At 38.2% G+C, this 65,056-nt stretch overlaps 2 protein-coding genes across 2 annotated transcripts; both read left to right on the forward strand.

The window, feature by feature from the left end:
- The first annotated feature begins 5,443 nt into the window (after nucleotides 1-5,443).
- dusp22a (dual specificity phosphatase 22a) lies at nucleotides 5,444-23,906 on the forward strand. The gene is made up of 7 exons (XM_074613995.1): nucleotides 5,444-5,741; nucleotides 8,835-8,868; nucleotides 9,598-9,680; nucleotides 11,150-11,199; nucleotides 15,445-15,519; nucleotides 15,739-15,910; nucleotides 21,765-23,906. Exons 1-7 carry the CDS (start codon nucleotides 5,721-5,723, stop codon nucleotides 21,954-21,956), a joined length of 627 nt encoding a protein of 208 aa, XP_074470096.1. The 5' UTR covers nucleotides 5,444-5,720; the 3' UTR covers nucleotides 21,957-23,906.
- A 3,146-nt stretch (nucleotides 23,907-27,052) lies between these two features.
- Nucleotides 27,053-31,551, forward strand: irf8 (interferon regulatory factor 8). Its single transcript, XM_074613994.1, has 9 exons — nucleotides 27,053-27,187; nucleotides 27,526-27,739; nucleotides 28,439-28,622; nucleotides 28,762-28,862; nucleotides 29,112-29,169; nucleotides 29,596-29,643; nucleotides 29,805-30,197; nucleotides 30,326-30,441; nucleotides 30,614-31,551. The coding sequence occupies exons 2-9, from the start codon at nucleotides 27,569-27,571 to the stop codon at nucleotides 30,809-30,811; spliced, it is 1,269 nt and encodes a 422-aa protein (XP_074470095.1). The 5' UTR covers nucleotides 27,053-27,187; nucleotides 27,526-27,568; the 3' UTR covers nucleotides 30,812-31,551.
- The last annotated feature ends 33,505 nt before the right edge of the window (nucleotides 31,552-65,056 follow it).

A 65,056-nucleotide genomic window follows, 5' to 3' on the forward strand; every position in this document is an offset into this window, starting at 1 on the left:
TAATACCCTTTTTTTTTTTTTTTCTTGACATAAGAGTCATGGACAGAGGGGAAAACAGAGAGAGAGATGCGGCAAAGGACCACGGGCCGGATTCGAACCCGGGTCAACCGCGGACTAAGACTGAGTCTTGGCCATACATGGGCGCCCGCTGTACCAACTGAGCTAGCCAGGCGCCCACTATTGCCATTTTTGACATACTATATAAATCTAGTTTTCATGACTTTTTTTGTGGCATACTATATATGCAATGCCATTTTTCGAATGTACTATACTATACATTTTTTTATGACATTTTGATGACATACTATACAGCATTTTACATCACTAAAGTTAATGATTAATAATTGATTTATGGAGAAGGGGTGTGATTAAATAAGTTTATACTTCTTTTCACTCCTTTTGGAATATGTAAATCAAGGCATCAAGTGTTTGAAAATTTATTTTTCTTATGCTTTTCATTGCATGTAAATACTACTTGTTTCTGAATGTCCACTTGTTGGTATGATCATTTTTTTCTTTCTTTTTTTTGTATTCTACATGTTGGAAATACATTTTGAAATGAAATGAAACGTTATCCAACACCTGCCATGTGCAGCTTAACACAAGCTAACTATTTCTTCTTACTATTTGATATACTTGGTCACTAGAAGAAACAGGATAATTTTTGTATGTATGTATGTATGTATGTATGTATGTATGTATGTATGTATGATGATGGATGGATGGATAAGATAAGATAAGATAAGATAAGATAAGATATTCCTTTATTAGTCCCGCAGTGGGGAAATTTGCAGTGTACATCAGCAAAAGGGATAGTGCAAAAAACAAGATGCATCAGCTAACACGGTAAAAAAAAAAAAGAGCTAAACAAAGTGTAACAAAATACGAACCATTTAAATAGAAGGAAGTATAAAAATTGGAGCAGTATATACAGTATTGACAATAAACAAACTATTAACAAAATTACACCAGTGGAAAATGATATTGCACAGTGAGTGTAGGAGCTAAAGTCTACTACTGTAGCTACTGAGGTGATTAGCCCTGGACTGACGCGCTTTTCGCTGTAGATGGTACCTTTAGTTGTCTGTTGTGCTGTACAAAAGTGATCCTGAGTCCGCTCGTTGGTTTTACAATAACAGTTCATTTATTCTTAATATGGTATTAAAGAAGCAAGTCCAGTTACCATAGCAACGAGTAAACAATAACAACACGGCAAAACAATTCAGCGTCCCTGCGGTCAAAACCCTTTGCCCTTCCGGGCTAAACCCTGACGCCAACAACACACCTCCTTACCTACATGCCCGTGGCTGGGTCAATCAATTAACACAGCCCCACCTAGTGTTCCTAAAAGTGAATTACACTACAACCTCTGTATGCCAGCATACATCATACATCATGTTTTGGCTCTTACAGTGAGAATGAAATGAATGAATGAAATTCCACCTGAAAAATATCAGGTAATTGTCAGTTTTTGGTGTGTAAGTGGTCTACTGGGAGAAAAGATAACAAATAGTCAATATGATTAAGATAAATGTATCAGTAATGAATTGGTATTGTGATAAAGTCATATTATAAGTAATGTTTTGGTATTCTGGATTGATAACAAATTTAAATTTTGATAAGGATAATTACATCAGTAATTCATTTATATTTCTGTAAGACACAGATTAAAGGTAATAATTATAGTTACAATAATTATAAATAATAAAAAGTATAGTTAGACAAATTCAGGAAAATGTAATTAGAGTATATGTATGGCTCAATAAGGAAGCTGGTTAATAATTAATAATTGACTTATGGAGAAGGGGTGTGATTAAATAAGTTTATACTTCTTCTCACTCCTTTTGGAATATGTAAATCAAGGCATCAAGTGTTGACAATTTACTTTTCTTACGCTTTTCATTGTATATAAATACTACTTGTTTCTGACTGTCCACTTGTTGGTATGATCATTCTTTTTCCTTATTTATTTATTTTTTTTTTTTTTGTATTCTACATGTTTGAAATAAATTTTGAAATGAAATGAAAAATGAAATAAGCAATGGAAATAAACCAAAGGATTCACTTTGTATATTGAGCTCAGAAGCTTTAAGAGCAGCAGATAGTTCACCTTTTCAATGCAGCTTAAACAGGGTTGAGATCTGATAACATTTAATTTAATTTATTTATTAAAGGTTTATGATTCATACAATTGTGTTCAATGCAAATGATTACACTCCATACAGCAGGTTGGTACAGTGATTTGGGAGACTGGCCCTGAACCAGAAGACCTGGTTTTACTCTCAAGCTTCCACTGTGCTGAAGTGTGCCAAAAGCAAGCCACTGAAACTATATATTGTGACGTAACCATTTACTTTTCAAATGATGGTGAAAAGTCCACTGCTAACATCCAAAATTACACTGATGTCCAAAAAGTGAAAATACATTGTTTTTTATTAAATTTTCCTAACATTCCTAACCAGTGGCGGCTGGTGGATTTTTTTTTGGGTAGGGCCAATCAATTTCAACAAACATCCTAGTACGATTCAATGCAAAAAAAGGTATCAAAAACGCATTACTACTTTGCAGTTACATTTTTATCATTTATTCCAACACTGACATAAGGACATCTTATTCATACAATTCAGTATGTTAATATAACATACGACAGATCATTTATAAAGGAAATGGGCTGTGAGAGAAGAGAAGTGGAGAGAAGCGAGAGACGAGAAGACAAGATCACGCGAGAACTGACATGAACCCTGACGAGAACAGAGAGAGACACACGTGAACGTGCGCGCGCACACCATGGGCCAAATCAGTTTGGCCCTCCCGGAAGTCTTTTTTACGGCGCTGATTGGATGAATTGTATGTCATTCATGCTTGTAATCATATATCTTTAATCAGTGATTGGCTGTATTGCTTATTAGACCCGCCTTCCTTGGGCCAAATCCATTTGGCCCCAGAAAGTGCACATGCAGCAGAGCAGCTGAGAGGTGCACTAGCAGAGAGTTCAAGGAGGAAAGCAGATATTTGGCGCAGTTATCCTATTTTACAAATATTACGGGTATATTCCATAGGTCAAAAACACACATATTGACAATTTTTAGAATTTTTAGAATTTTTAAAATTAATAATTTTATAATTTTTTTTTTTTTTTTGGTGGCTCAAGGTGGGTGGGGCCAGGCCCCGTGGCCCTCTATTGGCCGGCCGCCACTGTTCCTAACATACTAAACTGACATTTTACATGACGTACTTTTTAAAAAAAAAAAAACTAACCTAACATCCTGACTTATCACGAAATCTTTTCATCACGCACTATACTAGGCTAACACTCCTAACATACCTAACATGCTATAATACCCTTTTTTTTTTTTTTTCTTGACATAAGAGTCATGGACAGAGGGGAAAACAGAGAGAGAGATGCGGCAAAGGACCACGGGCCGGATTCGAACCCGGGTCAACCGCGGACTAAGACTGAGTCTTGGCCATACATGGGCGCCCGCTGTACCAACTGAGCTAGCCAGGCGCCCACTATTGCCATTTTTGACATACTATATAAATCTAGTTTTCATGACTTTTTTTGTGGCATACTATATATGCAATGCCATTTTTCGAATGTACTATACTATACATTTTTTTATGACATTTTGATGACATACTATACAGCATTTTACATCACTAAAGTTAATGATTAATAATTGATTTATGGAGAAGGGGTGTGATTAAATAAGTTTATACTTCTTTTCACTCCTTTTGGAATATGTAAATCAAGGCATCAAGTGTTTGAAAATTTATTTTTCTTATGCTTTTCATTGCATGTAAATACTACTTGTTTCTGAATGTCCACTTGTTGGTATGATCATTTTTTTCTTTCTTTTTTTTGTATTCTACATGTTGGAAATACATTTTGAAATGAAATGAAACGTTATCCAACACCTGCCATGTGCAGCTTAACACAAGCTAACTATTTCTTCTTACTATTTGATATACTTGGTCACTAGAAGAAACAGGATAATTTTTGTATGTATGTATGTATGTATGTATGTATGTATGTATGTATGTATGTATGGATGGATAAGATAAGATAAGATAAGATAAGATAAGATATTCCTTTATTAGTCCCGCAGTGGGGAAATTTGCAGTGTACATCAGCAAAAGGGATAGTGCAAAAAACAAGATGCATCAGCTAACACGGTAAAAAAAAAAAAGAGCTAAACAAAGTGTAACAAAATACGAACCATTTAAATAGAAGGAAGTATAAAAATTGGAGCAGTATATACAGTATTGACAATAAACAAACTATTAACAAAATTACACCAGTGGAAAATGATATTGCACAGTGAGTGTAGGAGCTAAAGTCTACTACTGTAGCTACTGAGGTGATTAGCCCTGGACTGACGCGCTTTTCGCTGTAGATGGTACCTTTAGTTGTCTGTTGTGCTGTACAAAAGTGATCCTGAGTCCGCTCGTTGGTTTTACAATAACAGTTCATTTATTCTTAATATGGTATTAAAGAAGCAAGTCCAGTTACCATAGCAACGAGTAAACAATAACAACACGGCAAAACAATTCAGCGTCCCTGCGGTCAAAACCCTTTGCCCTTCCGGGCTAAACCCTGACGCCAACAACACACCTCCTTACCTACATGCCCGTGGCTGGGTCAATCAATTAACACAGCCCCACCTAGTGTTCCTAAAAGTGAATTACACTACAACCTCTGTATGCCAGCATACATCATACATCATGTTTTGGCTCTTACAGTGAGAATGAAATGAATGAATGAAATTCCACCTGAAAAATATCAGGTAATTGTCAGTTTTTGGTGTGTAAGTGGTCTACTGGGAGAAAAGATAACAAATAGTCAATATGATTAAGATAAATGTATCAGTAATGAATTGGTATTGTGATAAAGTCATATTATAAGTAATGTTTTGGTATTCTGGATTGATAACAAATTTAAATTTTGATAAGGATAATTACATCAGTAATTCATTTATATTTCTGTAAGACACAGATTAAAGGTAATAATTATAGTTACAATAATTATAAATAATAAAAAGTATAGTTAGACAAATTCAGGAAAATGTAATTAGAGTATATGTATGGCTCAATAAGGAAGCTGGTTAATAATTAATAATTGACTTATGGAGAAGGGGTGGGATTTATACTATTGACTAGGGATTATAGGATTTATGCCCATTTTATGGATGAACTAACTACGTCATCTTCATAATGTATCCAAGTGGGTGTTGCAAAATAAATTAAAAAATCCCAGAAAAATAAATTAAAAAATCCCAGAAAAATAAATAAATAAATAAATAAATCCCAGACTGTATGTATGCTCTACAACACATGTATGTAAGGTGGAGTATTGGAATGTACAGCCGTTGGTAACCCCGGCAACGTGCTGTGATGTCACTTACCGGATGAACCAGCAGCTGCAGTTGTTTCACGTCAAAACAATCCGGAAGACGATACAAGACGAGGACTGTTGCTGTTGTTGTTGTTGGAGCTGGGACGAGGTTGAGGCTGAATTAATAACATTACTGCTTTAAAGGACATTAGTGGAACTTAATAATGTTGTTGAATAGAAGACAAACATAGCGACACAAGCGAAGGTTGTCCAGTTTTATGAGTTTGAAGCCTCCTCGCGTTTGTTATTGGATTCAAAGTCCATGATATCATAGCAGATCTAGTTGTTGAAGTGTTAGCTCATCGCAGACTGATCCAGAGTCGTCATGGGCAATGGGATGAATAAGGTAGGCTTTGTTTTGTTTTATGTTCATGTCATGGTAACACTCTACAAAGTGTAAAAAGGGTAAATGCCCTACTGTAGTCATTCAATCAATTTAATCAATCATGTGACATGTTGTGCTCTGTCCCCATACCAATATGATAAGCAATGGAAATAAACCAAAGGATGCACTTTGTATAAGATAAGATAAGATATTCCTTTATTAGTCCTGCAGTGGGGAAATTTGCAGTGTACAGCGGAATATCTATCTATCTATCTATCTATCTATCTATCTATTTATCTATCTATTTATCTATCTATCTATCTATCTATCTATCTATCTATCTATCTATTTATCTATCTATCTATCTATTTATCTATCTATCTATTTATCTATCTATTTATCTATCTATCTATCTATCTATCTATCTATCTATTTATCTATCTATCTATCTATCTATCTATCTATCTATCTATCTATCTATCTATCTATCTATCTATCTATTTATCTATCTATCTATCTATCTATCTATCTATTTATCTATCTATTTATCTATCTATTTATCTATCTATCCAGTGGTGGAATAAATAATAATACAATTTCACTGAAGTAAAAGTATAAGCATTACTTTCCACCACTCTCATATGCTGTTGACTGAGTAGTTTATGCCAATGCATCATATTTGTTTTACCATATTATCCAGTTAATCATATGACTTGAATGTAAAATATTAATTTGTAAAGTAACTGGTACTTCCTACAGCTGACAGAATAATGAAGTGAAGTGAAGTATCTTATCTTATCTTATCTTATCTTATCTTATCTTATCTTATCTTATCTTATCTTATCTTATCTTATCTTATCTTATCTTATCTTACCTTACCTTATTTTATCTTATAGTCTACATAATATTTTAAGTATATACATAATAGTTAAGTAGGCTACCACTGTATGTATGTATGTATGTATGTATGTATGTATGGATAAGATAAGATAAGATATTCCTTTATTAGTCCCGCAGTGGGGAAATTTGCAGTGTACATCAGCAAAAGGGATAGTGCAAAAAACAAGATGCATCAGCTAACACGGTAAAAAAAAAGAGCTAAACAAAGTGTAACAAAATACGAACCATTTAAATAGAAGGAAGTATAAAAATAGGAGCAGTATATACAGTATTGACAATAAACAAACTATTAACAAAATTGCACAAGTGGAAAATGATATTGCACAGTGAGAATGAAATGAATGAATGAAATTCCACCTGAAAAATATCAGGTAATTGTCAGTTTTTGGTGTGTAAGTGGTCTACTGGGAGAAAAGATAACAAATAGTCAATATGATTAAGATAAATATATCAGTAATGAATTGGTATTGTGATAAAGTCATATTATAAGTAATGATTTGGTATTCTGGATTGATAACAAATTAAAATTTTGATAAGGATAATTATATCAGTAATTAATTTATATTTCTGTAAGACACAGATTAAAGGTAATAATTATAGTTACAATAATTATAAATAATAAAAAGTATAGTTAGACAAATTCAGGAAAATGTAATTAGAGTATATGTATGGCTCAATAAGGAAGCTGGTTAATAATTAATAATTGACTTATGGAGAAGGGGTGTGATTAAATAAGTTTATACTTCTTCTCACTCCTTTTGGAATATGTAAATCAAGGCATCAAGTGTTGACAATTTACTTTTCTTACGCTTTTCATTGTATATAAATACTACTTGTTTCTGACTGTCCACTTGTTGGTATGATCATTCTTTTTCCTTATTTATTATTTATTTTTTGTATTCTACATGTTTGAAATAAATTTTGAAATGAAATGAAAAATTAAATAAGCAATGGAAATAAACCAAAGGATTCACTTTGTATATTGAGCTCAGAAGCTTTAAGAGAAGCAGATAGTTCACCTTTTCAATGCAGCTTAAACAGGGTTGAGATCTGATAACATTTAATTTTATTTATTTATTAAAGATTTATGATTCATACAATTGTGTTCAATGCAAATGATTATACTCCATACAGCAGGTTGGTACAGTGATTTGGGAGACTGGCCCTGAACCAGAAGGCCTGGTTTTACTCTCAAGCTTCCACTGTGCTGAAGTGTGCCAAAAGCAAGCCACTGAAACTATATATTGTGACGTAACCATTTACTTTTCAAATGATGGAGAAAAGTCCACTGCTAACATCCAAAATTACACTGATGTCCAAAAAGTGAAAATAAATTGTTTTTTTTATTACATTTTCCTAACATTCCTAACATACTAAACTGACATTTTACATGACGTACTTTTTAAATTATTTTTTTTTTTTTAAAAACCTAACCTAACATCCTGACATTTTATCACGACTTTTTTCATCACGCACTATACTAACCTAACATTCCTAACATACTATACTATTGACATTTTTTTTTTTTTTTGGGGGCATTAGAGTCACGGAAAGGGGGAGAGAGAGAGAGAGATGAACCTGGGTCCACCGCGGCTAGGACTGAGCCTTGGCCATACATGGGCGCCCGCTCTACCAACTGAGCTAGCCAGGCGCCCACTGTTGACATTTTTGACATACTATATAAATCTAGTTTTCATGACTTTTTTGTGGCATACTATACAATGACATTTTTCGAATGTACTATACCATACATTTTTTTATGACATTTTGATGACATACTATACTAAACTATGACATTTTACATCACTAAAGTAAGACTAGAACATTTCATTTTGTCTTAAAATACTTTGCATAAACATACAAAATGAGTCATCTGTATTTCCATTCTTAATTGCCACAACAGGACGAGTTAGTCATACATTTTATTAGTGTGAATCCAGCACTTAATTATCTTCCGACACCTGCTGCTTCATGGTACCAAAGTGCAGCAACACTCGGTGGCTGCTTGCCACTCATCACTTTGTCCTGATAATCATGCATCGTTGCTTCAGGCCTTGTAAGGCTGTAGGGAATTCGCTGGTCTTAAGCCTTAAGCCTTAAATCCAATCTGGCTCAACCCGGGACATTTGTTCCTTTTTCAAGTGAAGATTTTGAAGCTGGACTGTAATGAATATCTAACCTGAACTCAACATGTCTGTGACTGCTGCTTCACAGGTTGTCGATGGACTCTACCTTGGGAATATAAGAGGTAAGACAAACATGATGTAACTTGATTTGATGTTTGTAAATTTGATGCATACAGTATAGCTGGGTCGGGTCAGGCAGAAGGCCGCCGTTATAGGCCATGGAGGAATGTGTGGTGGGGGATTGATACTGTAGAATATTGCAACACTTTACCATTAGTATACCTAACATATTGCTTTGTTTTATAGGCATTTTAATGCAGCACATAGTATTAATAATATGGACAAGCAGTTGGACGGAAAACTTGCATTTTGCCAATATTCACTGTGAATGGGTTTCAACTTAAATGCTGTGCTTATATACAGGTTTTAACTATCAAACATCAGATGCTGTAGCTGAAAGTAGTTCTTCTGTCAAACACAGATTTCAATGTAAAGAGATGCAAATGCTTAGTTGACAAAAGACAGTTAAGCTAGAAGAAGGGGCTGCTTCACATTGGCTAAAATAAACAGTCAACAGTCATAAGTGTGTCACTCCCTGGCCTGGAACAACCCCTTCCCAGCAAATGTGGCATTTGCAGCTTTCTAACTTTAGCTGCCCTGATGATGGCTCCACAAGATGGCACGAGCATAATGGCTAAAATTAGTTCAAATGACAGTAACGAGTGACCACAGGCTTAACTGTAACAAATGATGTTGCAGGAGAGTAAACAGCCAACAGATCAGCCTCTGCAGCACCTTACAATGACATACAGTACATGACTCTGATATATTCCTGTTTCTCTTTGTCCCAGATGCAGAAAACAGAGAAAGTCTGTCAAAGAATGGCATCACTCACATCCTGTCTGTGTACAACAATGCTAAACCCGTGTTTGAGGTTAGTGGGAAAATCCAGGTTGGCTGGGTCAAACTATTTGTACTTCCTGCGAAAATTTTACATGGAGTCTTTGGTATGACTCTGCATGTAATACTGTGATGTGTCCTGTCAGCCAGCTGGGGGTGGTGATGAGTTATGGTTGGAGCAAGAGGGCTTTGTGTCTGAGATGCTTTGCAGTTTAAATGCTTCAGTTTTAATGAGTGGTGTGTGTGTTTACGGACAGGAGCTAATAATAATCTCAGAGACCATGTGAAGTTTCTTTAGCCACTCTAATCTGGTGTAATTACATGGCAAATACTCACGAGTAAAATATTTAATTCAGGGGTACTAAATGTATTATTCTACACTATGTTTTAAGACTGATATTTATAGCAGTGATTTATTACAGAGGGCCTTGTTGTCCATTGTGCCTTAGCAAAACAAATTCAAGTGTTCAGCCAGTTTCTTATGCTGGTCTTGAACTGTGAGTTAAATATATAAATATATATAACATTTATATTAGGGCTGTCAGTCGATTAAAATATTTAATCACGATTAATTGCATGATTGTCCATGATTATTTTATCTGTTCAAAATGTACCTTAAAGGGAGATTTGTCAAGTATTTAATCCTCTTATCAACATGGGAGTGGGCAAATATGCTGCTTTATGCAAATGTATGTATATATTTATTATTGGAAATCAATTAACAACACGAAACAATGACAAATAATGTCCAGTAACCCTCGCAGGTACTGTATTTAGCATAAATAAATATGCTCAAATCATAACATGGCAAACTGAAGCTCAACAGGCAACAACAGCTGTCAGTGTGTCAGTGTGCTGACTTGACTATGACTTGCCCCAAACTGCATGTGATTATCATAAAGTGGGCATGTCTGTAAAAGGGAGACTCGTGGTAACCATAGAACCCATTTTCATTCACATATCTTGAGGTCAGAGGTCAAGGGACCCCTTTGAAAATGGCCATGACAGTTTTTCAAGTCAGTCAGTCAAAATTTAGCGCAAGTTTGGAGCGTTATTTAACCTCCTTCTCGACAAGCTAGTATGACATGGTTGGTACCAATGGATTCCTTAGGTTTTTCTAGTTTCATATGATACCTTCACTCTAGCTTTAAAACTGAGCCCGCTAAGCCACAAAAAGATAGATTGCGTTAATGCGTTAAAGAAATTAGTGGCGTTAAAACAAATGTACGTTAACACATAATTATCGTGTTAACTTTGACAGCCCTAATTTATTTTCATTTAGGTAATACTAAGCCTCAGAAAGCATTAATAGTAAAGAACTGTAGTGACTAGAAAAATACAGACCCACCTTAAGCCTGTTACTACACATTTAAACAAGAATTTGTTAATTATTTTATCCAATAATATAAATACAGGTGAAGATTCACAGGTAGCATTCAGATATGACGTGTGAGGTCTATGTTCTTAAATTTGTTTCAGTTGTTATGCATGTATGTTTTACAGGACATGACGTATCTTTGTATTCATGCAGCTGATGCTTCCAGCCAGAACCTGTGAGTAAGCACAAACACACACACTCAGACATAGACAATCAGATGTACTGTATGAGTGGTATTCATACCTCGAATTTTAAATGTCAGTTGTCTTTGAGAAGGGCTGATGAGTCAGGCAGTATTATTTCAACACTATTACCCTCCAGATTGTGGTCCCAGGGTGTGACGGCCCAATGCAAACCGACTTTTGACAGTTTAGAAAACAGATTTATTGATTATTTTAATTGCACGAATCCTGTTGGTAGTTTCTAGACATTTACTACTAATAATGGCTTGGCTGTTTTACTTATACAGTGAGTGGTTAAATTTAAGCAGTACTGTAGAGGGCAAAGTGACCAGTAGCTCTTAGTTTATGTAAATCATTTATCAGTTCCGTTCATCTCATGACATGTATATATGAAGTAAAGTAATAAGAATAATTATTAGCTAGAGAGAGAGAGAGAGAGAGAGAGAGTTCAATGTGTCATTGTTAATCAGGAGGCAGACTCGGTGTTGAAAGAGGCATGAGCTGTCCCTCCACCCTTTTAGCCGTCGCTAACACAGCACATTAGTCATTGCATTTCTGTTGATTTCTTTGTATGGTCCTTTGACCTCATGCAACACTAGCAGCAGTAATTAAACATTTGACACGGGCTGAGGGCACAAAACAGAAGCATCAATCATGGGTTGCAGTTTGAGCATCAATGCAAAAGTCTTGCGAGCTACCTTGAAGTCAATATTGGAGCTGGTGAGGGATTTTGTCGTTGTTGCTGCATTGGTGCAGTCTACTGGTTGGTCAGGATTCCTGCACAGACAGACAGAGGTGAGATCTCGGAAGTGGTTGCATAAATCTCCAATGCATTACGCGATCCCTGTGAGGCTCCTTGCGGACACCATATGTGTTGGAGGAGGCACATTGCTCTCTACACAATCAACAGTGGAGTCTGCATTGACAAGGACCATACAATGAGGGAATGGGCCAATGGGGAGAAAGACAACGAAAAAATGGGGATGAATAATTAACTTGCTGACAACATAGTAGACAAAGATGGGACAGATTGCTTAGTTGAATGCAGGCTGAACACTTGGTCCTTGGTGTCAAAGGCATATAAGATTCTGTATTGGTACTTCTCAATTCAAAACTCCATTCAAATTTCCTGAATCAAAGGCCAAGCCACTATGATCAGAGGAAATGATAATGCACACGTCAGCCATTAGACTGTACGTTAATGCAGAGTTTATATGTGAGTAAGCTAAAAGTTTGGACTTTTTTGGCCCGGATTGGGAGAGTTAATGCTGTTGGCTTTGAGTCCTTGAGTTTAAAAAGGAACTGTAGTTGCTTTACTTTGTAAAAAAAAGAAGAAAACAGGGGTGCGTAATATGCCAGTTAATGAGAATTGAGGTTTAGTGTTTGGTTGGATGTTGGTGATTGGGTTGGGTTGGAGGTGTCTGACCTCCACTGTCGCAATCAAGTGTCCTCCCCTCAGGCGGCAGAGGAAGGAAAGCCTGGTGTGACATCTGGTTGTTGGCCTCCCTCGACCACCCAGAGCTTTATTAAACCCCCTCTGTCACAATCACTGGTCTGACTTACGGGAGTGGTGAGGCCAACTGACGCACCACCACCATGCTCACCACCAACCAGGGAGCCCCTGTGGCCAGGTCTGATGGCCCCTCCCATGTGTAAGGTCCACAGCAGGGACTGCCTTTGTCACGTAGTAAGCTCTGTATTTTTGGGAGCAACTGTGGCAGTTTGAAGCCATCTGAAAAACCATAAACTTCCTTAAAGCTCTTGTGTCTGTAGTTTGAGATAGATGTCAGGTTGATGAAGGAAGTCAGGTTCATTTGTATAGCCCTAAATCACAGTGACTGTCTCAATAGGCTGCATCACATACTCTATAAAAGAAATAGAAGATAACTAAAATGACAGCCAACCTAAGACCCTTACCAGAACAAGGAAAAACTCTGTCTATGATCATCAGGCATGCAGTGGGTGACGGGTCGCCTAACAAAGGTTAAATGTAGGGTAACAACTAGCTGACACAACAAGGCCAACCTGGTCACCATTGTCATTGATGTTGTCAAGGTTAATGTAAAAATGACACACGGTGCAGTGATGTGACTTCAACACCCTCTGAATTAATATAGAACAGTTCATTGGAATTACATTAAATATTGATTTATATACAGTGGTGGAAAGTAACTAAGTACATTTATTCCAGTACTATACTTGAGAAATTGAAATTTGAGGTACTTTTATTTTACTTGAGTATTTCAATTTTATGGTACTTTATACTTCTACTCCACTACATTTCAGAGGGAAATATTGTACTTTTTACTCCACTATGTTTATTTGACAGCTTTAGTTGCTAGTTACTTTACAGATTTAAGATTTTACAAACAAAACATGATCAATTTATAAATATGATACTGTGATAGAGATTAAAATATCCAACAGTACAAACAATAGTTAAAATGGGCTCCATCTCCACCAGCTGTCACAATAAAATGCTGCTTATGTTAAAGCATCAGTAATAATATTCCAATAATATGATATATAATAATATAAACTCTCCGAAAGGGACAATTCTGTCCAACAAGTACTTTTACTTTAGTATATTTTGATGTTAATGCTTTTATATTTTTACTTAAGTAAGATTTTGAATGCATTTTCACTTGTAACACAGTATTTCTACACTGTGTAGGTAGGTATTTTACTTAAGTAAAATATCTTAGTACTTCTTCCACCACTGTTTATATAGTTGCTAACATGCACATGTACCTGTTTGTCGAGGGCCAGGGATTCCCCTTCCTTACGTTCTCACGACAAGTTTGCGATGGTTTTAATGCACAGTGTGCACTGACCATGAAGGTGTAAACTCATTTGCATCAAACATTTCCAAAATGACATGTCTGTCTGCATTTGTTCGAGGAGTCTTCATGTCCACCATGGTGTACTTTGGTTATAACTAAGATGGTACGTTTTCTTTGTACCGATGTAATTATATTGTATACAATTTCACCATACCATAGAATTGCACAAGCTCTTTTTGCATTTTGAATGTACAGTGGCTCAACAATTTGTTTCAGTATCCTTCTCTTGATTCAACTGGTTAAAACCTCAAATCCTTGTCACAAGGTATTTCTGCATATTAAACAAGACGGCCGGAAACCTCTGTGCTTGGAAGACAGAACTAAGTGCTGAGGAGACATCTTTTGAAGAGGGGTTTGGATCTCAGGGAGGAGGAAAGAAGAAAAGTGGCAGTCAATCTATTTTAGCCCCCGTCTGTTATTCTGTCTGCTATTGAGTAACCAGCATCTGCTCCTCAGGAGACGGTGCTGTGGGCCAGGCACTTCTTGATTATGCAAAACACCATCAGTGTTTCCTGACAGTGAACAAGTAGGATATTTGAGGAGCAGTTGCATCACATTGTGCTGCTTTGTGTTCATTTAAGGATATCTGTGGATTTGAGTTTTTGGTACAATAGAATTTGTATTGTGTTCTTTGTATTTCTTAGCTCTTAATTGGCTTACATATTTGAGAAGAGTCTTATGCATTGGTCTGACACAACCTCATTATGAGTAATAACTTTTTAGCTTGGAGTGCAGAAACATGTAAACATGCCATAAGGTAGGAGGTTAATTGCTGTATTTTTTATTTACTTGGTCATTTGTAGACACAGATTGAATGAATGAATTAATGCTGGAACTTGATGTAATTTTGCAGATGGAAAAACACAAGGACAGTTACTTCCCTTGTCTGTCCCTACTGTCTGAGCTTTGGTCTACCACAGATTCTCTGTTTGAGCAGGCCTGACCTTTTTTCTCACATGACAAGTTAGAGTAGTTGAATATAAATCACTACTCCTCGACACTCTCAGAACTAACAAAAACTATCAAAACTACCTGCCCACTCTGGGACTTCTCGCTATATTTCAGAGTTTCCTGCAGTTTCTGCAGTTACAATCAGAGCAGTATCATGTTATCACAGTTTCACCAACCTATTTGAAACACAAACTTAGGGCCTCGACACAGGAGTTTCAGTTCAAGGTGTCCTTTCTCATATCCTGTACTGCATAATCTATTTTGAGCTTTACAACCCTTATTCCACACTACCTTATAGCAACAACAAGCCGGTGTCATGAGGTATTGAGCAATAGTACTAATGTTATTTTTGATTCAAAACATTAGTTTCTATATTTTGTACTGCAAAGCACAGACGAATGTGTGCTATGTATCAGTTTCTTTTGTTTTTTTTTTCCTTTCCAGATTACAGTATTTTAAAGAGTGCATCAGCTTCATCCATGAATGTCGCCTGAATGGTGGATCTTGTCTCGTTCACTGGTAGGTTTTTTACGTCTAAAGCTGAAACCAGCTCCTTCTTGGTATGTGGGGTGTCAAGACATGTCATGTTCACTTTGGATGTAGGCTTGTAGTACTGTATGCCTCAAAGGATAGAACCAAAAACAACCCTGTTCAGTACCTGTTCTGTTATCAGAAAGAAACATGGTGTAAACATGCAGTTGCCTTATGACATTGACCAAGCTGTGTGCTTTGCTGCAGCCTTGCAGGTGTGTCCCGTAGCACTACAATGGTGGTGGCGTACCTGATGACCGTCACACACTACAGCTGGGATGAGTGTCTGACTGCAGTCATGGCTGTTCGCTCCTTCGTCGGCCCAAACTATGGCTTCCAGCAGCAGCTGCAGGAGTACCAGACGACACAAGTCTCTGAGGTAAACACATGAAGAAACACACAGACATGATGAATGCACACACCAAATACCTAAAGACAGCATCCAGCACCCTTTCTGCTGGCCTTTCTGCCTAAAGTAAATGGGTATTTGAAGTTGTAATCTTTAAGATTTTCATGTTTAAAAATTCCAAATTTTATAATGTTTTCCTCTCTGGCATTTTTCTAGCAGTAGCTCTACAAAATATTAACATTGTGTAAATTACATTGTGTGTTATGTGCTGTTGTTGGTGACTCAAATTAGACACGCACAGGAACTCACAGGATGTGACACATGCAACGATCACACTGCTCATGAAGTCGGTGGTTAACCTATCAACCGTTAATGGTGGCAATCTTGTTTTTAGGGAAAATGGTATATCTGACAGTTGTGAAGGACAATTTTATTTTTAATAATTGTTTGTGTATTTGTTATTCTTGTACAGTAGAGGTCAATAAACAGCCATTGTTTGTATCACAGAAAATCCTCAACTCTACGGCTAGATTCTCAGTACAGCCAGAGACTTAACAGCAGCACAGTGCAACAAATAAACAAATATGCTCATCTTTCTGTTTGAAATCACCAAAAAATGTGTCAATCCCTTATCAGCTTAGACCTTTGTGCAAAAAAATAGTTGTGAGTCAGTTATTCAATCTGTAAAATATAACACAGATTTGTGAAACTTAATTTGTGCACGGTTCATATTATTAATTTCATGTTGTATGAAAAATTCTCATAATTCATTCTTAATTTCTAAGTCTTATATTAACATCAGAACTCACACAATTTTGTGGGGATCTTTGCGGTGGACTTATGGGCTCATAGTTGTGCTCATAGTCTACTTTTACTTTGAGGAATGCCACTTATAGGAAATATGAGTTCAAACTTTCTGGTTTCATGTCCAATCTGGTTTAGAGCATTTGCAAACAAATGTTGAGCAATCTACCTTACAATATATGACAGATGCACATATGCTTGTATTAACAATACTGGTTCAAGAGTTTGTAGACAATGTCTCTGAGTCATTAGAAGACTAGGGCGCTCCTTTCAAGTATTAATTGTGTCTTCACATCTAAGAGAGTGAGGAAATTTCTATTTCCATTTTATTTTGAGCCATCGTCTCCACAGCATGTTATTATTATAACTATTGGCAGGATGTCTTATATATAAACACACTGTAGGTAGCTCTTCACAGCTGTCAAAGGCACATACTGTAGTCTCTGATCCCATTGCAATGGCACTGACCCAGCCACTGAGTAGAGAAGGGGAACTGAAGGGGGGTTGCTGGGATTGCATTAGCTCGGTACTGCTCATCACGTGCTTAGTATTACTGTCAGCATCTTGCAACATAACATGACTGAAAAAAAAATGCTCATTGTTTGTAGATCTTGCACTGATTTCGAGGATTTAAGGGGAAATGGGATTTCTGTATTTGTGCTCTTCCCACATGTCTCAGATAGAAAGTGAGGAATCCTTAAGACAGCAATGCAATTTTGTCACTAATGCAGCTGCAACAACATTTACTGCCATAGCATCACAGTAACAAGACGTGAAATACACTGAAGTGCATCCCATAACTGTCTTCTGCAAATTTAGTGAAAAAAAAGTCAGCTTTGTAGTCCATAAACATACTATAATAGCCCAGAGTGGGTCCTGAAAACAGGCTCAGAGAAAGGTCAGAGAATCCCGATTATAGAGAGCACTAAAAGACGGATAAGGACCTTCTTATTATTGCTGCTGCTTGTATTAAATATAAAACATTGCACTATAAATGTTTGGTTGTTTTCAGTCTATTGGAAGAATCAAAAAGATTTGTTCTGTGCCAATTCCTTTTTTTTCTAAAGCAATTAATCTATGAACCTGAGCCTCCCCACAGTGAACTATCTGCCTCAAATCCACCTTTTGTCTTAACATTAAGGTTATAACTTGAGCTCTAACAGAACAAAACCCACTTGTTGGGAGCATTACCTGATTGGGTAACGCTTTATAATAACCATATACTTAAGTGATGCCTAACTAATTCATGACTCATAATGATTTGATGCATGAATTCATGTCGCTCACTATTAACAAATGAATAAGTCACTATGACTTTATTAAGGAATGTTAATTCACAGTTACCTCATACATTAATTTCTATGCGACCAAATTAGCTGGATTCATCTTACATAAAAGTTTATTTCAAGGCCATGCAATTGCTCAGCCTAAAGCTCCATATTTCTATTAGAATAGAGGTTAATGAATTTTTTTGACAGCTTTACAATATAGTGGCTGGAACATGAGTTGAGAATTCAGCTTATTTGGTCGCATATTAATTAATGTATCAAGTAATTGTTATTAACATCCTTTAAATGATGACATATTAAAAGTGAACTAATCACATAAAGTCATAGTGACTTCATCATTTGTAAATAGTGAGCGACAGGAATTCATGATACATCCTGCATTAATTCATACATTACATTAAATCATTGAGCCATGCTTTAGTTAAGCATTACTTAAGTATATGATTTGTACCCTTATTATAAAGTGTTACTCCTGATTGAAATGCCACCCCCTTTTGATTTCGATACATCTGACATCACACTCTAGTATCAATCAAAGTATTCTGATGTGGCAGGCTTGAAAAGACTTTGCAGCTTCTAACAAGATTCATTTTCTTTTTCAAGATGACAGCTGGCAGATTGTGCACCTGATATCAGTCTGTTTATTGATGTCTTATCTCTTATCTTGCTTTTGATTACTCATTTGCTGATGTTATGAGTCACTGCTGTACTCTTTTGGTTTTTGCGTTGAGGGTGAGAATACAAATTTTAGGAAGATGAATGTATTACGCTCAGAGTGACTTTCACTTCATTGTATTTCGTAAAGACTAAGGTATTGCACAAAATACAGTCTCTTAGGATTCCTGGACATCATTTTACCCTCCTGTTACCTTCAAATTTACTAACATCTTTTATCCTTGGGGTCAATTTGACCCCAGCAATTTAAACCTCCAGAAAATGATTATAATTAAAATTGATACCCAAGTTTATGTGTCAGGTACTTTATGTTTGTTTGTTGACTACCTAAATAGCCACGGGAACCATATTTTGCCCCTCCCCCCCACAGCGTGGGAAATATCAAAGTTCTCGCGAGAATGATGTTTCCCCTCCCCCATGTCGTGTGAACTATCAGTGGTTCTCACACTACTACAGTTATAGTTATGTTAGGTTAGGGCCCTAAAGCTTTTTGAAGATTATAAAGTTGCATGTTATAGTGACCTCAATATCATCCAAAACAAATGTGTGTAAAATGTTGATATTTCTTATATGTTTTATACAGCTAAAACAGCCTGGGGCCAAATTGACCCCAAAGAACACCGCTGCGTACAGCATGTGTACAGGACATTGAAAACATATCATCATTTTAATTTTATGTTTACCCAGTTGTCCCCATTAAATTAGGAAGAGTCATTAAATATGAAGCGAAAAAAATGATGTCAATCATTTATTTAGAGACGTTAAACATTGAATGGGGTCAAATTGACCCCAAAGATAATAGGAGGGTTAAGAAATTACAATTCCTCGCTTTTTTTTTTACCAGCTGCTGTCGTTAAAACCAACATTGAAAATATTTACTGGATAGGAAGATGCAGCATGTAATATAAACTCTGTATTGTTGTGACAATAAATATCAAGATAAATTATAATATTTATGAATAACTACCTTTACACACAAATTATGCTGATATAGAATCTATCTCCAAAAAGCCATTACTGTGTCTACTACCATCAGCAGCAAGTGGTCTTCACACTTCTCTGTGATCTGACCAAGGGACCAAGTCCCTTATTCAGTTTCATGGAGGGAGTCATTATGAACCAAAACCCTCTCATTTGTTGTGCTCTACAACTGAAGCCATTTTTACCACCTTAAACGAAAAATACATGCTAACATGAATATTTGTCAGTTAGGTATGGTTGGTAAAGATTTTAGTAGGGTTGTCAACTTTAACTCAAGAATGTGGGAATGAGGTTAAATAACGCTCCAAACTTGCGCTAAATTTTGTCGAGGAAAAACGGTCATGGTCATTTTCAAAGAGGTCCCTTGACCTCTAATCTCAAGATATGTTAATGGACAATATTCGTCATTGTTTTGTGTTGTTAATTGATTTCCAATAACAAATATACATACATTTGCATAAAGCAGCATATTTGCCCACTCCCATGTTGATAAGAGTATTAAATACTTGACAAATCTCCCTTTAAGGTACATTTTGAACAGCTGATAAATGTATGATTAATTTGGGATTAATCGCGAGTAAATATTCTAATCGATTGACAGCCTTAGATTTTAGAAAATGTTTTTGTAATATTAGTTGAGATCCTCATTACATCCCGACAGCAATCAATAAATAAAATGCTCTCTGACAAAAAAAGAAAAAAATCCGGTATCTGTGGCTGTCCCAGGACTGTATTAAACCCGTCCAATCGTTTCATCTGGCCCGAATGTAATGATTGGACGGGCTACCTGTTTGCCTGCCTGCATGTACTCTGCCTGTGCACTTATTGCGCGTCACCAGAGTCTTCCACAAGCTGCTAACTTGACAGCAGTGAGTACTAACAATAGTTGCAGAGTTGACGACTTTCTCGCTAGATTTAGCGACTTTTGGAGCTAGTGCTGCTAGCTACTTTCATTGGAAAAGAGTTGACAACGCTGTGCTTGGTTTTTCAGTTGGAACATTTAAAAAAAATGTAGTGTACCTATTGCTATAACCCTGCCTTTTATAGATTTTTAGCATTTCGTTCATCGTATTGAGTCTTTTGGACTGAGTGTGTACGCATAAATATTAGCCAGCTTTCTAAGTTTATATTGTCTGGTGTGGCAAATTTAATGTTCCATGAATTTCCAAGATAAGAGAAATACAGTAACTTGAATCTTTTTGAAGAAGGAATTTTCCTTAAAGTATAAGAGGTGTTATGGGCAAATCCTGAGTCTCACGTGACTGTGTGATAAGGATGTCTGCAGAGAGCCAACTGTTTCTTGAAGAGTGTTTCATCAAAGACCCTCTCCTCCCATCTGTCAGGTCCCAGTGCAGACATGTTTTTTTTTAATTCATCACCTCCTGCTAAGAAGAAACTGAATACATGGATTATTATTTCATGACATGCACTTGATATTGTGCTCTTCAATTCGGTAAAGTTCAGTTCAAACTATGAAGTCACCTTTGTACTCAAGGTTGTATTTTTGGATCTTTCTTTATAAAAAGAAAAGTGATTCAGAAAACTACTCAGATCCAATGTGATCAGGTTAATTCAAGACTTATGAAAGCAAAGATATGTGGCTTAATGGCAAACAGACCCAAGACATGAAGTACAGATTACATAGTTGACAAATTCTATTGGACTTGCTGTTTAAAGACACTGTGCTGTCTGTATAAGGTACATTTCAAAGGTCTCCATGGACATTTTTGTTGTGTGTGTAGATTTATAGCTGGGGAAAAACACTAAATTGCATTTGCCTGCCAAAGCCTAAATGCATAAAATATATAGTCAGTAAGGTATTAAACACTGTAATGTAACTTAACACAATGACTTTTATGCATGTTCTCCCCGTGTTAGCGTGGGTTTTCTCCGGGTTCTCCGGCTTCCTCCCACATTCCAAAGACATGCACGTCAGGTTAATTGTTGACTCTAAATTGCCCGTAGGTGTGAACGTGAGCGTGAATGTTTGTCCGACTCTATGTGTCAGCCCTGTGATAGTCTGGCGACCTGTCCAGGGTGCAGCCCGCCTTCGCCCAATGTCCAATCCAATGAATGGATGGATGGACAATGACATTAACTGAGTTACGTTTTTTTGTCTGTCCGCTTGTCCCCAGTACCGAGCATGGTTACGGTCCAGTTTCCGTCCCAGTCCATTTAATGACCAGGATCAGGTGGGTGCCCTGCTGAGCCAGTACACAGAGCAACAGGAGAGCCAGAGGAGAGGAGCAGACCAGCGCTGGATAAAACCAGGTGTAGGTGTGTCTGCCGTGCCGTCCAAACCTGATGATGCTCAAGGCAGCAGCTGAAACATGGGCCTCTGATCGTGCTACAGTCCTGCCCAAGGCTGTCTGTAAACGGCAGTAGCTATTATTCTGTACTCAATTCCAAATCAACCCCAAGCTGTATCCACAACTGTAAGGCCTTTGTACAACTCTGAAAGCATAGGATGAAAAAAATCCCCCCTTAAAAGCCAAGCATATCTTTCATAGCTTATCTGCATCGGTCTAATCATTTTTAATCAATGGAGGTTGATTTAGAATTGGGCTACGGACTCTAATCCACTACCAGTACCTTCCTTGCTCCCTTAACAGAGTACAGCCACAACCGGGGAATCGGTGCTCACAGACGCCTTACTTTAAACACCTCAGCACCTTAGTCATGATGAATAAACTACACTCTCATGTGGACTCTTCGCACCTGCACAGTTCAGCTCGGTAGCCTTAAAGAAGTGACTGATTATGCTGTCTTAAAGGAACATTTTGTCTCTTAATTATTTGGATGTCTAGTCTGTGCTGGTGGACAATGAAATCCACAAATCTGCAACCAATTTGATGCCAATTATTCTGACACGTACCAGTTTGCAGTCCTGTCCAGGCTCTTAATGGTATACTCTTAGTTTGATCAACACTGCAGCTGGCGAAGTTGGCTGACAAAATAAAATGGTTATTATGTACATCCTACTGAAAGTAAGCCTGTCAAATGTGTAAAAACTATTGACATTACATGCCCCAGAAAAATACACAGTAACCAAACAATGGTCATGGTGTCGTTAGCAAATACGCTTGCCACTTATAACAACAAGAAATATATAACTAGAGCTGTGTATTGGCAAGAATCTGGCGATACAATACGTATCATGATACAGCGGTTACGATTCAATATATTGTGATACTGTATGCAAGGCGATATGTTGTGATATTTTAAATAAAATTTTAGGAAACTCATAATATAAATAACACACCATCATATGCATACAATCTGAGTAAAAAAACGTAATCAGAACAGTGGGATCTGCATGTATCACAGTTCCTGTAACATCCAACATCATAGCGCTACTTATAGAGGGCACATACACTGAGAGGACGCGTCCCTTTGCCAATGAAATAAAGTATAGATTGAGTTAATATTTGCATGTAAACTCTTAATTAAAAAATTTGAGAATAGATACAGTATCACAAAACATAATATCACAATACTTGACAATTTCTTACACCCCTACTGTATATATTACTGTAGCACATCACTGCCTGTGTAGTAAACAGCATTTGTTTACAACCAGTTGGATACTCTTCTCTCATTCCATTTGGTACTTTTTGTTTCATTTGGTTCATGTTTGAAGAAAAATTTCAAGTTGTTGAAACTATGTACCAATGTCTGTAAAGGAGGAGGAGGAAATGCTGTCAGTTCCCAGTAACTCTGTCCCAGCCAACAAACCTGTTGCTGAGTTAACTCTTATCAGGCTGAGAGCACAAAAGAAAACAAGTACAACAGCCAAACCTTCTCCACCATCAACTGACGTCAGACAAGACAGGAGGGAGTCATTTGTGAGGAAACTAAGCTGCTTCAGTTGTCTTTGGAGTTGTAAAGCACATCGGTTTATACCACAGCCATTCATGGACACGCAACTAGGAGTAACATATGGAGAAAGTTTCCAAATTGGTAAAATGTTCCTTTAAGTACAGTAATAGCATAGCAGGTTGAATTGGGAAGCTACATGAAGTATTGCTGAGTTAAACTATAATAATTACATATGAAGGATCTCTGCAGTCCAAAAGCTTAAGTCTTCCTGATTTTACTGAAGCTCTGATTTATCTTTTTATTGTGACAAAGCTGATTTATACGTAATTTGTGTTATAGATTCATGGGTATATTTAATTGTCTTAATTGTGTATTTATGGTGTTTTTTGTTTGTGTTTTATAATAAAATGCAGTGGTTGACAAAAACTATGGAAATGCTAATAAATCTGTACTATCAACACTATGGTATGTGTCTGTGTGTAAGTAAAATAAATACTGAGCAGTGAAGGTTACTACTGTATATACGCAGTTAGTATTGTAGTGCTCACCTCTAGATAAGCTGCTCGAGTCATGAGGCAGCTTGAAGACTGCACTGAGTAAAACCCAGAAAAGCTTTTCTTGAATTTCAGTCTACGTTCAAGATTTGAGAGGTTTCTGGGTTTTACTCAGTGGATCACGTGCTAAGGCCCTGGGTGTGCAACTTCATGACAAAAAACAGTGTGGTACATCTTTTACTACCAGACAATAATTAATAAGGATTCAAAAATCATTGCTTACACACTGAAAATTGTAAATAGTTCATTACACCTGAGACATGACAACAAACCGGTATACCAAATTATTTTAGAATAACAATTAGGGCTGGGCAAGTTCTTAAACTGAGAGAATACTCAGTGCTTTTCATTAGTCAAGTATTTAATTCACGCAGGAGTATACAAATAAGGCTTTACCGTGTGGTTATTTCATATAGACTATTTTATTGAATTACCAGAAAACATGCTATATCGTAGGGCTGGGCGATATGCAGAAAATCAGATATCACAATATTTTTGACCAAATACCTCAATATCAATGTTGCGACAGTATTGTAGGGTTGACTGTTGGTGCTTTCACAAAATATTTAGATGATATTTTTTAAGTCGGCAAAGACAAATAATAGAACAGCTTGAACAGTCTGTTAAGTTCAGCAAGTTCATAAATAATGCCGCCTTAAAAACCAGGAAAATACATCACTTATGCCATATTACGATATTACGATATCCAAAATCTAAGACGATATCTGGTCTCATATCACGATATCAATCATAATATTGATATATTGCCCAGCTCTACTATATTGTGATATATATCGTTATCGAGATATGAAATTACCTATATTGTGGTAAAAGATTTTGGCCATATTGCCCAGCCCTAATAACCATCAATAAGATATTTAATTATACGCCGTATACAAAAATATAATAAGACTCAGTATTTAAGGAAAACGTTATTATAGATTATCTGATAATTCTAATTTAAAGGTGCACCCGCCAACAGGAAAGATTACTACAACAGTGTATTTGAATAGCTCAGTCAAACAATATTCACATTAAAAACATTATTCTACTGTAAGCCTAACTAAATCTACAGTATGTAGACATATCAAACATTACTAACATTTTCCACATAATCATGATTCCAAATAAGACCTGTGGTTCATTTTGTCCATTGTCCTAAAGAGAAACATTAAGAATACTGAAACTTATCAGAAATGCTCCCTCAAAGTTTTCACTTTCTGAAGAACGTCAGCATTTTCTCATACAATCTTCCGAGGAATACAGTCACTTGTTTCCTTGGAGTTAAATTCTGTGGGGGCTACTCAACAGAAAGCATACATCCCGATTTACTGTGAATTTAGCAAAAGGTAATACTAGAAGGAAAAAATAATAATTATCAAGTTAATATAATAAAAATATTATAATAGGCCCTTTTGAATTGAACCGAACAAGTCTTGTTTCCAGGTATTTTTTGTCACAAATGATAAAATAATAGAAATACTCAATTTTTTCAGCAAAATATTTTCTGGATTAATCATTTGATTTATAAAATGTCAGAAAACAGTGGGAAAAATGCTGGTTAAAATGTTCTAAAACCTGAACTCATGTCTTCAAAAAAACATTTTTTTTACATTTTTTTTTCAAGAAATTTTAATGAAAAATGTAAAAATTACATGTTTCATTTGTGATTTATATGTAAATGGTCTTAGATTTACAGTATTTTTTGTAATCACAATCGTAATTATCTGTATTTAAGCTTTTCTTGATAATTTTAAAATATAATTATTCTGTTTTTTAGATGTTTATGTCTCTATTTTAACAATTTATTTATGTTAGAAGAAAAAGTTTTCATGGAATTCTTAAAATATTTCTTGTAAAAATAAAACATTTTTTTGCAAAACTTCTGAGAGTTAATGTAAATTTGGGCTTTTGCAACGTAAAATTACATGTTTCATTTGTGATTTATATGTAAATTGTCTTAGACTTACGGTGTATGACTATTCTAACAATACATATATGTTAAAAGTAAAATATTTCTTGTAATATTACAGTAATAAAGGCTAATTATATAAAGATAATTACAGTTTTTTTTTTCAAGTACACTTTTTTTTTTTTTTTACAGTGCAGTAACAGACATTCAACATAAAGAGTTTTCCTAATTATCCTCCCAATATAATATTTATATTATTATTATTATTAGAATAGGAGGTCTCTCTACGTGTGTATTTGTTTATCTAATAGAATTACTCTTACTATTTCTAAATTTATCAATATTAGCTTGCTGTCAATCTGATATGGTGATCTGTTCCTCTCCACATGGCACCCCAAATATATAGGGTTCTTGGGAATATGTTATGATTATGTATGTTTTTACACATGGGTTTGTATGGATATGTACAGTATGTATGTGTATGTACTGTATGTATGTGTATATGTATATATGTGTATGTATGTATATATATATATATATATATATATATATATATTTGTGTTTATATGCAGGTATGTATGTATGTGTATATCTAACTTATTTACTTATTTATTTAATTCCCCCCCCCCATTATTTAGACATTGTGCGCAGCTAAATGCGAGCCTGATTTGATTGTTTTTTTCTTTTCTTTTTTTTTTCTTTCCCTCTCTGCTACTGTATGTACACTTAAAAAAATGGAAACATTCCTGTCTCCAAATAAAAAAGAATAATAAAAAAAAAAGAATAGGAGGTCTCCCGGAGGACTTGAGGAAACCTGGGGCTATTCCACTTACCACCATCACTCAGACAGTAGTGCTTCTGTACCTGATCAACAACTTGTTGAGGTTTCTCGTCAGTAGTCTAGTGAGTGGGCGCTGCAGGGACGCATCACCTTGGTCTGGAGCGCAGAAATCCCCCACAGCACAAGGTAACTTGTGACTCTCCGGGTTTATTCTGCGTATATAGCTTTTTAAGCGTGGGCAGTAACTTTACAACCTTCGCTTGTGTCAGGCCATTTCTTGTAAATGCCCGCTGTTAGGAGAAAAGAGGTTGAACCGGCTGAGGCGCTGATTGGGAGGAGCGACGCAGCGTTGTCGAATCATCTTCCAGCTATTTCATTCATAACACGAGCACGATAATGTTGATAGGCATGTGTCGAGGAGAACGCTGACCTAACTCATCCATCAACATCTCAGGATATCACACATACAAGAGCTCAACCGCTTATCACACTGTAAGTGCTTTTACTTTTGATTTCTATTTCTAAAAGGTTAAATAGTTTTACCTAAAGATAAATTATAATAATATTTTTTAGATATTTTAAGATATTTTCTATTTTTTTTACAGTAAATAAAAAATCTTTATACGAGTTGTCAAAAAAATTGCACTACACATGCTTGTCTTTATATAATCATATTGTTTTATTTCACTTTTTATTGTTGAATTATTACAAAAGTGACCAATACAAACTGCTAAATTGGGCTGATAAATGTTAACGTTCCCCATGATGATCATAGGACCATGTTTTAGCTCATTAACCACAAATTCATGAATTATACCTTCCTCATTTAGGCACAAGGAAACAATCCCAAAAACGCCCTTTCTCTTCATTAAGATGTCAAACACTGGAGGTCGGAGACTGAAGCAGTGGCTGGTGGAGCAGATCCAGAGTGGCCAGTACTCTGGACTGCAGTGGGAGGATGACAGCCGCACTATGTTCAGAATCCCATGGAAACACGCAGGCAAACAAGACTACAACCAAGAAGTAGACGCATCCATTTTCAAGGTTTGACAGCACTCTCGTGTAGTCCCACGGATAGAGAGATTACTGTAGATGGAGTTTTGGTTTTACGCAGCACTGTGCGTAAAACCAAAAGCTAATCATGAATCTTGATGCATCTGTCTAGCGCTTCTTCAAGTCTAGTTCGGTTGTGGCCGAATGGAAATGATCATTTAGACCTTCAAATATAATCCTTGTCACTTCTTTGTAGAATATGAATATCATGTTTATTTTTGTTTATAGCTTATTTTGTATATTGTATATTGGTAGAAATTCAATTTTTTTATTCTTATTTTATTCTAACGTTTTTATCTATTCTTTTGTTATTATACTGTTTGACTTGCACCAACAAAACCAAAGCAAATTCCTAGTGTATACCTCTTACACCTGTCAATAAACACTATTCTGATTCTGGTTCTGATGAAACTTGACTTAACTTTATCTAACTTGAACAAAATGTTATATGTTTATTTCATTTTTGAAATAATAAAGCTACAGCCCAGTAAAGCATTGGTGTTATTTTTTACACTAAAATTGTGAATGTTAAATTTGCTATTAAGTGCCTTTTGTCATTATTGTAAATCTGATTTTCTTTCTTTCTTTGTGAGAGTTGGAAAAATACAGTTTAATGTTTTTTCTTTGAAGCAGCCAACTTTGATCCAATATAATACCAGTCTTTAATATTTGTCATTTTTTCTTCCACAGGCCTGGGCTGTGTTTAAAGGCAAGTTTAAGGAGGGGGAGAAGGCTGAGCCTGCCACCTGGAAGACCAGACTCCGCTGTGCCCTGAATAAAAGCCCTGACTTTGAGGAGGTGACTGAAAGGTCGCAGCTGGACATCTCTGAGCCCTATAAAGTCTACCGCATTGTACCTGAGGAAGAGCAGAAAAGTGAGTTTGTGAACAACTGATGTCCTAAGAGGCACCATCCTTTAACAGACACAAACTGCCAGTGCAATATGTTGTAGGACAAGATTCCTGCAATCATTATGAATCATAGTGTCATAATACATTCTTCTTTCACCTACAGACGGCAAAGGCGCATTGATGGCCATGGCAGCCACCACCAGCTCCGGTGATATCACTGACATGGCCTGCAGCCCTGCAGAGATAGAGGAGCTCATCAAAGAGGTGAGACTGCCTCTCACTTTAAACCGTTTATTTAGCCATATTCATGACCTCTCTCTCCCTACCGTCACACCTTTTGCTAGATGCACTTTGCCTTTATCGTCACTCAGCTTTTTCAGTCACTTTTGTTCTGATTACCACACTGCGCTGTCTCCTCCAACACTTGTTGCATTGAGCATGCCCACGCTCCCACTTTGGTCTGTATGACTGTATCGTGTACAAAGTTGACAACCGCTTGTTGTTTTTTTGTAGGAGGAGGGCTGTAGTATCCAGGCCAGTCCAGAGTATTGGTCCCATGGCAGCATCAATGGTAAGACTACCTTTTCTACCCAGTTTACAGTACAACACATACTTCTTTGACTAAATTAAGCAGTTGACAGTTCAGTTAGTGTTGTGGCTAGAAGCCTGTCCAGGAATATATCAGCATTTTATCTAATTTCTCAAGTAAGACTGTTCCGTCTTCGAGACGTATGAGCTTTAATGTTTTTGAACATAACCACAGTGGAAAGCTCAGTGACATGTCCCTGTGATTGTGGGTGCTAAATAGAGGTTATTTGCTTGTCTGTTGAATTCTGCAATGGAAGAATTGACTAACATCCTGTTGAACTTTGCTGACTAAGGAGATTATTTCTTTTTGAGATCATGTGAAATGGTATTCTGATGATGCTGCAAGATAATGACATGACAGTGTGGTCTTGTCCACTGTGGTAATAACTCGTCCTCCTTTATTTCACAGCTTTCCCTCCGCATCAAGACCCTTTGCCATCAGGCAATCTCAGCACAGGTATTCATTTATGTTATAGCATCATAATAACATCAGATCTATCGTTAAGCACAGTAATAGTAACACAATTAGACTACAACATGCAGGCTATATGCATTCTGTCATTATTTTTGTGCCATTTGCACTTATTTTTTTTCATTTGCAAATGTTCTCTTCTCCAGCTTTCTCCCAGATGATGATCAGTTTCTACTACGGAGGAAAGCTGATGCACAACACACATGTTGCTCATCCTGAAGGCTGCCGAATCGCCCCACAACAGCACCTGGGCCGTGGCGCTCTATACAATTCAGACAGTATGCAGAGTGTTCACTTTCCTCCCGCTGAGCACATCGAGTACGACCGCCAGCGCCATGTCACACGCAAGCTCCTGGGACACCTGGAGAGAGGTGTACTGGTCCGTGCCAACCAAGAGGGCATCTTCATCAAAAGGCTGTGCCAGAGCCGTGTCTTCTGGAGCGGGTTGGGAGAAGTGGGCTCACAATATGGCCCCATGCCTTGTAAACTTGAGAGGGATGCTGTAGTCAAGATTTTTGACACAGGAAAGTTTCTTCAAGGTGAGTCTGTTTATAGTTATTTTAAAGCTCAGAGGAGCCCAAATCAATTGCAAAAAACATACATTTCGGAGGATTGATAACTTGCAAAGATTGTCTAAACGACTGTTCTCGTACTTTGTATGTTCCAGCTCTCCAGCTGTACCAGGAGGGTCAGTTTCCAGCTCCTGATCCGACAGTGACTCTGTGTTTCGGAGAGGAGCTCCATGACCTCAGCAATGCCAAGAGCAAGCTGATCATTGTGCAGGTAAGACCAAGTCATAATATGTGTCTCACTCAAATATTTGACAACATAAATATCAATCCTTTTCAATCTAGAAATTGGAGTCTTGACACCTTCCCAAGACAGAAAAAGACCAATCACTGCAAATGCTGTATGTTGACAATAAAAGCACATCATTCTGTGTCCTCTCTTGCAGATCACTGTGGTGAACTGCCAGCAGCTGCTGGAGGCAGTGAACATGCGTCGCTCCCAGCCTTACTCCAACAGCTCAAACCTGGAGATGTCTGATAATGTGGCCATTGACCAGATGGCCCGCATCTACCAGGACTTGTGCAGCTATAGCGGCCCCCAGAGGCCGGCCTGCTACAGGGACAACATGCCCATCACTGCCTGAGCCGTGAGCAGCAGCAAAACACCTGCCAGGAGCTCTTCAGCGAGTACCAGACTGACTGTACAACATATTAGGGACAGTCCTTATTTTCCTGACATACACTGACAAGGTGAATTCAGGTAAAAGCCAGTATCACAATTAGTTTTGACTTTTTAAATGGAGCAAATATCTTACAGTAAGACTTTTACGCTGGAGCTCAGTATTAGGATGTCCCTAATATTTTGTATACCAGTAATGTTTATGTGTCTTATATGTACAATGCTAACACAAACTCTGTGTCTAACTTCTGCTTTTTTACAATAAGAGAGTGTTATCATCCAGCTCGAGAGAAAAAGAGGGGTATATTATTTTCATCTGAATTGTTGCAAAAACCTTAAGAACAGATTTATTCTTTCTTAACTTTCTTAACAAATCTTTGTTATATATATATCTGTAAAGACTCTTACTCAGCCTCGTTGCAGTATGACAATAGTTTGATATATGCAATTTAGTTCTCAAAGCTGATTTTTATTTTCACATGCATCATCATTTTTTTTACAGCTGAGTTGCTTAGTTATAAAGAGACCAAATGGATATTTTTAAAGATATTTTCTATTTTTTACAGTAAATAAAAAATCTTTATATGAGTTGACAAAAAATTGCATGACATTTTAGATGCAATGTAGCAATGTACTACAGATAGGTTTTACTATCATATTGTTTTTTGTACACTGCATTTTTAGTAAAAATAAGTTTGTGCTGAACTACACGTGCTTGTCTTTATATAATCATATTGTTTTATTTCACTTTTATTGTTGAATTATTACAAAAGTGACCAATACAAAATTGCATGGTAACTGCTAAATTGGGCTGATAAATGTTAATGTTCCCCATGATGATCATAGGATCACGTTTTAGCTCATTAACCACAAATTACATACGGCTTAAATTGCTGTCAACAATTTTCCAAAGTATATGATAGCCTTTTAATTTTTTTGACTACCCAGAAAGCCATTTCAACCATTTAATCCAAGCCAATTAAACCTTTTAATCTGTACAGTATTAAAATCAATGTGTGGAACTATGAATTTGGCTCCTCACTTATACTGTAACTACATAACCACAACAAAGATAACAAAAGAAAACGTGCTGTTTGCGGTGGATTACTTATGCAAGTCTCTGCAACTTTAAACTTACAAAACGCAACTGAAATAAATACAAACCATTAGTGCATGTCAGGTGGGAAATGGCAAAATTGAAAAAAAAAAGTTATCCTGTATACAGCATATTTTCAGTCTGCTTGTTTCAATGCTTCAGTGACTCTATCACGGTTGATGGATGAAATATTCAAATCTACTGTTTTAATGCCTGCACCATTAGATCAAGTAGAAACTTCTAGATTCATAATTTAATTCACATCTCCTCATAATTCAGTCCAACTCATTAAGAATCCTGATAGATATTTTAGATCCCGATTAGAATTAGAAATGTAATTCCCGTGGTTTGAACAATGCTTGGCTGCACACAATACAAATATCTATGGGCTTAAATTTCACATTCATCTACAATTTCTGTAGACATGAAAAATTATAATATGACATCTTGTCTGGGACAATGAGGAATTCCTAAAGCTTGACTTGAGCAATTTAGTTTAATTAAAAGTTTTATCACATGATCAGGAAAATCTTCATTAAAAAGCCATTCAGTTATTTTATCACTTCAATAGGGATGACCCGAATTCTTCGAAGCTTCGACCGTTGCCATGGTATTCGACCTCCAAATAACTATTTGAATGTTTAGTTTTAAAATTTTTATTTTTTATATATAAGTATGTAATAATAATAATGTATAATTCCAAAAATACCTCATGAAATAAGGAATAATCCCACAAAATGATTCATTATTCATATTCAACATTCATTATTATGTTAGTTTCAGACAGATGTTGTTTGTTGTGTGTAGAGGTGCAGGTGTGTACAGTAGTGCGGTTTCTGAAACGGGGGAGATGGAGACAGACAGACAGAAAGACAGACAGAAGAACATGTCAGCCTGCCGCACTGCTCTGCGAAGCTTCAAATAGCTTTCTGACCAAAGCTTCGAAACCCCAAAAATGGTATTTGGGACAGCCCTACACTTCAGTGACAACAACAAAGTACTTTGCCGTTTAGAGGACACTCCTCAAATACTGAGACTGACATTTACTATGAACACATACAGTTTATTACTCCGGCTCAGGAATGATGAAACTAAAACACTGTATGAAACTAAAAGAAGGATCTAGGCTACATACGGCAGAGAAACTCTCGGACAACCCCCCTCCATCTCCCAGCTGAGTAACAGAGAAAGGACAGGAAGAGAGGTGACCAACTGGACCCAGATGATTCACAATGAGACGACGACATCCCTTTGTCTTCTTCTTCTTCTTCTCCTATGTCTCACGCATTTGGTCATTAAAGACCGGATTGCAGATGATGGTGTCATCTCGCACGTCAAACTGGATGCACAGTGGTAATGTTGACGGGGAAGTGTGTACAAAATTATAGAGACGCACGCACACACAAAGAAACGCAAACACAAAGAAGCGTTTTCAGTTCTAGACCTGGGCTTCTAATGATCATTATGAATACTGCCACGTATGCTGTACTATTGGGAAATCCAAACCAAGAGAAAGCCTGGCTCTCAGAGGAAATTGTATGAATAACTAAAGGTTGAAATAAATATTTACAAATATAAACAAAAAAAGCAAATAGTGCCAAAATAAATGCAAAAAAAATGTATACAAACACAAAAATAAAATAACAAATACATTCTTGTAATGTCCCAATACGATAAATTAGTTGTTTCTAAACATGATTTTTAAGCGACAGGGCCGGGTAGGTCAGTCAATCAGTGTTTTTAATAATGAAAAAAAAAATAAAAGTTTGCTGTGATGACTCACAGATCACATAGTGAAAGAAGTCATGTGCTTTTCATATGACATTTCTGGATAAAACCTTTCACTAAAATTAGAATTTTTAAATCAATGGTTCACTGAGTAAAACACAGGTGGAATAATGTGGTTCTGTGTCTTTGTGTGTTCATGTGCGTGTGTGTGCGTGTGGTTATCTATATGGGGGAGTTCTCTCTAAGTTCCACAGAACAGGAACTTACTTCAAAAACTGTCACAGGAAACTGACTCTACCCCCACCCCCCAAATAGCATGTCTGAGACTGGATTGCTGTTATGATACACATAATGTATATACCATGAAATCAGGGATATAACTACTGTACTTGTGAACTTGGAATTACAGCCTTGTACAATATCTGGGTACAAATGTTATATACTGTATATTAAAAATCCTGGAACCTCAGAATGAGGATTGTTTAAAAAAAGAAAAATGATTAGGACTGTTTAACTGTATCTATTCATTAACTAGGTGAATATGATTTAACCGTGAAATTGAATTACTCTGTTTTGGATTTATTTTTTTAATGCATCTCATTGTTTTACAGTTTTATTCTGTTTTCTATTTTTAAAAGTTATCTTGTTGTCTAATTATTTTAGCTTTTTTGTTGTTTATAGTTCAAACTCGGCTTGGGGCCCTACTGTGGGGAGTTTGCATGTTCTCCCCGTGTTAGCGTGGGTTTTCTCAAGGTTCTCTGGCTTCCTCTCACAGTCCAAAGACATGCAGGTTAGGTTAATTGTTGACTTTAAATTGCCCGTAGCTGTGAATGTGACCCTGAATATGCGGTTACGGATAATGAATGAATGAATGTTGTTTATATTGTTAAAAAGGGAACTATGCCCATTTTCAAAATGCATATTTTCCTATGGTCTAAGAAAGTCCAAAAATATTAGTAAACACGAACAACTCTCTTCCAAATCCAAAAACTAGAGTGCTAACACTCAAACTTGTGATGTCATTGGTAAAATGTGGAGCTGCTCCATAGACAATGAATAGAGAAAGATGATACAGTACAGATGACACTGAGAGCACCCAGGGGAATGTTCTAAGTATATGGGAACATTTTTCTGTTTCACCTCTGCTCATTTGGGTATAAAAAAAGAAAACAAACATCTTGTGGATCCATAAAATCAATCATTCATTCATTGTCTGTGGAGCAGCTCCAGACTTTATACTTGATGACATCAAGAGTTTGAGACTCTCTGGTTTCTGGCTTTGAGAGAGAGTAGCTCATGTTCACACATATTGATTGAACTTTCCCAGGCCATGGAAATAACATATTGGAGTTCTTGATTTGGGCGGTGTTCCCTTTAATTACTTGGTAATTCTGTTTTATTAGTTCTGAAGTAAATTTGGGGAAATACACTCATTCACTTTCTTGCCAAGAGTTAGATGAGAACATCAATTCCTCTTTTTATACATTTGTACAGATTAAACAAATGAGATACAACATTAGTGAGCTTTAGAGGTGACATAGGTGGATTTTGTTACATTTGGTCAGAGCCATGCTAGCTGTTCCCCCTTGTCTTCGTGCTAGGCTAACCTGCTGGCGGTAATTTCATATTTACCATACAGACGTACATTGGTCTAACTCTTGGCGAAATAAGTAATGTGTCGACCTGTTCCTTTAAATGTAGTGTAAAATGTGCATGATATGTGTAGGCTGTGTTAAATGCTTTTGCCAATGCTTTAGCTATATATCTTATCAGACATAACAGAGGGATGTTCTACCACAGGGAGGAGGGCAGTCCACAATAGAGTCAACAATATTTATTCCCTCCAGATACTAGTTTCAGCAAGCCAGCAAAACCAGCGCGTTCTCATCCTAACTCGTCACATACTGACGCTTTGTCGGACCCCTGGGCGTCACTTTTTGGTCATGCTTAATGTTGTGAATAAAACAAAAACACTTGCTTAGGTTCAGGCAACAAAACTACTTAGTTAGGTTTAGGAAAAACAACATGGTTGGGCTTAAAATTACTAAATTTGTACAGTGAAAATAAAACTGAACGTTGTGATCATGTGCTGATTGTAACGTGAAAGTGAAACTTAGTGCACAGGACACAAACAGCAGCCTCCTGGATTTAAGCCTTGTGTTTGTTGAACCCATCCACCTCCCCTTCCACCCCGTAAGTCTATCTTTTCACCACAGTCACTTTCCCATATCGTTTAATATTGACGTGGATGGGTTTACATTGTAGTTAATGGAAAGCCTGGTGCGTCTCATACCGCTGTGAGAGGGTGCCTTGTGCGGCGTATCAAACGCTGACCGCCGTGACAAAGTGTCGGTATTTGACGTCCTGGGAATGAGAACAGGCTGGAAAAATATGGTGTTAGACTAGAGGATTAAGATACTATTCTGTTCTGGACAGTTCATATGATGTTTTTCTGAGAAGAGACAGTAAAATCCTAGACACAGGGAGGACTATATGGAGAAACCATTTTTCGCAAAAAATAGTTTTACTTCTGATACTCAGTTAATTGGAAATGCCTCTATAGTTTGACTTCTGTTGAATTTTGAACTTTTTAACAAAGTATTGTGTTGTGGTTTGACACTTCTACATAAGAGCAAGATTTTTCTTTTTTTTCCCACCTCAGTGCGGTAGGAAGAGAAGGAAGCACATGCTTGTGTGCATTTCTGCTAACGGAGTCTCTTTTCTCTCACATTTCCAGTGTCTGCAATGTGGTTCTCTTTGTATTGCAACATCTCTTTGTGGCGTCTGAGGCTTCCCACAACAAATCATTGGAGACAAGTGACAAACAGAACTGATGTTGCCACCATGCGTAACCATGGGCATCCCTTCCATAACATTTCAATATACTGTGCTGTACAGTAGCCACTTAAAGGAAGCAGCACCTATTATGTGAAAAGCTGCGCTTCAAGGAAATCAAGCAAAAAAGGGAATAACTGCAAACTGAAAGGCTTCCTGATAGATTAAAGGAATTACTTTGTCTATTTTTGTTGTTTCCTGATTTTTCTGTATTGCTGACTCCTCAGTCTTTTCCAGCCATGTCCCTAGAATTGGCTGCAGGGTCAGCACTGACCTTTGAGTTTCTTTTCACTGCATGCATTAGCTTGAATTGATATGAACAATCACACTTTCTAATTAAAAATACCTTCATAAAACACATTGTTAGAAGCAATGTTAATTGGAAAAATGTCTTTAATCTAATGACTGTAATTATATGAGTCCTCATTCATGCCAGGTGAGTGAGACAAAATATATGCAAAGAATGCCGCGGTGGGAAGTTGTGATTTATATGAACAGGTTGTGTTATGCAAGCGGCGGTGTTGAAGGCGTTGGTGTCGTCTCTGGGGAGAACGCTGGTTTAGAATCAGTGTGGGTGAGATGAGAATAGGCATCCAGAGAGGAACTGGGAGAGCACTGAGGACACTGCGAGGGGAGAGACAGGTGGACGGCAAGCCCACATCCTGGGACGCAGGGAGAAAGCCACCTAACCACACATGTTGTATACACACACATGCACACACACACGCACACACTATGGTAGCCACTGATCAAGGATCATATCCTCTAATCAGTATCAGTTCATGTCCCTAAAACCAAAGGTCCCTAAAGCCTCGCACCTATTCGGAGGCCTTTGTCAGGGTTAACTGTTAATTCTGTCGGATGAAGAGCTGTAAAAACTGCTTAAAATGATGATAATGATGAAGAGTACTTGGAAACTTCTAAATCAACATCTACATTGAAGACAGATGACAGAACAAGACAGATGTAGAAATGCGCAAAAAGTGGAAATTGTGTGATGCAGAAGGAACGATTTCACATGTAAAAGTGAAGATAAGGAAGTATGTCGATTTACGGGAAAGCGGTTTATTGTAACCATCAAACAACATAGTTTGATTTATGTAAACAGAAATGCCCACTAACAGTTAAATTCTCTATTTGTACATGGTAAAGTTTATCAGCCTATTTTATCTGTAGTTTGGGATTTATCCTATAAATATTATTACTGTCAATGTGTACTTTATTTTTTATTATTTATTTATTTTATCCTGTTTTTTTTTCTTTTTTTATCAATTTAGTTTAACTTTGTTTTTTGTTTTTATCCTTTTTTTGCATCAGCAATCGGTGAGGGTTGGGTGGGAGGGGGCTTTGGGGGAAAAATACCCAAATATTGAGGGTTATCATTTACATTTGTGCTCTATTTGTATGTTTCTCCTACACCTGTCGTTACTCCTCATAAATTATTATGGAAAATATAAAAAAAAACATCAAAATGTTATATTAACATCAATCAGCCTTCCATCAGTGTACATAGTTTAAATGTTTGGTCTTTTTCACATTTGATAAGCCAGTGCTTAGGACCTTACTAGTACAATAAGATAAAAGCACAAAGGTTATCTTTGTAGCTAATTTTGTGAGAAAGTTTTGAGTGACTCACATGTGACTGATCTCACAGGGATTTATGTCAACAGTTAACATTTATGAAGTTCAAAAAGAACAAGAATAGTAGAATAAACTACATAAACTCTGTTAGTGTACGAAATCTAAAGTGACCACACGGGCCTGGATTCAAAGTAACTTTAAAGAAGGAGACTGGGTTCATTGTATGTGAATCAGTGGGTGAGGCGGCAGCTGAGAATTGCATCAGTCTCTGTCCTGGTTGCTGCACTCTTTGACAAGAGTGATCCCTGACCGCCTGATCTGTCTCTGGACAGGAAACACAGGAAGGAGCCCAGGAAGATGGTCCAGCACACAACTTCTCCACTAAAAAGAGGAACAATCAACACAGAGGCCAGCTGTGGAAAAACATTTAGACAATTAAAAAAGCCATTTGTGAACTTCGGTTTATGAGAGTTAAATAAGAATGGGAGGGAATCCACACAGTTGTGATGACAATTGAAATATTTGTTTCAGTGCCTTGGAAGAACAGTGTGTGGGCCATTTGCACAGAAATACTCATAACTTGTTGATGACTAAAATCCATGCATGTTGTACTTATGTTTCGTGTTCAAGAAAAACAAAACTTATCAGTAGAAAAAGAAGGTGATGGATGTTGAGGTGGAGGGGAAGACCAGGGAGGGGTGACAGTCCCTGGAGAACCAGAGCCAGAGGAGCATGAGAGCTGTATTGACATCACACTTCACAGTTCAGTGCTGTGTGTGTGTGTGTGTGTGTGTGTGTGTGTGCATGCAAAGCACAGAGGTGACGGGATGTGGCCAGAAAGGTGATAGTTATGAGGCAACACAAAGATACCTGAGAAACAGATTTTCTGCTATCTCAATAGGCATTGGGAATTTACTCCTTTTATGAATTTATGCTGAATACATATTTTAAAAATTAGCTTTTAAAAATGGCTGACAGAAAATATTAACCTTAAATTACTCAAAAAAACAACTGCTCATCTTTTTTTTCTTTTTTTTTTTACATACAAAAAGGCATTATTTGCACCAAAACATATAGCAGACATTATAATTTTTTCTACACTGCCTTAATAATTTGGGTATTTTTATTTGCATAATATGTGGTTGATGACATGTAACTCCGTTATTGATTGAGGAACAGGATCTTTGTGGTTTTGAACCTTATTTTCCAACTACAACACACACTACTGATTACACAACCTCTTTCTGAAGCCACACACTGGCCAGGCAGCAGGTGCTGCTGGGATGGAGATTATTTAAAGTTGCTCTAAAATGGTTCCAGCACAGCTGAAGGCGACCGTGGGCCAAGCTGTCTGCCGACCTCACGCCGAAGTAGAAAGTACAGTGACAGTACTTACTTCCCCCTTTCGAATACCAGAATCCAAACATGACCATCACATGACCGAGGTGGAATTACCTGTTAACGCAGTGCTAATATCATCCAGACAGTGAATGTGTTCAGTTAAGTTCATTTAAAAACTGTGGTAGGTGTACTGTGTCATTCTGGATTTATAGTTTCCATTATGATGAACGTGATGCGCTCATAAAAATGCATTTTGACACAACTTGGATTGTTGGAGAGAAACTGAATCTTGGAAAAATTGTGAACAATTTGCATGTTTAAAAGCAGCAACAGGACGAGACGTTGAAATGTATTTTTATCACAAGATTTGCATGTAACTGTTTTCTGTTCTGTTCCACAAAAGGTATTAGCCCCGGGGACCACTGGAGCAGAACCTCTATGGCTAGTTAACCATGATGTTTGCACAGTTTACAGTTCACATCAATAGAGAGTGCGCAGGGGAAAGTCCTGCTTATGTAATTTAGGGCAAAAAGTGAGGCTCATGTCATAAGAGTGCTCAAAGGCAATGAGAAGGAAATAGTGAAACTTGTGAAAAAGAGGAAATAGCCTATTGTTGGAAGATGAGCTTTTGTTGAAATATATTCCATTTGTAATGTTATTTCTAACTTGCTTTTTATTGTATTTTTGCTCACAGATTTCAGCGCAGAATGAAAGGCAACATGGACAAACCACACAACAGCTTCATATTGCCATCTAGTGGCAACAGTAAGCCAAAATGCATTCACACACTACATTTCTTTGCATGCGTTTGGATAAATAAGGTTAGAATAATGCACTACCAGCTTTGAAATGTGCATAATGTATTTTGTACCACATTCGTGTACACATAAAAACATTTATTCAGTTCACAGAAAAGTCCTAAACTATTACTCATTGAAGATCTCAATAAAGTTAGTCTTTTTTAATTTTTAAATTCTTTATATAAATATTAGTTTTTTCAATTTTTCTGTCTACAGTAACTACTTTTTCAGTTAGGCTAGATATTAGACTAGATATATTTTAACTGACTTCAATAACGGTTAAATCGGTGGTTATCAGGGAGTTCATAATTTTAGTTGTGTGATGGAAACTGTATTTTTCATCTTTTCTATTTCAAACATATTTTAAATTTTCTTCCAAATGCTATACTTGTGCCACTGATAAAGAGGTTTTGGCTCTACTTGCCCATCTTGATGCACGCTACAGTCAATTCCTTTCCCTCATTTTCCAAAGTGATTCCTTCAGGAAAAGCAGATCATATCTATCTTTGCGCTTTCTGGGCAAATTGTTTATTTGTTGTTTCTGCTACATTAAAAACCTAGGGAAGCCATACACGTGACCGCCACAAACTTTGTATGGTGATTATAACATGATGACAACATTTAAAATTATAGCTCAAGAATATGATTAAAAAAAATTACAATTATTTTGCATAAAAAGTATATTTCTTACAGCTTCAATGTGACCGTATTGTCAGAGCTGTTGTGTTTATTCAACTTGACAAGTGTACTCTCTTCAGTCAGTCCTGTCCGTTGTTATTTCAACAATTACAGCTGAGCATAAAGGAAAAGCAAACAGGAAAAAATAGAGATTGTTGCTCTCAAAAGAGATTGAAGAGTCTCAATGGAGGTTATTAAGGGAAAGTCATTGGGGAGGTGCACACATTAACTAAGGTTGTTGTCTTGTGGAGGATACTGATGTCTGATCTTATCTGGAAACCAGTCATCACATACACTGATACAGAGACTCACGATGGTTTAGTGTTAAAGTTACTGTATTTATCCTTCTAAAGGGTTTTTTACTGTAAAAACAGGCTTTTGAAAATAAAATAATCTGTGTTTATAACTAGCTGTTGTCATTCCCAGGGCGTCAAATACAGACGCTTTTTCACAGCTGCTGGCGCTCGATACTGACGCACAAGGTACCCTTTAGCTCCAGTATGAGACGCACCGGGCTTACCATTAACTACACTGTAAACCCATCCCTGTCAATATTAAACGCTCAGGAAAATGCTGTGGTGGCATAGTTTAAAGAGCGAAAGAGACATACAGGGCAGGCGGGCAGGTCGGCAGGTCCAACAAACACAGGGCTGTCATCCAAAGTTTCACTTTCCCGCTAAAGTCAGCGGATCGTTTGTGCCACGTTCACAACGTTTAGTACATTTTCACTCTAAAAACGTTGTAGTTTTAAGCCCAACCGTGTTGTTTTTTCCTAACTAAGTGGTTTCGTTGACTGAACTTAAACAAGTGTTTTTGTTTAATTCTGAACATTAAGCCTGTTTACTGTGACTGAAAAGTGACGCCGAGGAGTCTGACAAAGCGTCATGATGAGTTGGGATGAGAACTTGGTTATAATAGTTACTGAATTTCAGCTGGCATTTCCCCCAAAAAGTGTATACTTTAGAATTTTGGGAACGAATAGCTTTCATAGCAGGGATTGTTACGTGAGGTTTTAACAGTCTGAGACGGCTCAACGTCTATTTAATGTGGTTCCTGTCTTTTTCCGTTAACTTTAGTTTAATTAATGAGCCTCACAAGCAGATGGTGGGGAAGCCCTTGACAGCTCTAGAGACGTCTGCCTGACTGTTTATGTGGCTTGTTTAGAAACTCTTTTTATTACTAAGTCACTCAAGACACGACAGGCAAAGTTCTCTCTCTCTCTATTACACACACACACATTTCCAAGACTTTCCACATTGAGCCTAACGACGATGTCTACCTCATCTACACCCAATTACTCACTCAGCCTAATTGAATACTTGGCAGAGAGTGCGGGTGGTGATGGCGTGCACTGAGCGAAGGAACCATCAGTCTTGGTCATTGGCCCCATTTGGTAGCACGAGTGACCTATGATGTCATTATGTAGTAAAGTGGATGAAACGAATGGACAATGTGTCTCTTAACGAAGATCTCGCTCGCGCTTTTTATTTTATCGCACTGATATTAGAGCTGAGCACTCAGCACCGGTTCCAGCTTGTCCACATGTCCACTTCATGGCTGTGTGAGAAACGTAGTTAAAGTTGTTTTTCTGTGTTATTTTTGGGCACGAAATTGAGAGAGTTCCTTCAAAGTTTGGGGATGTGAGAGTACCTTTAGTGGTTTAAACAAGCATGAGAGAGGGGCTTTTTTCTCGTGTCTCACGTGGCCCTATGGTTTTCAGTTGTATTTTGGATGTTGCAAAACACTGCTAAGTGTGTGAACTCGCAGATCAAGACAGTTGACCTTGAACCTTGAAAAGGATTCACAAAGTTTACCAAATCATTTAAAATTGTAGAAAATGTGAGGCCTTTTCCAGCGTACACTCAGACACAATCACATTCACACTGGGTTATGAGTGTTTCATCCTGTCGTCACATCCTCTGATGACAAAGAATGTGTGTAAATGTACAAGAGTTTGTAAGTAATGTTTGAAGCATCAAAGAAAAAACTCGCTGTATTTTTGGTTGCACCATATACGGCTTTAGTCCACAGCCCAGAACAACTCTGTAGAGTTTGAAGAGGGGACAGCTGTGGCTGAAGATTTACTCCTAAAACTCAGCCAAGGCAGCTGAGCTCTCAGCCTCTTCATCGCATCCTGGATCGAGGAGAAAAAGAGTGCGGAGTAGAAGAGAGGACCTGGTCGGCCTTCAGCCTCTCCCAGGGGGTGAATTACGATTTCCCGAGTAAATATGAACCCAGGGAAACGGCCTGAACGGCCATCCATCAGCCTGGGTGTCTGCATCCTCCTGAACAATGTGTGACCCCTGGGCGCAAAGAAGGTCAGAAGAGGGGTGACTTCCACCTTCTTTCACATACACACATAGCACAAACATACACACACACATCACGCTTACACACACACTACAACGCCCTGAAGTAAGAGGTTCTCAGACTAAACCATCTCTGGGGAGAACAATTCACACTGGACGTCTAAATTTCTTTTATATCAAAACGACAAATGTGACCCAACACATCGTAATGACATCAACCATTTACTCTGTCTTCTTCTCATCACATCTGGAGTGTTGAATCTTTTTTAGCACTGCGTATTACAGTGTTGCTTCATATATCGCTAGATTTGGATTTCTGCAACAAAATAAAGCAGCCACCAATTCCTCATGAAGTGGACAAGGTAATAATCTCTGATGCAAAATATTGTGATTCCTCAGTCTAAAAGCTTGCAGCACCAAATTCTCCTATCAAAGTGTATTCAGTGTGATTCTAGCACAATTTTAATCATATGAATTTAGTGTAATTGCTACTATGCATGTGTAGTAAACCTATGAAAATGTTCAAAAGGCAAAAATATATACACTAGAATTTCATACATCATAAATCCAGCTGTATAAGAATTACATTATTAAGCATCAGATTAAAATAGTTATAATGTTTCTGCATTAAATAAAACAAACCACAGACTTGTTTAATAAAGAGAAGATAACTAGAAAGATACAATTCAATTCTTTCTTTCATCATTTATTCTTTATTATGTGGTTTTGTGGCCACTCTTGTTTTGTTTATTTTCTTCTTTAATCTTTGTTGAGGTTTGCATTCACATTTTTTGATGACTTTTTCATTACAGTCTATCTTTCCTTGAGGTTGCAATTATGCGTTGAAAGCAGCACAAATCTCTCGAGCTCTGTCTAATCTTGCAAAATTAACAAAAATGAAAAGGAGTAAAACCTTTTGCCTGTGATTAAGTGGTCTATTTCAAGTAACAAAAGACTTACCCAATGCCACCATTATGCACAATGTCAGGCAGAAGGCAAAGATTGCACCATTGCTGAGATAATGTGTAGAGCTAAAAATGCTAGCAAACACACAATGAGGCTTGGTTTTAATATATTTGCATGATTAGATTTTTTGGGGTGCATGCTGATGACCCTAGCACCACAGTGAACTCCTCATCTATTGGTGACGGTCGGTGGGAAGGTTTATGGCGCTGTGTAGACCGAGTGGCAGTGTGTGTAGAGGGATGGGATCTATCTGTATCTCTGTCTGGGATCCTGACAGCTCTGGCTTTAGTCTGCACCCAGACCTCCTACATGAATGTCTCACTGTTTACTGCCCCCCGTCTCACGCTCCTCCCTCGCTACACATCTATCATTTCAGCAGGACCACACGCACATACGTGACATACACAAATACAAATACACGCACACACATACCCTAACTCAAAATCTCAGGGTAAAGGTTATTATCTCTTGATTATAACCTTAACCTTAAGCAAAGTCATCATCCTAAGCTAAAAGTGACCATAACTCCTATCCTATATTGGATCTAACTTTAAATTTAATTCTAATGCTTGACTAGCCCTCTTAAGAAGTTAGGATGAGCAATTATTGCCTCATTTTGGAAATATGTCCTCACTTTGAAGACACTTAAATGACAATATACAGTATAGTATTGGTTCTCACAGGGACTGCACAACATGAGCACAGACTCATACCAAGTCAACCAACTCACTCCCTACTCTATTTCTGACCTACCCCGGCGTCATCAGGCTCCCCCAGTACAGATGTGTCGTAAGAAGACAGATTAGCGCTCATTCCACACGCAATTTCCTGTAATAAAAGCAGTTTGAGATGATGAGTTCTGAGTAAGCTGATGCCAGCTGGCGATACCTGGACACCGGGGAATCCTGCCCACGTCTGACCCCAGAAATATGTTGCTCTCACACTGTCGTCAATGGACATTTACTGCGCCTTGTAAAGTTTAATGTGGTGAAGTGCTTCATATTATATTTGGTGTGCAGACCTTGTGTATGTATGGTGTCAAAAGAGCAAATTCTTATGTGTTCATTGATGGAATTTGTGTTTATGTTCATGCATATATGAGGGTGTGTGTGTGTGTGTGTGTGTGTGTGTGTTTTTTTTATGTGAGCTGCTACTCAATCTATGCTGGTAGAAAAATGGAGTCTGCTTAAAAAACAGGAAGAACCCCCCCAACTCCTCCACCTCCCATTTTCTTTCTTGCCCTGTCCATCCATCATTAGTCAGCCTGACTGCAGCTCCAGGCCCATACGCACTCTAACCATAACCCTGCCTGTAACCCTTAAACCCCAACCTGCCTTCTACTCTCACCTTTCCCACATTAACAGACTTCCTGGGAGCACCAGAGCTGCACTTCTCTCTCTCCTCTCTCTCTCCTCTCTCTCTCTCTCTCTCTCTCTCTCTCTCTCTCAGGAAATGACTTCTATCTCTGGCTGCATGCATACTTACAAGCTGTTTTTTCTTTTTTCTTCTTGCACTTTCTATCACTCTGCTAACCCCTCTGCACCGTGAGAGCATCCATCTGTTTGGCCGGGGAGTAGTGCTCCCCTGGATTATTTACACCTCTTATTCACTGCAAGGGTGTGAGATATAGGAGGGAAGAGGACTTTACTTGGAATAAGAAGTGTTTTGTTCCCTTCTCTGGTGTCATGCATACACAAGTACTGTAAGCAATTGTATTGCATTTCAAAGGATAGGTTGTTAAAGGCTGGTTAGCTTAAAAAAACACCACCTCTCACTGTACTCTAATGATATTTAGGTATGCAGCAACATGCAGATTGTTTGGTTTTTATTTATGAGATTTGTGAGATATTTTCCTATCTGCAGTGTTTTGAGAGAGCTCAGACATGAATATCGCAAAAAACTCAACCATTCTGCACCACTATGATTAGTTTCAAAATGTGTTTTTGTAATTTAGATGAGTCAACCCTCGAAAATTACTCAAAGCCGGTACCATAAAAATACTCCTGTGGTCTAGATGTCACTTTACAAGTTAACACTAGATACAAAATAATATGACTTTATGATTCTCTCTCCTTGTGTGTATGTGAGTGAGAGAGAGAAATCTTTGCGTTTTCTTTTTCTGGTCTCAGAGGGATTACCAGAGCCAGCAGATTGCTGTCTTACATGAGCATTAGCACCAGGTCACACAGACAGGATGTTGATAACATCCTGTAAAACTCCACCTCTCTCCCCATTCCTCTCTTTCTTTCCGCCTCCCTCCACCTTTGCATACGCACACCAGATAAAAACCTAACCAAACAAACAAAAACAAAGAAGAGAATATGTTTAAATACAAGACCCTAAGATATATTGCTGTACCAGGTATTTATGTGACTTATCGCTAAAGTAATCTTGAGCTACGTACTACTTCTCTGAGTCATCCAGAGTCATCCGTTTGTGATCCCACTCACTGTGGCGGACGACACTTGGTTCTTGTTAGGAAATGTTAAGAAATCCCACTATTGGTTAAGATGGTAAAGTTTCACTCTGACTGTTTACACTATGCATATACTCCCATATAATCCAAAATAATTGGATTTAAACATACCAAAGCCATATTATACCTAAACGTATTACTCAGAGCAGCGATGCCGATTCCCAGAAGACTTCTAGTGGAGCGCAGAAAAATGTCAAGATGAAAGATTTCTCCCAGTTATAAATAATGGCATACCATTTAAACCTGGTAAACTCTTGATTTCCACCATCATTTCATGACATCATGGAAGTAATCTAGATATCTTGTGCGTCATTTTATACGAATTTCCCGAAAATTCAGCCTGACATATTTAGTGTATCTTGAAACTTCTGAGTCTCTCCTTCAATTTGAAATACAGTTCTGGTTGTTTGACACAACAATTGGTCATGCTTGTCTTCAGTTTGTGTCACGAACGTATATATTTCCCTTTGTTACTGGATGATCTGCTGTTTCACATTTCATTTTTTCACCGTGATACCCTCACAGCCAGCGTCCTCTCTTTGGTGGAGCCAGTGGAGTCCAAGCTAATTAATTGTGTTATTCAACAGCTCTCAGCAGCGTTGTATAAATGTGTCCTCCATGCTCGGACATTAGATCGAGTATGAGGGTTATGCTGTGTTTACTCGCACGCCTCCCGTGGGTTGGCAGCTGTCCAGCGAGCTCAGGACTGCTCAAGCCCCTTGTCGGGTCCGGCCTGTAGGCAGGATCTTTTAGGCCTGATTACAATACTGTCACAGAATGACAGATGAAGGCTCTAAGGAGCTCTATCTTTAGCTCTGGGTAAGGCCTCCGCTACTCCAGCCTCCACTTGGCTCTTAAGGGAAGACTGGAGGGACGAAATGGAAGGGATAGACGGAGCAGCAGATGGAGACTGAAAATAAGTCACCACAAGACAAGAGGTGTTGTTTTACCAAAAAGAGTTATTGAAGAAAGAAGATACGAGAATAGCAGAGGAAAGTAAATTATGACAATCTGCAGAATAAAACCTCCTCCGCAGCCATGAGCGTCAATAGTGAGTAATGTCAGAGTATGTCTACAGTGAGAGCTTCTTTTTCTGTCGTCACTCCCTGACACAGTTGTATTGCTGTCAGTGAAAAAGACAAAGCAGCATTTACCCAAGCCTCCCTCCGTCTGTCCACCTCCCCTCTCAGGCCTCTGTTGGTTTAACCCTGGTGGGCAGCAGGCAGGCCTGACAGCACCCAGACACTGTCATGTGATTTATAGTGTGCTCTGAGAGTGCAGAGGAGATGACCACTCAGATTTGACCCCTGCCGCCTTATCAGCCACTCATCAAGAAGTAGACAACACTCAGACTCATCGTCGTTTTCTCATGCAAACCATGAGCCACGGCAACAGTGAGTGTCGTTAGTCATAGTAGTAGTCATAGCTTATGTAGTAGAGATAGTAGAGATGGTAGTAGTAGTAGAGGTAAAACATACTATATATTATCTCTTTATCAAAGCGGCAGTAGGTAGAATTGGAGCAAATATGATTAAAAAAAGCTATTTTTAATGGTCACTATATCCTGACAGTAGTGTAGGAGACAGGTAATCTGAAATAAATCATGTGCCTTTGTGTCCTCCAGTATCCTCCGGGCATGGCATCTGTAAGATTTCACAGACCGGAGGAAAAACTCCAATCAGAGCCGAGCTGGAGGCTGTCAATCACCTGCGAACTCCGATCAAACAGTCGAACTAGGCAGCACTGATCAAATATGAATCAATATTCTGTTACTGTAATGCCTATTTCTCTCCTCAAATGTTTTCAGAAACATGCAAAATGAGAAATTTGTGACCTGGCAGCCATGTTGAGATCAGTTGAAGAAATACCAAGCAACGCTCACCAGCCGGAGCAAACTTTCTCATTTTACAGCTAAACAGTACACTACAAGATGTTTCTGAAAACATCTGAGGTGAGAAATAGTCATTACCGTAACAAAATATTATTTGCCCAATGATGCCAAAAACATTCTGCCTTCTGCAGGTTTAATATCTCTCCACATTTGTAGTTTTTAAACTTAGAAATCAACATCCAGATATGTGCAGATACTCATATAGTTTACAAATGCTGCGGATATAGAGTATAATGAGTACAGTATCTTAGAGAGAGTCATTTTTTCAGTCGTTTCTGTTATTTCTATCATTTATTTAAAAATAAATAAAGCAGGATCAGTGTTTCCTTAGTGTGGTGGTCTAATTATCATAATTTATACAGTAGCCATATACATTATACATATACATGCATATATGTGGGTTTGATATTTTATATAGCAACTGGTATCAAAGTTGCGGCCTGTCATAATTTGGGGTTTAGTAAATTGACTGTGTTCTAATGGGAATTGACAGAGTATGCTTTGAAGTGACGATGCAGGTTTTTCTGCTTTGCAGGTCAGTCTGTGTCCTGTAGGGGGAGTCCTGCACAACGCTATAAATCCAAAGGAATTTCCATAATCAACAGCATCCCACTTGAGCAGACTTGAAAGGCGACAGTGGCTCATCATCAGTAATGAAACACTGGTCATGACATAAAATCAAGAAATGCTTGTTCACATATTAATATCTAAGACCTTTGAAGCATATTTTGTGAAGCTGTCAAAAAAATTAGGACTCAGCTTCATGATGTGAAATCCCTGTTAAATCAACCATAGTGGATATTATACGTATACCTGGTGATTTCTTTTCCAACCCAAAGAAAAAGAAACATTTTTCCACCGAGTTCACCACAGAACATCTTTCAAAACAAGCAGCGGGCTGGGTTTAAGGTGATGTAAACACAGATCTATTTCTGTGGCTATGACACACCGTGGTTTCTCTGGAAAGGGAGCAGCAGCCCAACTTTACAACAAAGGAGGCCACACAGACAGTAGTGGTTAGAGCATCTCTCTGGACCAGAAATGGACAGACGGATGAAGGGATAAACCATCGTAGCCAAGTGCAATGAATGTACAGAAATACTATAAGCCTATGTCTTCAAAAGTTATACTGCATGCTCATTTACAGGCCACAAGTGGACGTGGAAATGAGCTAAATTGTATACTCTTTGTATACTTAATCCGTTAAGAGGTCAGCGTCCATTTGCAATGTCGGTTCAAGCACTGTGGAGAACACAACGGATGTGAGTGACCGTAAAGAGAATTTCATTTTACACTTGTCTTAGAAAATTTCTTCCATGGTAGAGAATAAAGAAGTGAGAGAAAAACATTTCAGAGCGCTGGAGAGGAAGAAACGAGCCAGATCACTGTGGTAAAGTCACCCTGACACAGAGACACAGAACAGACAAAGAGCTCTCCCTCGTAAACTCAGCAGTGAGGCTTCAGCGATCTGGCACACAGTGACACACACGTTTGACCAGCAAATATGGGTATTTCAATTTATGAACACTGACTCATGGAGGGAATTTAATCTGTGGGTGTATCTGCGTGTGTGAGCTTGTTTTATCAGTAGTAAGGCAAGGATCGATCAGACGGCAGACAGTTGAGGGCAGACGTCACCCACACACTCCTCCTTTCAGTGAGCCCCGGCCCACCCAATTTACTCCATCCATCAACGGATTAGGTGCCAAAAACTCTCTTCCCTAATCCAACAACCTCCCTCCCACCCCAAACACACAAACATACCAGATCTTTCTAGCTTACACTGCTGATCACGCTGCAGCCCGTCTCCAAAGAGCAAAGGTGAGGAGGGTGTGGTGGATGGCAGGCCGAGGAGGCACACAACAGCTTCACTCTCACTGTACCACACATACGATCACAAATGTGCTCAAGAGATAAATACAACATTTACCACCAAGGCGGATTTTGTTTGTGTCCGTCTTGCCAAGCAAGGTTGCTTAATGACCACACAAGCACACAAACCCAAACAACACAGACACGCTATTCCCTTCATCACCTATGTGGGAGCTGGAAGATAAAGAGCAGATGATGTGCGCAATGCGGGTGCATTTCTCCAAGTGTATCCGACGTGGATGAACATGACGCGTGGTATTTCGCGATCCACAAAGGCCACAGGCCAATGCGTTGTTCGGTTTAATGTCTCCTGTGTTTTTTTGGACTATCCCGTTTCAGCTGAGTCAAGACTGAGGCAGATGCCTGGTCAGTGTGTGAGGCTTCTTTTCTGGGGGAGTACACCAGAGACATAGATCATCGGAAGACAACTATCAGGGCAGGTCAGCCACTCAGTGGAGGCCCAGAAGATTGAGGGCCGATAGGGTCGGGGGCGTTGTCTGGCTGGTTATATCAATATATCACGCAGGTCTTTTTCATTTTTACTTCCCGTACTATTCCATTGCCGAACCACTAGTTCATGGTATGACATTTGCAGAAAGGTGAATATGTTTCCAGCTCGCTGCAGATGCATGCCGACTATGACTAACTAGCCACAAAAGCGTCATCAGATTTACAAACAGATAGCAGCGACCGTTTTTCAGAGACGTTAACAGTGACAGCATCATTAAACATTGATGTCATCTCCTGGTGCCCCTGAGTGAAATAACTTCACCATGACAGCATTCAGACAAAAAAAAAAGAAGAAAGTCTGTCTGGACCGAGGAAACAAAAAGTGTCATGGAGTAAAAGCGTTCGCTGATACAGATGATGATAAGATTATTGGACAAGTGTGTTGACACTGACACTATGGGGAGTTGGTACAATACGTTATCAGACAGTCCGGGGTAAGTCAAGGTAAGACATGTCTACTTTTCTTCCCTCCTTCATGTCACCCTTCCAGCGTTCAGGCCCAGCTTCTGGTTTATTTCCACCCTGTTCAGGTCAAGTGTGACGCACATTTGAAACGGCTAGGAAAATAATTGCTGCTTTGGTGTCATCCCAACACTAAAGAAACCTCACTACTATTTGGGTCTCCTAACTGGACCCACATATTGTGCAGCAGCAGAACCACAGACAGGAATAAAAGGCTTTATTCTGGTGTCTGCTTGGCAAAGCAGGAGGGAAACCAGTCAGTGAAAGATCCTCTGTATTTTGGGATTCATAGGAGTGCTCTTGTCTTGATAAAAACACATTACTGTAATGTCATCACAACACAAGAGATTTGCATAATCACAATAATGGCCATGGCTGGGTTTGCCTTTTATTGATTACTACTTATTCAGCAGCTGCACATTGTTTTCTAGCTTTTGTGTTTATTCAGACCAAAGAAAATAAAAGCTGATGTATGGTATTTTCTAAACCTGAATATTAGAATTGACACACCGTATGTTTCACAGCTAAAAAGTATATATTTTTTTATTTAAAGAAAGCTCTTTATCTTGATCTTAATTATCTATTTTGTGATTTAAAAGTATTTAAAGTACCACAACTGCAACATAATTATTTTTTTCATAATGGCAGATGGGGTAATTTGTTTAAAGTTTACTTTGCATAGGCTATACATTTACATTTCATGCACCATATTTACCATGATACTAAATTAGCTGTACTATTACTGTAATATGAAAATTTAGCATTTTACTCACATAATCTTATCACTACACATTGCGAGTGTTAAAGCAATATCAACTCCATATTTGACAAAAAAATCCACCGTGACAAACTTGATACTGTATTATATTTTGCGATGGATGTCCCACTGCACATCCACACTGCATATCTGAGTCAACAGGCCAGCAGTCAGCCCTCACAGCAGAACAGTGAAGTCATGATTCCTGTTAAAAGAGCCTATTCATTTATCAACCGTGTTGTTATTGTGCTGACACGAAGGGTTAGCAGTTCAGATAATGCAATTTATAAGCACGAGTAAAAACAATCTAATGGAATAATGCTGGATCGTGTCGATGTGTGTGTTTATGTGTGCTTGTGTTTGCGTGCCTGCATGTGTGTTTGTGGCTATGACGTACACATGTGTGTATGTGTGTTAAACTGCCACTGCTTGCCTGCTTGTATTTCCCCTGCAGGGATACTGATAGTCCTTCAGATAAGCCCCATCTCCATTTACAATTACAGCTCCTGAGATTGAGTCTTTTTTCTCTAATAAGTAAATTACCTCTAATACCTTCTGTGCTGTACTTGGCTGCTCTCTGCCTGCTCTGGCCCTCATGGAAACCAGATGTTACACCAGCCTGCCAGCACATACATGCACCGTCTAATGTATGCCGGGGCAACACACAACCAGCACTCAGAGGCACATACATTCACATGCACGCACATGTGCTCAATGGATGTGATAAGTGGCCGGCCATCTTTTTTCATTCTCTCTTTCAATTTAAGGTGAACCCTTAACCTTTCCATCAACATCTCCAATTTTATACACTTTCTTCCGCTCAACACCACTTCCCCTGTCTCTTACCTCTCTTTATTTTCCCCTCTGTCACCATCACTCCTGTCCTTTTATCAGCACTGCCAGCTTTATCCCCACTGGACTCATTTTTTCCACACAATAACAAACACATATTTTGTATTGAGGTTAGGGCCAAATCCAATTGGCTAATGAAGATATCAATCGATCTTGAGGTGTAGCACCGCTTCTTGGTGATCAATAGCTCCACCTGGAAGACTTATTTATCCACACTGCTTGTTTGACATTCCTCAAGAGCTGTGTATCAATAATGTAAACACCGTGAGGCTGTTAACTATTGCTAATGATATATCCTCAGTTTATAGATGTATCCATCATTGGTTGGTGATAACTTCTGGTTTTGGACAGTGGAAAGAGAAGGTTAAAACCGGTGCCATATGTGGCGCTCACAGTTTGATGAGTACATGTGTGCATGTGTGTTTGGTTGCAGAAAAATCGTCTGGTCATATGTATGATTTGTGTGTGTGTGTGTGTGTGTGTGTGTGCATGGCGGAGGTTGAGGAAATGAGGGGAGTTAGTGGATGCTCACACTCACTGATAGTCCGTCAATGCAAGTGAACATGCCGTTTCATACTATGTGGTTTCCAAAAATGGACACCCACTCCTCACCCCCACCCACTACCTCCACCCTACACAAACACTCAGCACAGACTCAGTGAGAAAGCACATGCTGACCCTCCATGTGTGCTGCTGTCTGTGACCCTTACCTGTTTCTGTGGGTTTTACAGGCAGCTTCACACCGCCGTGTCACGCATCGCCACACCGAAGGCCCCCGAACACTGACTCTTTGTACAGCCACGGCAGTGCGTGGGAAGGACCACACCACGTTCATCTGTGTGTGTGTTCATCTCTGTCTTCATTTGATTTCCTCAGTGGTGGAAAGTAACTAAAAGGGCACCTACTCAAAAGTATACTTAAGTAAAGGTTTAAGATTCTTGTTCTTTGCTGGAGAATTGAAATATGATACATAATCAGATATTAAACTATCCAACAATACATACATTTTTCACATTAGCTCCACCTTGATCATTATAATGCTGCTGATTGATGCATCATTAATTTATATAATAATAATTTATCTCCAATAATTATGATATCTTTATCTGTAACAATATAACAACTTTTACATCTGATTATCACATTTTGTTACTTGTGTACTTATTGAAATGCGTATAGAGTCTCTAAAGAGAGTGTTTTTACTCCTGACTGAGCCCGATATTGAAATCGATATTTGAGAGCATAAAAATCCAATAACAATAAACGGCCAATATTCAATTAAATATTTTAAAAACTCATTTGTATCAAGCAACCTAACCAAGATATAAACGTTTCTTAAAACATTTATGAACACCCATTACCTCCCCAACCCCTTGTCATCACAGTTTTGCTTGGAGATGCATATTGTCGTTAGTGATGTACTGATACCGATACCGGAATGGATATCGGGCCGATACTGACTCAAATAGCTGGATCGGATATTGGTGACAATGGGGCTGATTTATTAAATTCAGTTCTATGTTTGAATACATTATATACTGGTATTTTAATCCCTGTTTAAGTTTTGACTAATTTGTTGCTGCATTAAAATGGTTTACACCTGAATTGTATTTTTTGTTAATTTTAAAGATTATTTTGCCAAGTTGTTGGTGTACAATTTATTATTTAATAATAAATAACAATTCACTAAATTTATGTTATGTTATCTATATATCTATTTGTTACATTTTGTTTTACAACGTTAGGAAAGAGATGTTTAAGTCAAGCCTTTTGTTGCCTTACAAGAATAATCCCAGTCCCAGTCACACCACACGGTGAGGCATAATTTAACACTGGTATTGGACCGATACTCAGTAATGGCCGATGCCCAAAGCCCAGGTATCACTATCGGTATCAGGAATAAAAAAGTCGGATTGGTGCATCCCTAATTGTCATCATCAAAACTCCCTTTTTAGTTATGTCTAAGCATGAGGGGGTTACTCACAAGGAGATGACAGTTAAAAGTTTAGTTAAATAGTTTTAAAGTGGGGAGTGACAGGGAGACCCTCTGCCTCATGTCTTCACCCTACATCATCAAACAAGAAGTGCTGATATGCTATTAACATAAAGTCATAACTTAAACAAACATTTCTGCTAAATTTGACTATTTAAGAATTTAGACTGAAACATTTTACTGCCAAAAAATAAACTTCTCAGTTCTCTCTGATGGACAAACTATGTAATGGTGGGTCATTTTTACATTGTAGTATTGCTACTCCGTTTAAGTATATGACCTGAATACTGGACTTTCTAATACCTTCTGTCTGTTGTGTTTTTAGGGTATTCTGTGTGTCTCATAAGTGTGTGTGTTTGTGTGCATGTGTACGTGTGTGTATGGACATCCTTGGTGGAGGACAGTGGTCCATGTATTGGAACAGTGCAGGGCAAATGAGGCCCATCTGGAAACCATTGGCATAGGCTGAAGCCCTGCAGCTAAAAGAGCTTCTGCCCTCCTTATCCTCCTTTCACAGGGCAAAGCCTATCTCCCCCTTTCTCTCTGTCTTTTTTCTGTCTCTCCATTTGTCTCTCTCCCTCTCAGAGGTGCATACAAACCTTCATGCAAGGAAATTTGGTTCTAAGGTAGATAAACTTTCAGAGGGACACATGCAAGCATACATATACACAGAGTGACTGACATGTCACTCACGCACGCACGCAGGCAGGCAGGCACGCACACACGCACGCACAAACACACACTAACATCCCTGTTATTGGCAGCATCTCTTCCATTCTGACCCCAGAGGGAAGTGGTGGACCGGGCTGCAGATCCCTATCATCGTGGCCCCAGAGACACTGAGCTGATTGTGTATGTGTGTGTGTGTGTGTGTGTGTGTGTGGTGGGGGGTGTTGGGGTGGATATAGAGTAACCCTGGGGCCACAGGAAATCCACAGAGACAGACAGACTGAGAGAGTGAAGCCTGTCAGAGTGAGGAGACTGTGAGGGAGATGGGGAAAAAGAGAACTGAGGGAAATGTATAGTGAGTTTGTCTGCTACTAATTTCATCTCAGGTCCATCACTCAGCATCAGTGTACAAAAAGTACACTAACACTATCAAAGCTTCTGATATCGAGGCCAGTAGAGCTGTCAATCCTCTCCAATGTCATTATTATAACAGACAGCTATCTGATCTTGATGTCGTTCAACTAGCGTTCGTATATCTTACGAGAAGTTATTCCTCATTTTTCGTCCGTTTTTCAATTAATGTCCAGCAACATGTGTCAATATCCGCTCATTACCTGCATACAGTCTTTTCAAAATAAACTTCTGTTTTCACAGGAATCAAATTGGTTTGGGTTAGGCAACAAACTACTTAGTTAGGTTTAGGAAAAGATCGCGGTTCGGATTAAAATAACTCCGGAAGAAGTACAGAAGTTACGTGGCAAATAAATCAACTTTGACTTCTGGTTTATCACGGGCGAAAGTCTGGTGTTTTTTGACTCACCCATCCACCACGACCTCCTACCTACGAGGTGTTTGTCGCTCTTTATACTTCCTGGTTCACGATTACGTGATTTTGTGGGATATATATACCAATTACAGTGCATTCCTTTTTGTAGGTATGGCTATGAACGGTGTATTAGAACAGCCTGTGTCGTTAGAGGCCAGATTTCTTAGCAAGCACAAACCCTCACAATGAGCATCTTGACCTCTTTTAGGCAAGGATGGTTTGAAACTGACCAGATTCTGTCATGCATTTCCCTCCTTTAAATAGTCCTTTGAGTCACTTTCCTGTTCCAGCATTGCTCATGTGATCGTGGATTAAGGAGGCCGCAGTCGGAGCAGCGAACAGCGGCAGCCTCTTATGACTCAAGGCCTTCTGCTTCATTCCACTCTGACCTGGCTTTGGTTGTCCAACTATTTAAATCTATTGGAACTTTATTAGCCGAAACGGTCGACCCATTTATGTTTCCCCTTGTGAAAGAGTTGCTTTGTAGCAGGGAGCAGCCAGGCCCATCCACGGCCCCTCAGCATGTCTCGGCGGGACACTGTTTTCCCCTCTCCGTGTAGCTTTTTTTTCATCTCGGCATATTGTGATTTCATTCAGGCTGCTCCTGCGGCCTTTAACAGTTCACTTCCACTCGCAGTGTAGAACCTTCATGGCCGTGCGCTCTCATTTCACAAGACCACCCACACACACGCATTCATCTGCTGTCTCATTCGCTCCTTTCCTCTGTCTCTTTTATATGAACGCAAACACACACACACGCATGCATTAGACAGTGAACTATCCAAACAGAACAATCATCATTCTTGCATTTATCCTCCATGGTGGAAAAAAATCATATAGGGGGAAAAAGGGAAAATCAGTAAAAAGAAAGTGGAAAGGCTGTGTCTAAAATTCTTCTCTGTGCGCTTTTACTCCCAAATCTACTTGTGGATGTGTGTCCTGTCTGTCTCTGTGTTTGATTACTGTGACTGGACTCAGTCTGGGGACTCAATCTCACTGAATTTCATTTGGTTCCTAATCCCTTGGTGTGTTATCTGTTTAAATGTCTGGCCCTTATACATCTCTCTCTGCCCCAGGCCTGGACCAGCATCACCTGGGGGCCTGAACAGAGACGAGCATTAGCTGTGGTATGGCTAATTGTCTTATATTCAAGGGTCAGTTCACCCAAATCAAGCACACAAAAATACAATTCCTCAGGGCTTTGTGCACCATAACTGAAATTCAGGAGGGATGTTGCAATAAACCAGGTAATATTTTATTTATTATCAGAAATTATACCTATCCATCTTTGTAAGTTGATATCAGTTTTCATATCTGAATTCATACTGTGCATTATTATAGTAAGAAATAGTGATTTAAAATAAATACATATAAATTCAAAAGAATGTGTGTGTTTGTTTTTTTTAATTCTACAAGAAGTGAACAAAATTAATAATTTATTCAGTATGACTGTATAATAATATCACATATTTCAACTGATCAAAACTACCGGTGCCTTCAAATGTGGTCGTGTTTACCGTGTTCACGAGAAGAGTCCATATGAACGCCACCCTCTTGTTGTATTCACAACCTCGTAAGTGGAATGAGTTCACGAGTTGTGACGTGTTTGTTGACATTGTCAGAAATGGCGGAGGCCTTGGAAGTTAACTTTTTGTCACATTCTAAGTTATTATATTGTAATCATTTTTAATAATATTGTAATTTTATAATATGTCTGAGGAAAATGTTGATATTCCCAACTGACTTATCTTTTTCCTGTCATTATGCCTTTGCATTTACTGCATTATGTCAACCGCTGGCTGGCTTGCTAAATTGTTAGCCTCTGTGGCTTCTAGACGCCGACAGTAACGATAATATTGCCGTTGCTTAGCAGCGGTGTTCTCACGACTTAACCACTTGAACGCCAAGCATAATGTGTACACGACTTCCCATGTTGTAAACACTAACTCGGTTTCATTTGAAGCCACGGAAATTCAATGTGATTTGTTGTAGGGGAATGAATATCTGGTTACATGAGGTCTTATTGTTAAGATACATTGTGAATGCAGTGAAATAAAAGTAATAAAACTGCCTCTAAAGGTTTTGCGTTCATGGAAAGAACAGAGTTTTGTGGATACGGGGCTGAAGGGATAAAACTCCTTACTTCCTTAATCAATAGCTTGTTCAGACACAAGCACATGGTAAGAGAGACACGTGAACACACACACACAGACACGCATTCAGCCACCCACCGAGGGTTTTAGAGCCATGGTGGATATCAGATAGATGGCAGATCCTCTAAAGCTCTAAAACTGAGCTTGCAAATTACCATCACCTCCTCCAGCCTTTCACATGCCTCTCTCTCTCTCTCTCCCTCTCTAACATGCAGCCTCTCATGTTACTTTGTGTAGCTTTTGCATGGTTTACAAGACAGTTAAGTCTGGAGAAAGCCCTGTAACCAAGACAGGAAGAAGACCAGAGTTGTTCATGAAAAGGCTTCTCAGTACGGGCTCACGGATACGTCGCATATAAACATTATATATTCGGTGTCTTACATAAATAGTATATTTAGAATCTATATATTTTTGCTGGAGTACAATAAAATCAAAAAGACAGGAGAGATGTTTTAGTCATTCTTGTTATAATGGATGGGCAGCACACCATACAGGCTATAAGAGCCAAATTCTGCCATTAAAAACTGATGATACAGATGAACATGCAGTCGTATTAACCGACTGTGGAGACTAAAACTGTATTGCCTACCTGGAAAAATTACGACTTGTTATTTTTATTGTTGTCTAGATTTTATTTAACAGTAAATGTCTCCATCATTAATATTTGTAATGCAAAAAACACAATTATTCTGAAGCCAGAAATCACAAATCCTGTGCAAAATGTGCATTGTGATATTACAATTTTTGTGACCTTTGTCTTGACACAATACTGGTCAAAATCACATTCACTAATTTTACTGATATTTAGTATGTATGTATGTACAAATATTACTCCTAAATACTATGACTACCACTTCTACTAATAATGACTCTTAAAAATGTAATACTCCTTGATTATTTACTGTTTAAAATTAAGTGTAAAAGAAAAGTGTATATGGTCTTGTGTTTTCATATTGTTTAATGTAGGCTAGCTTTGGGATTGATATTATCATCTCATGCATGCTTACATATATGCGAAATGTTCCATAGTAAAATTGAGATGGTGTTAATACTATTCAAAAAAAGCTCTGGCCTCATGATGACACCAGTTCCCACTTATGTAAAATGATGTTCAACTATTCACTTCCTGCCTCACTTAAACCCACTGACTCTGTGTGTGCGTGAGAGCGAGTGCTTTGCGTGCACTTCGGTGAGTTTTCAGGTGTTTCTTCCTATGATTTCTGTGTGCACGTGTGTGTGTATGTTAGCGAGTGTGTGTTGTGTGGATGGTGAGTGTGTGTGCATGCATGTGTGTGAGAAGACATAGAGGAGAGAGAGAGAGTACCTTGTTAGGTAAACTGTTTGACATTCACGTGGAAGATGTGATAAACAGGAAGCAGCGAGACCCCCCGCAGTGTCCCACAGCCACACGCCAGGGTCATACCAAACATCCCCAATATAAACATGTCTGATACATGGACATTTATAGTTATCAGCCCTGTCAAAACATCAAAGCATAGCGTGAGCATTGTCTCCTTGCATACAAAAACGGATTTTGTGATACGAGTCTGACCAACAAACCCTGACAGCTGCACTCTTAGCAGGTTACTGTAACGTAATGAGGTTTTTATTACATAAAAATTAAACCAGTGCTTGAGTTACCAAATACTGTAGTATGTAAATTAACTGATGCAGTATGTACTAAATTATATTTTGGGCTGGTGAGATGAGTTGTCTGAGACTAGTTGTTTGTATATCAATTCATATTCAATATCATGTCTGTATTCTAGACAGCATTTTTAAAGAAACAAAACAACATTTTAATTTAAGCATCGCCAACTTTCAATCTATCCATCCTCTTATTGTTGTTCAGGTTCGCCTCATCCCGATACGACTGTATAAAACTTGTTCTCTACAGTGAAACCTGAGGGTGAAGTCAAAGAGCGAGACATAAACGACATGTGTCTGTGTGTAGTACATCACTCTGGCAGTCATGTGGTAAATATTGTGTTTCCTGTCTCCTCCTTAACTGTTTTGGTAATTGGCTTGTGTTAACCCTGTGACCCAGTGACTGCAGGCCCAGGCCTGGCCTGTGTGTGAGTATGTGTGTGTGAGTATGTGTGTGTGTGTGAGAACATGACAGAAAACTTTTTCATACATGCTAGAAATTTGATGACTGATTAATCAGATAAGGAACAGTTTGCAGTAACTAATAATCCAAGATTTGTTTCATAGAAGACGTCCAAGGGATGCAGGTAATTTACAGATAACATGTTATAACCACTGAGCGTCTTTTTAGACATTTTATTGCATTTTACGTTCATCATATTTTTGTTTCATGTTGTTTTAATTTTTTGTTATCATGGTTTTGTCTTAATCTGTGTAATTCTTCACTTGAGATTATTCTGATTTGCCTTAATTTTCTATTTTTTGTGTATAACACAGGAGCTGAATTTTGGTATAAAACAAGGTACGTAATTTATAAAAACAACGATATCTATTACTAATAATTATCATAATTATAATACTATATATATCTAATGTTATTTCATTCTTACATTTATTAGTTGTACCATTTAAGTCTTTTTTTCTTTTACCATTGCTGTGCGGCTGTACTGTATGTGTATAAATGAGCTTTGCAACACTCTCCTCGGCAGAAATGCAGAACCAAAAGAAAATAAATAAAATCAAATTGTGGTGGATGGATGCCAGACTGCTTTGTTAATTGGGTTACATACACTCTGATTGCAAGTTTAATAACACTATGATAAGGTGTTTATATGACAGTCTCAATATTTGGAGTGTCGCTTTAATCAGGTGATAATAAAATATTAAAGTCCCTGTAGAGACACTGATTCACTAAATGAGAGAGCAAGACGAAAACCGCTGACATTGAGGTTGCATTAAGTAGTAGTTGTGTGACAGTTGTGTTTTCCTGCCCAGCTGCCCGGTGGCTGCATCAGCTCTCCCTAATGCTGAAGCTGCTGTCTGACTGTCCTGCCAAGTTCAACTAAATAAAGTTAAATCAACTCTTAACTACTACAACTAGTGACCCTGACACTGGTCTTAGATTAAGGGTTTGCCTTTTTATAAAGGTCAGGTTGTCAGGTTGAATACTCTCTATAGCTTGTTGTGCATGACAGTGTCAGTTAAATACACATGTGAAACTCTATAATAGAAAAATTTTACTTGGCTCCAAGGTCCCTGGTCTGCAATGATTTGTATTTTCCATGTCATGTACACGAGAGAAATGAATTATTGTAACTAAATGCCATGATTACAAGTAAACATCTACTGTGTGGGCATGTGCGTGTGTGCATGCAGTTAGTGAGAGCACGGGAAAGCTCGGGGGCTGAGACTGGGGCCAGTTAGCGCTGCTGAGTGGTTGGAGATACAGAACAAATGAGCAATTAGGGAGCTCCTCTTTTGTCCTGGGAGGCTGATTAGATTGGCTGTGATGTGCTAACAGGCAGAGGCCTTTCAGAAAACCCTCTCATCTCTCTTCCCCTGTCCCATCTACTCTTGCTTCCCAGGCAAGTTAACAAGACATGTGGCTAAAAAAAAGGGCAAAACAAACAGTATCATATGAGGATAAAATTAATATTGATGTTGATTTTCAGACAAGCATGTGTGTAGATGAAGACATTAATTCAAATTCAAAAGAGATACTCATTATTAAAACAAAAAGAAAAGTTCTTATATTTTGACTGCTGACATGAAAGTGAAGGTTATTATAGGTTATTATAAATATTCGCTTATGAGACTTTTCATATTTTCAGAACCAAATCGTTCAAGATTTGTTCAAAATTTTTACTGGACATTACATTTTGCAATAAAACCAAATCAAATGTATGTAAATATACTGTAGTAACTGTGCACTCATACATTGCATAGCACATTTTTCTCAAAGCCAGTGTGCCATGAGAAAAATGACAGCTCTTTACCTGCTGATTTCTTTAATTAGATCCTCCTCTCTTAGTAAAAAAAATAGCATCAGTGAAATCAGCTTCTGCAAAACCTGAAAACCTGCAGAAAGGGATGTAAAAATCTGCAGAAAGGGATGTATTTTCCCGACACTAGTGTTCAATGAAACAGCACTAGCGGAGTCAAAATGACATCACAAGGAGCCAGCAGTCCAATCGTGTGACGTCTTAGTCGGTGTCCAATTAGGCCGCCCGCATCTCCACTCACCCATCCGGCCCTATCACACTCAGACATGGAAGCCAGTCCAAACACAACATCTCTTTGTTTCCACTGGCACTGACCACTCGACAGCACTGGCCTCTCATCAGCTCTGATCTGTAACACTCGCCCGTTCTGTAAAACTAATCTAAGACTGAGTGAGTCCATGTGTCTCAGTGTGTGTGTGTGTGTGTGTAGCATTTGACTGTTTGTATTTACAGACTGTTGGTGCACACTATAAATTTCCCACATTGAGAGTGACTGGATTTTTTTTGCAATTGAGAGGAAAATTATCCAAAAGTAAAAGTAAATTGGGAACAGTGAGCATGTCAACCAATCCTTGAAAAATTGAAACACACCATCTGCTGAAAGAAATCAGTCAAAGCATCATCAAATCCTGAATGACCAGAAATCAACTATCTGCACCGGTATTTTCAATTTCATCTGTGCTCAGCGTCGCGCTCAGTAAAATCTGATATCTGTCAATCATTTCACATTCACATGCCATGCACTCAAAGTAGATCCACAATTAATTGAATATCAATCGTGATCACAATTTTTGCTTCCAACAATTAAATGAACATGACCAACCGCAATACTGACATGAAAATGCGTGCTCCACTCATAGAAAACACCACTGCATATCACATCAATCGCTTCCTATACTCCAGCCAGCCGCCAGGGGACGATGAAGATGTTTTGGCATCACTTTTGGGGAGCCGTCATGAGGCTGCGCGTGCACCCTACAGCGACAGCTCGTGAAAAACTTTCCTGAATGTTGCGGCTGCAGTCCAGAGTAGAAGAGTTAACAGGAATGTAGCACAACATGGGAGTGAAAGCATTGCTCTTTCTATTTAAATGTTAAAGTGCAATTAATATATTTTGTCCCTAAAATCGATGAATAATCGCGATAAATAATCATGATCTCAATATTGATAAAAATAATCGTGATTATCATTTTGACCATAATCATGCAGCCCTAACTCAAATGAAGCAAACCTCATTGGAAAACAAAAAGCATTTCCCCACAGTAAAGTGATGAGTCATTCTTTTTGTGCCATGTATGGCATTACCATGGCAATGCGGAGCCGGGCTATTATGGACAGTCCCCAGGGAACAGGACACGACGGAGAGATATGAGCGGTATCTGTAGCTACAGAGTCCATGACCCCAGTGTGTAAACAGTAGGCTTGTGTGTTGTGTTAAATCAGGAGAGGACAGTACAAATTTGTTATTAGTCCCTACACAACACAGCATCCTATCACACCGCTCACTATGGTCAACAAAAATCAAGGAAAACCTTGATGATGTACAGACTCGGGAGCGACAAAGACAAAAACCTGTCTAGCAAGAGAAGCCAGGCTGTGTTTCACTAGAGCTTCACTTCCTCACTGAATGCACCAATTATGCCAAATTAAGAGAACAATTCTTACAGAAAGTCAGTATCGTATGTCCAGAAATCCCCCGTCAGACAAATGAGGGTAAGCTGCTGAATATTTTGGGAGCGATCTGCCTGCAGAATATACTAGAAAACCTGTGAAACAGCTTTTTTAATCTCTATTGGATTGTCCCGTTTAGAATATTTGTCTTCTCGTTATACCTATCTACTTTTTGTTCTCATGGAAACTCAGTTCCTATGGTAGTTAATTGGCAATAATGTAGCATAAACATTTATGCCAATAAAGCTTATTTGATTTTAAGAAAGAGCGAAGGAGGCTGATGCCACTTCACCACTCCAGAAATGAAAGAGTTACAAAAGAAACGGAGGGAATCAGAGACACAAATAGAGAAAGCAATGGAAAGAGAGAGGCCAGTACCACTCCACCGTTCTCCTGGGTGGTCCCAGTTAGGAGGAGTATAGAGGACAGGCAAACAGGCAGACGTAAACTGTAAACCAGCTCTACTCTACAATGGGGCGAAATGCCGCTGGCCACAGAAACAACATAATACTACTGCACTGATATTTAAGGAAAGACACAGTTATGATGATGACAAAAAGAAAATCAAACGGCAAGCAAAAAAACAGGCTGAACAACACAAACGTGATGAGTCACAAGAGCCCAGAAAGAGGAGGGGGTTACGGGAGGACTACAGTTTCTTGAAGAGTAGAATAGTTAAGTTCTTGTAGTAAACTTCGGATACACAGGTCATATAATAGCCTGCAAACCGTTGGCTGCCTAAAGAGATCAGACCGCCAACACACACACGCACGCACACAAGCATACGGAGAGCTGCAACAAGTAGGAAATGACAC

The sequence above is a fragment of the Sebastes fasciatus genome, chromosome 2 (genome assembly GCF_043250625.1).
Source record: "Sebastes fasciatus isolate fSebFas1 chromosome 2, fSebFas1.pri, whole genome shotgun sequence".
NCBI classification, from domain to species: domain Eukaryota; kingdom Metazoa; phylum Chordata; class Actinopteri; order Perciformes; family Sebastidae; genus Sebastes; species Sebastes fasciatus.

Coding starts and splice junctions, on each gene's coding strand:
- dusp22a (XM_074613995.1), top strand. CDS start 5,721: ATGGGCAATGGGATGAATAAG. Junction 9,681..11,149: donor ATGCTAAACCCGTGTTTGAG/GTTAGTGGGAAA, acceptor TATGTTTTACAG/GACATGACGTATCTTTGTAT. Junction 11,200..15,444: donor GATGCTTCCAGCCAGAACCT/GTGAGTAAGCAC, acceptor TTTCCTTTCCAG/ATTACAGTATTTTAAAGAGT.
- irf8 (XM_074613994.1), top strand. CDS start 27,569: ATGTCAAACACTGGAGGTCGGAGACTGAAGCAGTGGCTGGTGGAGCAG. Junction 30,198..30,325: donor CACAGGAAAGTTTCTTCAAG/GTGAGTCTGTTT, acceptor TGTATGTTCCAG/CTCTCCAGCTGTACCAGGAG. Junction 30,442..30,613: donor GCAAGCTGATCATTGTGCAG/GTAAGACCAAGT, acceptor CCTCTCTTGCAG/ATCACTGTGGTGAACTGCCA.